The sequence below is a fragment of the Myotis daubentonii genome, chromosome 12, assembly GCF_963259705.1.
Source record: "Myotis daubentonii chromosome 12, mMyoDau2.1, whole genome shotgun sequence".
NCBI classification, from domain to species: domain Eukaryota; kingdom Metazoa; phylum Chordata; class Mammalia; order Chiroptera; family Vespertilionidae; genus Myotis; species Myotis daubentonii.
Window position 1 is genome coordinate 58,243,564 of NC_081851.1, and position 69,973 is coordinate 58,313,536.

Sequence of the window (69,973 nt, forward strand, 5' to 3'; positions counted from 1 at the left end):
GGTTCTCAACCTTCCTAATGCCGCGACCCTTTAATACAGTTCCTCATGTTGTGACCCAACCATAAAATTATTTTCGTTGCTACTTCATAACTGTAATTTTGCTACTGTTATGAATCATAATGTAAATATCTGATATGCAGGATGTATACAGGCGACCCCTGTGAAAGGGTCGTTTGACCCGCAAAGGGGTCGCGACCCACAGGTTGAGAACCGCTGCACTAGATGATCCCAGAAGCCCCAGTGGCCCTGGGACCTAAGTGAGTGTCCCTCCTGAGGTGGTGGCCATTGCCAGGCTGTTCTTGGGGAGCCAGGCTGAGTCCAGAACACCCCTCCACCTGGAGGCTACACATGGGGAGAAGCTAAGTCCACATCTCAGGCCAAAAGCTGCCCTTCCCTTCCTTCCAACCTAGGAAAACAGCAAAACCCGGAGATGTCCAGATCGTCCCCCAAACCTAATGATTCTCTAGTGTCCCCTCTCTCTGGGGGCCCCACCTCCCTCTATGGCACAAACCAGAAACCAAGAAGCTGTTGTAGACATTCCATCCACCACCTGCTGGATAAGGTGTCCTGACCCAGGGTGGTAGCTAACCTATGCTACCTCAGGACAATTTAGGCTAAACAGACCTCTCTCGGGAAAGAAGCTATGTTCAACTTTTCACACAGGACGGGAGCTCTCATAGTACCTGATACAGAGATTCCGCAATTAGTTCAGGCCGAGGGCCCGGACGTCACGGTGCACAACTCCCAACATCCGGAACGAAGCTCTACCACACTTCACAACAACAGGGGGGAAATCCACCACCCCTGGCCGGCTTGGCCCACACCCTGTTTTAAATTGGAATTTATTGCCAACACATAACCTTAGGAGAGTGCACGTAAAAATCCAGATTTGAAAATAGAAGACCTGCTTCCATGGGCTAGCATCCCCCCCATGCCCACTGCTCCCCAGCCTGGAGGCCCTGCTGCCCTCCCGCGTCCCTGTGGGCAGTGGAGGCTGTGGGTCCTCATTCCAGGGCCTGAGAACAACTGTGCCAGTGGGAAGCCAGTGGGAACTGTGGCTTCATGACGTGTGTTCAGCAGCCCAGGTGGAGGGCGAGAGCCCGAAAGAAAAAGGATAGCTTGGGTGTGGCGGCAACCTCAAGGCCACACAACTTTGTCCTACGGCCTGCGGTCAAGGAGGGAGTAGAGGCTGAGTGAGCCTAACAGTCGGGCACCTGCTGGTTAGAGACGGGAAGTGATTGATTGTTGAACCTGGCAGGGCTGGGGGCAGGCGGTTTTCCTTTTAGATTCTAAACTAAGCCTTTTTCCATAGTCCCAGATCATTGCCTCTATCCTTCTGCCCCCACCCCCAGACCCAAAGCTCTCTCCTTTGTCCCCTATTCAGGTGCCATAGGAGAGGGAAGGAATGGCTGGGGCTTGGCCCCCACACTGGAGACCTGAGCCTGCCCCCAGAGTTCCAGGCTGGGACGCTCACTCACCGCACAGGGAAGGCCACCAGCCTAGGAACAAATTCAAGCACAAGAAGTTTAAAACCCCAGGGTGACGGGGAGGGGAGGGGAGAAAGCAGAGGCAGAAGGAAGGGAGAGGTCCTGAGGGTGGGGGCCAAGGAAAGCTGCTTGCCCAGGACACTGAGCCAGGGGCAAGCACTCGAAGGGGGTGTTAGATCAAAAGAGCAAATCCCAACTTTTCAAATGCCACCCACCCCCAACTCTGCCCAGTTTGAATTCCCTCACTGGAAACCAGAGTACAGAATTGATTGACTTCCTTCTGGCTCCTCACCCTCCTCCTACCTATAGGCACACACCCCAGCCAAAAAGAAAAGCAGGCCCCTGAGTCAAACTCACTCAGGTCACCGGGAGACAAAGGAGTGACCATGAATGTTACCTGGCCTGGGAAACCGTGAGCCAGACAGGCAGATTCTCCTGACTCCCCTCGCACGGCCAGACCAGGGCGGAACAGCGCAGGTCCATAAAAAACAAGGCTTCGGGCAACGCACAATGGTCTATTTATCTACGTTTACACAAATATTGACTGGCTTATCACGCGGCAGACACCAAAGGTTTAATGAAATGTTGTTGGAGGAAAACACAAGGTGGAACCATTTCAAACGGTTAACTTAATTTCCTGCAAATTGGGACGAGGCAGCCAAGGTTTGCTGTGAGCTGTGAGAAGACAGCTTGCTTTAGCTAATGAGTGCCAAGGTCCCTCGACGTGTGGCTTAGGAACCACGGTCCTAAAACGCGGTTACGACTACTGGGCCGTTTAGGTATGACATCAACGACATCTGCCATCACAGCCATCCCCTCCATGCCAGGTGGCCGGCACGGGAGCTTTCCCAGCAGTGGAAGGGGTCTGCGTGGAGCCTTCTGGACTCTCCTGACCAGCCCGGATCGGTTCACTGACTGGCCAGGGTCAGAGGCACCATCTATGGGATGAGACTGAGGACCACAGAGATCACCAGGCCCTTCCCCTCCCCAAATTAGTGCCTCTTTTTCTTTCTGGCAGACCTCAAGCACTGAGCCTGACTCTTGGCACCCTGGTCACTGGCACAGCCCCACACCCCCTTCCCCCACCCCCTCCCCCGCTGCTTGGTCCCTTTCCCCAGAAATCTGGTTGTGCAGCAGGAAATAACTTCTCTGGCTCCCTCCTTTCTTATAGCATCCCAAAACAAGCCCACAGAGCATCCTTTTCACTCCAAAGGTTTACTGCCAATTCTGAAGCAAAACAGAGTGGGAGTGATGAAATTAACAACCTCAGGAAGGGAGGCGTGTGGGCAGCCCTCCTCCAGTTTTATAGTCACAGTCCTAGCCCGGCCAGGGCTAATGCTCCTTTTGCCCTAAAGCCAATCATCCTCCCTTTTAACCTTCGCCCTTCTCCCCTCCTTCCTCAAACATCCTCCTCCAGGCCCTTTAACTGCCAACCACCTACTTTCCCAACTTTGATTTATCTCTACCAGAAGGAATGCAAAGTTAGATCCAGCCCCACCCCCAATACCTTTTGAAAAAGTAACCCAAACACACCCAGGCAGAACTCCTAGATGGTGAGGCACTCAAACCCACCCAGTCCCAGGCAACAGGCAGAGAGATACACATCCATATACTCAGAGACAAAGCAAGGGCCCACACCAGACACCCTGCGGGTCCTCACACTCAGGACAGACCCGCGGACACGGTCAGGCACACAGGCCAGAAGCCTGCCCCGCGCTGCGAGCCATTTGGAGATTCTTTTGAGAAAAAACACTTGGCTCCAAAGAAGGCTCCTGACAGGGCTGTTTTTTTCAGAGCGGCTGGATAAATTGCTTTTGAGCAAAAATAAACACAAGTGAGCTGCATTAGCTGAGCGAGTGACACATTAGTTACAGATGCGGGGCCTGTCAGAACATCGAGGGAACAGCTTTTATTGGGGAAGGGCCGGGGGACTCATAAATAACCTCTTGGCAATCTCGCATAAACATTTGTGCGCTCGCATAAACACCGCCTACCACAAATGCTGGCCCTGCTGCCGCTCGGCCTGGGAGACCCCTTTCTCTGTCCCCTGAGAAGACCGCGTGGGGGGGAAGGTCACAGGCGCCTTTTCTCCCATCGTCCCAACTCCTTGGACTCATGCTCTGTGAGCTGTGGGGCGGAGGGAGAGATCCAAGCTCCATCCAGAATGACTGCCAGAGAAGGGAATCGGGGCCCAGCCCCAGTGGGACAACTGGTCGACTTTCCTCCCTCTACACAGAATAGAAAAACAGGAGAGGGTAAGGTATGTCCTTGCAATGGGGGCTGGTTACTAAAGAGAGCCAAGTGAGCAATTTAAAAAGAGCTTGGAAATGCCTCCTTGGATACAGCTCCAGTGGGAACACGGCATGAGGGCAGCGCCACCCTCACTCCAAGGACAAAGGCCACAGAAGGCGGTACCAGCCTGTCCTTCCATCCAAGGCATGAGGAGCCTAGGCTTCCTCCCATTGGTTCTTGGAGATGCCCTTGCCTTGGTCCTGGGGTTCTCTCCTCTGAGTCGAACCTTCCAGAAACACGTTGTCTAGCTGATCCCAGAAAGAAGGGCAAAACAGATGGTGTGAGCTGACACGCTGTCCTCTCTCTCTCTGTGGCTCCTGCCAACCAGCCAGCACTGGTACCCTCATCCTGCACACCTCTCCCACATAACATCCACTCTGTAGAAGGTATGAAAAATAGTTAATGGCCGTGTGCGCTTCATTCTCATCCCTCTCCCTCCCCCCCATCACAAATGTTTAAGGAAAGGGACAAAGTATGAAGTGGTTAGGATTTCAAGCAAATGGCTAACGCTCAACATTTTTGTTGAATTTTTGAGGCAGCTAAGAGAAGGGAAGTGTTGGGTCCCTTTCAGGAAAGGGAATATGGAGAGAAAGACAATGTTCTCTGGCCCCAGATCACACTACCGTGATTAGCTTCAAAGCCAGCTCTGTCCTCCCTCAGCTCAATTAACTACCCATTGGTCCTCCCCTTTCCACCATATAAAAAGCCAAAAGCCCTAGACTGAGTGGCCTTGTCCTTTGTCTGTCATATTTCTTTTTTTTTTAATGGTAAATACTAGTTATTCTTTTATTATTATTATTATTGAGTTTTTACAGAGAGGAAGGGAGAGGAATAGAGAGTTAGAAACATTGATGAGCGAGAAACATCAGTTGCCTCCTGCCCAACCCCTACTGGGAATGTGCCCGCAACCAAGGTACATGCCCTTGACCAGAATCGAACCCGGAACCCTTCAGTCCGCAAGCCGATGCTCTATCCACTGAGCCAAACCAGTCAGGGCAGTCATATTTCTTGATCTAGCCTCACCCACCCTTCAACCAGATTTCCCACTCTGCCCCTCATGAACCTAACGGTCCAGCCCAACTGGACTCACTCCATGTGTCACAATTTTGCATGTTCTCTTACCATCAATTTCTCTTCTGAGAAGGCCTTTTCCTTCCAGTTCTGCAGGTCCAGATCCAACCCATCCTTTCAGACTCAATTCAAAAGCCATCTCGTTTTTCTCTTCTTTGAACTCTGGGTGAACTTTTCAGTATCTTGTTGCCGACTTCCCTTCTTGTTCTAAGTTATTTCTTTATCTGGCCTATTAGCTCTCAGATCTGTGCCATACTAATCTTTCAGGTTTCCCTCCCTCCCAAGCCCTAGCCCCTGCCTGGGAAATGGTAGGTGTGTTGAATCGATGAAGGAATTTGATGATGGTGTCTGGATTCATGGCCGTGAGAGGGGTGGGGATGTGGTGGGGGGGTTGTGAGGAGGGAGACAGTGTCGTGGTGGAAACTAGCCAACAAGTCTCCCCCCTCCTACCCCTCCCTCAGAAGCCCCACGCTTGGCTTTCACTGTGCAGTCCCACCACAAGCAGAGCTGTGCTGCTTTGGAAGAGAAATTAAAATGCGGGGCAGGTACCGACAGCCAAGCACCATAGCTCTATTGAATAAATCTCCGCCGTCTCGGCCCCTTCTTCCCGTCAGCAAATGGAATGCTTTATGAGGAAATACTACAAAGCACAGCCCTAGATAAAAATATTGAAGGCTCTTTGGCCAGGACATCCCTCAGGAGGGAACACAGTGTAGCCATAATTTATTGCTTTCAATATTTTCGTTTCCAATCTTATTTTTATAGACATTATTTCATAGGCTGGAGCTTAAACACAGATGGAAAAGATTCTGGCTTTGTAATAAGAGCCGGTTTATGGCAGCCCACTGCTCTCTGTTTGTGTGTGAATAAACGCATATTATCGTGTCCTTAGGTGGGACCCGGAGGTGCCTGTATTATGTGCTTGGACTTTGATCCAACAGTTCTGCCTTCCTCTCTCCCCTTGGCCAGGCCCTCCGGATGCTCCCAAGGGAAGGAAGTGACAAACACCCTTGTGGGGCAAGGCCAGGGGGGATGGGCAGCCTTTGAAATGCATTCCTGGCTCTGGCTGGATCCGCCATTCTTTGGGTCTTCAAAGGGTCTTGACCCAGGGACTCAGGCCTAGACCCCAAAGAGCTTAGTTGAAAGGAAGTGGGCATTACACTGTTATATACATGACTCTGTGTGGTGTGATTTGCGTTGTCTTTTTGTGTGTGTGGGGGGGGGGGGGGGGAGGTTAGAGCTCATACTGCCTACGATGCCTCATGAGCTCTCTTTCCTCCACAACATATCACAGGGAGTTTCATGTCAATGAACATTCTTAAAAACGTGATCTGGCTTTTATGTTCCTAGTGTGTATCTACCAAGGTTTGTTTAATTGACCTCATTTAGGTTGGGGAGAGAGAGCACAGGAGGGGAGAGAGAAATAGAGATCTAAGGAGGAAAAAGGAGAAAAGGAGAGGGAGAGACAGAGAAGAAAGTGGGAGGAAGCATCACTCAGAGCAGAGCAGGGGGTTGAGCCCCCAGGAGGACTCCCGGCCCATGGCGAGTGTCTTGGTTCAAGGTGTGGCCCCCACACATCCATAGACGCACTGCTGGCGGGCAGCAGGCCTCCCGGAGCTTGGGCAAGCAACCTTGAGGACATATTGTCCAGACCTCCCTTCTTTCCTCATATGGTTAGTTTCCAGCCAACTCTAAAACGCCCAGGGAATGTGTGTCATGAAACACTGGGGACTCTGGGCTGAGGAGGGGAGTAGGAGGAAGGAGCAGCAGCTCCATTCAGCTGGGAGGGTCAGTGGAAAGGGAATGCAGGGAGGGCCCCTGTGGGATCTCTGGGAGGGTAATCTGTCCAACCTGCCAGTGAAGGAGTAGCTGTGTGAAGTGAAATGTTAGGATGGACCAACCACAGGGATCTCCACCCATGGCCAGCCTGTCAGGAGAGCTGGGAGTGGGGGTGGGGAAATGGCCCTCCTCGCTCCCTGGCAGAAGTGATGTCTTCGGTGTTCATTGTACAGACTTCTACGATTCTAGGGGAGACCTGAAGAAATGGTGATCCACACCTGGAAAGCCTCCCACCTTCACAGGGCCCGGGGTTCGCCCACATTTCTGCTCTGCAGGTGGCAGGTCACACCTGCACCAGGGGCTTGGCAAGGGACTGCAAGCTCTGAAACAGGAGTGGGTGCAAAATCTGCTCAGGCAGCAACAGGTTCAGGAAGATAGTGCCGACCAGCTGGGCTGCTTGAGAAATCCGGCCCAGGTGCCCAGCACAATAGACGAAGTAACTGAATTTCGCAAAAGGTTTTAGCCGGGTGTGGAGCGCGGGCTGCCTTCTGGCTCCCTCCCTTCCTTAAGGAACCACGCACTCTTCCCTCCACCCCCACTCTAGAAGTCCTGTGGGCCGTCTGTCCATCCCAGAACTCCCCAACCCTTACCCCTAAAACAGTTTGAGCCCTATATCTCTGCCCTTGGACTTTCCAGTTGTGGAGCCCAATACAGCTTTCCCCCCCTATCCGAAAGCAGTGTTCCTATGAAGTCTTTCCCAAGCTGAAATGGCAGGATGCGAAGCAATTACCACTAACTTATGTCTTTATTTCACCCCCCACGATCACTTATGTCCAGTTTTATACTGGACATTCATTACACCCTTATGAGCTCTTTGGCTTTTCTGATAACTTAGGACACATCTTGTTAAGGGATGTGCGCAAAATAAATCGAGACACAGTTTAAAGCTACGGGGCTAGACGCCGACATGCTGAGTGTAGTTCCCCGGTAAGGAATTTGGTGGGGCCACTCTCGCTGCTCTGGGTGGGTGCTGCCCCTTTAATGGCTGTTGCAAAACAAAAGTTGAATGCTTTTCGCCTTTTCTCATGAAAGCAAAAATCCCCTTCAAATTTCTTTCGGTTATCAAAAACAGGAACTAACCAGTAATAACTATGTGTGGTGTCAGATGGGTACTAGATTTATCAGGGTGATCACTTGGTAAGATATAAAAATGTCTAGTCCCTGGGTTGTAGTATACCTGAAGTGAATATAATACTGTACATCCACTGTAATCGAAAAATTATTTAAAGAAAACAGGTACTAACACGGATCTTTCGTAAAAGCAAAGTGTGTAACACAAACTTTCGAAAACTGAGGGATCCCTGTATAGGCTTTTTGCTTAAACCTGTTTGCATTGGCCAGTCACTTGCAGCTGACAATGACTCAATTGCTACACCAGGCTAATAACTGACCATGAAATGTGCTGCAAACCAAAGAACTAAATCAGAGTGAGAATGAGTCTTCCAAGGGGCCAACTTCCACTGACCTTCAGGAAAGAGGCACAAGAGGCCTTGGCCAGGCCGGTACCAGGCACCAGGAAGCAGTCATGCCCTGAGAGGTAGGCAGGAGGGGCCCCGCCAAGTTCCTTCCCGGGAACTACACTCAGCTCTGAGGCCCACACTTCAGAAGGCCCTCACTGCACACACCTGCACTGCACAGTTAAAGAACGCGTGGATACCTCCGCCCCCGGGGACCCAGCACTCAGCACTAGCACACTACGATCACTAACTCTGGACATCCACTCGGATGTGTAACACCATTCAGGCCCGAGGGAATGCTCCTCCACATCCTTGGTGTTCTGTCCTTGAATCGAAAGGAGACTGTGTCTGAATGCTGTCAGAACGCATGGGTCATGCTGCTACTGACCTCAGAGATGGGCCTTGCTCTGGAGTGTGGGAGGGATTGGATGGTGGAAGCACTGAGGGAAGAGAAAAGAGATTAATTGATCAAATCCTTCCTCTCAGACAACAAGAATGCAGTGGAAGTAGCATGTCCCAACAGTGGCAAGCATGAATCGTCTTGCTTCTCTTAGTGGTTCCAGCGGTAGTCGCAGATAAGCACAGCATTTGCTACAGTTGCACGTGGCAGCTAAGGAACATTTTCCAATATAAATAATTCATAATTCTCCTACGTTTGCGCCAATGCAGGTCAAGATGTGACATGCATGAGGTATGATACCAATTCTTTACATTGGCGATTAGACATGGAACAGTGATAGAACTGTGAATGACATTATTTTCAGAAAAATAATGAGATTTCATTAAATTTTCAAAACCTGAGGTACAATAGGGGTGAGGTCTAGAGTCAAATGCAGGTTCATCTGGCTGGGGCCTCAGCTGGGATGACCGGAACACGTGCAGTCTGGCTGACCATATTGTTTTCGCCAGGTGACCTTTCCACATGGCTAGCTTGGCTCCCACATAGCGCGGCAGTCTCACGCTGAGAAATCAGACTGCTCACATGCTGGCTGGCCCACCCCAAAGTGAGCACTCTCAGACCCAGGCAGAAGCCAAAAGGCTCCCTAGGACCTGTCCTCAGAAATCATGAAGCATCGCTGTCACGGCTTTCTATCGGCCAAAAGTAAGTCACAAGGACAGCAGGGTTCAAGGCCATGAATACCAGGAGATGTGGTTCTCTGGGTGCTAGCTTTGAAGTCTAGCTACCACTGTCCGCCTGCTGGTCCCCAGTGAATCACGACCCTCACACATTCAAAATTACACTTACCCTCCAAGACCCCCAGAGTCCATCTGCAAAGTCACCAGGCTTCGGCTCCGAATCCAGGACCTCGACATCTAAATCAGATCTGGTGCAGAGGAGGCCCCTCAGGTGTGGTCCCTTGGAGAATGGTTCCGCTAGATCTAAAGATCTGGGAACTCAAGAGACCAGTTATCTTCCCCCCAAACCCAACACACAACAAGGAGGTAGGCACCGGATCACAGCAGATATTCCCACTCAAAACGGAAGAAAAAGGTGTGCAAAGCAATTCTAAAAGCATGCCAGTTCCTTCCTGGGGACCTGGTCCTGCTCTCTGGGAGTGGTTGTCCATGGCTCTTGGCTTCAGACTCTGAGTTACCCTTCTTTTTCCAGATGAAAGGGTCAGTATTAGCAACCAAAGAGACTTGTCAGCCTGCTTCCTGCCCATAAAATAGGTCTCTTTTCATTTTGAATTCTCTTAATCCAAGCTGATATAATTCTGTTTAAAACTTGTGGGTTTCTAATATGTCATATTATAATCTACTCCATAGACAAAAGTCGCACCTGCATTTGTTCCAGAAAGGCCCTTCCCACCTTACGCCACCTGTGAGGTTGCTGTGGGATTCTTAGTCCTGTTGTCCACCAGGGAGGATCTAAGAAGTATGCCCTTAACATTCTTAGAAGCCCTGTATCTATCCAAAGGGTCTAAAGCAAGCATGTCAAACTCAAAGGCTAACACGGGCCAAATAAACAAGGTTTAATTTTATGTGGGCCCCAAAAAAACAAAAGCTTCAATTCTCAATGTATAACTTTGGTACACTAATAGCATTATTACATATCAAGCAAATTATTTTATTTTTTTACTTCACAGCAAAAATACTCCAATTCCCACTTTTCTTGGAAATTTCGATGTTCATCAGCAATTTTTCGTTTATTTTCACTACCACTTGATTTCAATAGAGACATGCTGAATACAAAGGGCTGAAATAAATGAGTAATTGTTAACATAAAATAATAGAACATTTTAATAAAAATGAATATTTTTTCTTGAACATTCACTTACCAGACACTGAATAACTGCACAAATTAATAAGCGTAATGCAAATCAACCTATCCTTCTTGTTCTCCGAAAGCGAAATATTTCCTGTTGCGCACACCAAAAAGGTCAGTCCAAGACTAATGGTGTGGCAATCGGCTGCTAAAATATTCGATGCTGGTATTAGTGGAGAGAAATGGTGCGCCTGAGCGTAAGGCACATAAGGTATGTAAGGGAAATAAATGCAACACGATTATAGTAATCAGTCATTAGTGAACATTGTAGTTCACTAATAATCCTATATAATAAAAGGGTAATATGCAAATAGACCAAACAACAGAACAACCAAACAAATCAAAATGTAATATGCTAATGATATGCGAAGGCTGCTCAACCACTCGCTGTGACATGCACTGACCACCATGGGGCAGATGTTCCGACCCATAGGTTAGCTTGCTGCTGGGGTCCGGCTGATTGGGACTGAGCGAGATGGGTCAGACACACCCTGGAGCCCTCCTGCGATCCCTCCTTGGCCCGATCATGCACCGGTGGGCTCCCTCAGCTTGGCCTGTGCCCTCTTGCAATCCAAGACCCCTCAGGGATGTCAGAGAAGCAGTTTCAGCCCAATCCCACAGGCCACTCCCCTTGGGAGGGCACCAGAAGCAGGGCTCATGGCTGGTGAGCGCTCCTGTGGCAGCGAGAGCCTCTCTCGATGGGGACTGATTGGGCACGAGCCTGGCGGCAGGCACATTGGGGCTGGGATGAGCAGGAGCGGCAGGTAGGAGCTGCAGGTGGCATTGGACTGCGGGTTTTGGCCCGATCCCTGCAGGCCACACAGAGGGACCCCACTTGTGCACAAATTCGTGCACCTGGCCTCTAGTTATGTATAACAGGATATTGTAAAAATTAAGTTACGAAATTTTTTATTAAAATGTTTCTTACATGCTATTATATTGGCTGGGCCGCAAAAATATTCATTGTGGGCTGCATGCAGCCCGCAGGCCGTGAGTTTGACATGCTTGGTCTAAAGGCATGCCCTTCAATTTTCCTGAGGCCTGACCAAAGGGTCCTACAGCCACATCTTGACCTTATATTTAACTGAGACAACATTTTACTGGAAAGACCGTGGGTGTCTGTGAAGAAGATGCCGAATAGTGGGTGATTATGTGTGCAGGCTCTGAGGCCAGACTGCCCAAGTTTACCAATTACCAGCTTTGCGACCTTGAGCTGTCACTTCTCTGTGACTCAATTCACCCATCCGTTAATTGGGATACATTACAATACATACTTCATGAAGGTGTTGTAAGGATTCAATTGCTTAATCCTCTTGCATAGTGTCAGAACAATGTCTACTGTGTAGTAAATTTCCAGTGGGTGTTAGTTACAATTTCTATGTGTGAGTGGATACCCACATCTACAAGGGTAGGTTCAAGTGTTTATATGGAAAGATTGACAGGTGTCTGTCTGTCTCTGAGTTTGAGAATGTACACATCTGAGTGTCTGTGTCTCTGTGTGTGTTTGGGTGTAGGAGACCTTTCTGTGCATCCAATGACAACAACAGCTGGCACTGATATCATGTTTACCATGTCAGGCACTATTATAAAAGTTCTACAGGTATTCACATGGACACACACGTGAATGTGAACAGCTGAGCACGTGTCCAGATATGTGCCGGCGAGTGCCTGTAAATGGGGCGTGCTGGCCCTGTGTGGTGAGACTCCCTTCCTTAGTGGGCTGTGAGCGAGATGAAGGCTCACACCACGGCCTGCCTGACCACAGCACTGAACGGGGCAGGGAATACCCACGACCCACCGCCTTTCCCAGGCTCCCAGGCAGCTGGAATCGCCCGGGTCTCTTTTCTTTCAACAGGAGAGGGCAAACGAGGAGCCTGAAGAGGAGCCCAATCACAGCCTTGCCTTCCTTCTATGACAGCCCTGGTCTTGCCTTGGCCCCAGGGAGCTCAGGCAGGATTCCCGGGCTGGGCCATCTTTTCGCAGTGCGTGCCATTTTTTGCCAAGTGGCATCTGTTTCTGACTCACTGCTTATCCTCCCTGGAAGGACAGAGCCTAACAGGAGCCAGATAGTGAATGTCCCTTGTGGATAAAGCCTTCACATTTTACCTGTTATGTTTCCTTTGCTTCCATTATCCGATGTTGGTAACATTTCAAGCATAAAAAAATATTTGAAATTTTATGAATGTGCGTTTCTTTCTCACCTTTTTGAGTACATGGCCTTCGTCTCCCTGGGCCCTGGGCATCCCTTTCTGCCTGAGGAGAAACTAGGATGAGGTTTGACTTGGGCAGAATGCGCAGAAGAAAAAAAATGCAGAAAAGCTTAGCATCTGACGTGCAAAAGAGGACTGTGTGGCATCAGAGTCTCTAGACCAGCTATTCTGTAGGGAGCACGTTTTCTGGATGCCTGCATCTCTCCTTGGGCGTGACCCTGGAGTTTCATGCAGTGGATGCCTGGCAAGAAGAGGACATGCTTCAGTTCACTCCTTCCTGCCCAGAGGATGACGGGAAGGGACTTGAAGGAGAGCAACAAAGAGAACCAAGCAGTCAGATCGGGCTTTGCTCCAGGAAGGGAGCCCGGGAGGGAGGGCTCTGCCCCAGTTTGGGAGGAAACAGTTCTCAAGCTGCTCCGGGCCAGCGGAACCCACCCAGCCTCTGTCGCCAACACCAGGGCTCCCGGGTAAGGCAGAGAAGACTCAGAAACTCGGCTTCACAAGCCAACTGCAGTTCCCACAGGCCTGGCTGCCAGGTTGTGAGACAGCAGGCCAGCCAGGGCCACAGACACAGCAAGGAGACCGCAGGACAGGAGGGGGCGCTGTGGGAGGCAGCCAGGAAGCACCCAGGTGCAGAGAGCTGGTCAGCTGGAGCATCTCAGGGCTCTGGCCAGACCAGGAGGGACCGTACCATGAGTTACACAACTCAGCTTCAAGGGCAGTTCATGGCCAGCAGGGACGAGGGATTTGCCTGGAAACACGAGGACACCACACCCCAGGATCCCAACTCCTCGCTCCTGCCAGATGTCACAAAGGCTGCCCATGTCTGCCCACATAAGTCAGCACCATCTTGGTGGGAGAAGCTGGAAAGGCAATCTGAGAACTGAGCACTTTTATCCAAGAGAAACAAAACATCACTTAACAGGACAGGCTATATTGCGGGTCTCACGACATTCACATGTAGTTGAACACTTCATTGTTTTGCTCACTGCTCACCCAGTAGGGACTGGGAGAATCGAAGTGTGAGTTAAATTTCTGCACAGATGAATCGAAGTGTGAATTAAATTTTCATTCTTGTCAAGAGGACCCCTTTGCCCCCCCCCCTTGAAATGTATTTCCAACTAAAGACAATGACCCTAGCAGAGGACAAGTCCTGGCCTCTGGACCCCAAATTGCCTCCTCCAGGTGGTGTGGGACAGGTCATGGCAGAACAGGAGACGGTCTGCGTTCAGCCGAGTGCTCACTCAGCCTTGTGGGCTCATGCACATTGGGTCCCCTCCCCCTGGCTTATCTGTGCTTTGTTGAGGGAAAGAACAAGATTTTAATTCTCTTGCTGGGCTCTTCCCATCCAGGTCATTGAGGTTCCCAGTCCTGGCTACTGTCTCAGAGGCCATTGAGATCCCTCGTTCCCCAGGGAAGTAAGAATGTGGGAAATGAATTGAGTGAGGTTCAAGATCCTACACGGTGTCTCTGGGAGTGGAGTCGGGGGCGATGCCGCCACCTCAAGAAGAGACAGCCCAGCTGGGAAACCGTATTCCACAGGCCTTGGGTGCAACCACTTCAGAATCTTACACTCAGATGACTCACTTTCTTTATCCCAAAACAGCACCTCACTTATTCCTTCACCTGCTCATCTGGTTTGCTGGTTGGAGCAAGATCATCATCCCATTTTGTGGACGAGGAAACTGATACCCAAGAAAAGAGCAGGATGCTATCTGAGGCCATGTGATTGGGGATCACTTGAAGGCAACATTTAGTCTCTTGCCTCCCAGACAAGAGCTGTTATCGCTGTCTCCTCAGTGCTCAGATTAGGGTGTCTTGGGAAATCAGAGGGGCCCCTTTATAAACAAGGTTGATAGGGCTATCCCCAACATCTAGGGAGATGGTATGAGGGGAGGAGGGGGCATCTCCCTCCTCCTGCTGGGACTGAGGCGACTAAGGCACCAGGCAGTAATAATGGTGCTGTAGTTGACTCAAGAATTCACACACATACACACACACATGCGCGCACACACACACACACACACACTACCACACAGGCCATTTCAGCCTCTTGGGTACCCTTTTCTAAAATGCCACAAAGGCAGGCTGGCTGCCAGGGGGACCTGGCTAATGCCTGTCCTGATTCCCTGGGTTCCTCCATGTTCCAGAGGGCCCACCCCACCCAGACCCTGCTTAGGAGTTCTCATCGTCCGGCCTGCCTAGTTCCCCGGGCCATGCAGTCTGGGCTCCAGCTCTGCCTGCCACCCAGGGAGCAGGCCGTCCTCCGGAACTGCCCAGATCGCCCGCATTCGGCTCACCTCTGCTTGGGGACACCTGCCTCTTGGACCAGCTGACAAGAACACCCAGACAGTGGCCAGAGTCTGCCCCACTCCCATCCCAGTTCCCACGGTAGGCTCAGCTCACCCAGGCCTTCTCGAGATGGGAAGGTCCAATGCCAGAGGCCCCTCAGCCTGCCCGTCCTGCCTTGAAAACTGCCAAATGGAGAGACGGTCAGAGCTGGGGCTGAGGACTGAGGCTGACTGGCCTCCAACGGCATGGCCCTCGGGTAGCCAGCCACACAGGCGCTCGGCTCCTCTGGAATCACATCACTAACAGAAACGTCTCTGAGGTGCATTGGAGAGCAAACTATGAAGCCATGAAAAGGCAACTGAAGAAAAAGACTGTTTAACTGATCTCAGGATGAGCAATGACCTTCCAGGCAAAAAAGAGATCAGATCAGACAGGGAAAGACATGGTTTCATAAACGCTGAAACTTCTGAACATGAAAAATATCTCAAAATTAAAGGCAAACCAGCCTCAGGAGAGTTTTTGCAACACTAAGGGTGACGCCCTGAACACATTTTTTTCCAAGAATTGTCTTTTACTGTTCTTGCTGCTTCTCTGTTGGGAGAATTGGGTTGGCTGTTTGTTTAGATCAGTGATGGCAAACCTATGACACACGTGTCAGAGGTGACATGTGAACCCATTTTTTTGGTTGATTTTTCTTTGTTAAATGGCATTTAAATATATAAAATAAATATCAAAAATATAAGTCTTTGTTTTACTATGGTTGCAAATATCAAAAAATTTCTATATGTGACACGGCACCAGAGTTAAGTTAGGGTTTTTCAAAATGCTGACACGCCGAGCTCAAAAGGTTCGCCATCACTGGTTTAGATCATAAATAGAACAGGTTACTTATTTTGAACGCCTTGAATTTGGAACCTGTGAATGTATTGCTTACTGAACTTTTAAAAAATGACATTTTAAATATAAATCAAAATATTTGAATAGATTCTATATAAATGATGAATGAAAATTTAATATAAAAAGCATTCCTAAAGGGAATATTTGCTTCAGCCCTCTCAGCCCAGAGATCAGGGAAAGGCAGCATAAAGTTGACTAAATTTGCCTCCAGCAACCCCACCCTCTGCTTTCTGCTTCCCTGTCCCACATCCAAGCACCTTCCCTTTCTAAAGCTGCCCTCTCCTCCTTCTTCCCCCACGTGGGGCACCCAGGACTCCCATTTCCTCTTTGCCTCCCCACTTTCCAGCCCCAGACCTTCACTTGGCCAAAACAGTCTGCAGCCTCTTCTCTGCCCAAGCCCCTCCGGACCCACACCCACCCTGGGGGAGCAGGTCCGATTTCTCTGAAGTGTTCTGCACAAGCTGGGAGAGGACTGGGCCCCTGTTATGAGCCCCATTAGTTCCAGAACAGCCTCCCTGCCCCTCCTCCTGACAGCTGTGCTCCGCAGTCACCCTCACTGCTGGGACTCTGCACTGGCTCAAGCCTACTCATCTCCAGGCCTCCTGCCCATCTCCGCCCTCTCACCTTGGCCTGGGAGAGTCAGGGAAAGGCAGAAAGCTATGGACGGGCCCAGGTTGCCCTACAGGCTGCTGGTAAAATAAGGCTTAGTGGCTGGTCCCTGCATGGGATCCAGTGCAAGGGGGGCCTCCTAAGGCAGAGCTACAGCACCACCTTGTGGTAGACTGCCATCTGTGCAGCCAGGCCGGAACGAATCCAAGAAACTTCCTGGGTGCCTCTTCCTCAACTGTTTCACTGGCCTCAGGGTTCTTCCCTAGATCCCAGGAGAGCCCCAGCGCAGGGGCCTGAAGGACCACTGTCAGGCTGAGGTCCCTGCCATATCTCTGGCCTCCCCTGCAGCAAAACACCTAGAAAAGGCCTGGCCTTCTGTGTCGGGTCGACTTTGTCACTCCCGTCTCCTCTGAGCCTGCGCAATTACACAACCTCAGTGCCCTGCCTCTAAAATGGAGCAATAAAAAGGCTGCAGAGGAAGAGATTGGGTAATAAAGCCCGGGAGCAGCGCTGGGTCATTGCACGTGTTCAAGGAGCTGTGGTTTCCTTTCCCTTTTGTCTGGACTAGTTGTCTGGGAGACCTAGACTTGCTCAAAGGTAGGGCCGAGAGGACAGCCAAACCCAAGGCCAAGGATGAGAAGCATTTCCACCTCGGCTCCTCTGAGAAACCATTCTGAGCTCCTGCATCCTACTATTTGCCTCTCTGAACCCCTTGGGTTAGGGTGACCAACTCACCTGGTTTGCCAGGGACTGAGGGATTTCCAGGGAGTGAGGGACCTTCAGTGCTAGAACTGGTGACGTCCCAGGCCAACCTGGATGAGGGGGTCACCTATCCTCCCCTTTCCTCACAGTCCAGCTCCAGAACGTCACAATCCCTGGGCATTAGCCCAGGAAGCTGCACCGTAACATCCCCAGGTGATTCTTATCAACACCACGTCACTGCCCCAGCACCCTCCCCATTTTCTCTTAGGCTTCTGGTGGGGGCACTACTCTTCAACTAGGCCGGAAGCCAGCCAAGGCAACACACACACTCAGTGACGTGACCTTGGAAAGACTTTGAAGAACTTTCTAAACACCAGGCACCAGGCGTCTACCTGCAAAGTGAACCAGCAGCAAAGGGACCCATGTTCTCTACTCAGTTTTAGAGTTTGTGCCCATGTGTTGCTCCTCTATTATCCTTCCATGCATTCACTGAATATTTGTTGAACACCTATTGGCTTGGCACAGTTGGAATTGATGTCCTAACTAGAGGCTGGTGCACGACATTCGTGCACTTGGCAGGAAGGGCGTCCCTCAGCCGAGCCTGCGCCCTCTCACAGTCCGGGATCCCTCGGAGGATGTCTGCCTGCCGGCTTAGGTCCACTCCCTGAAGGCAGACATCCCCCGAGAGGTCCTTAGCACTGCCACAGAGGTGGGAGAGGCTCCCACCACCACCACTGCGCTCACCAGCTGTGAGCCTGGCTTGTGGCTGAGTGGAGCTCCCCCTGTGGGAGCACACTAACCACCAGGGGGCAGCTCCTGTGTTGAGCATCTGCCCCCTGGTGGTCAGTGTGCATCATAGTGACCAGTTGTTTGGTCATTTGGTCGATTTGCATATTAGCCTTTTATTATATAGGATGATGGGACATAAACAATTACCACTTATAAACACACTAATTTTAGATAGTAGTAAACACTACTATACTGAGGCATCTCTGAGGGGGTAATAGTCGAACCCTGAAAGTTGAAGAGCCAGCAACACTAAGATTTGGGCAAAGGTATTTCTGGAGAAGGAATGGCCATTGCAAAGGCTCTGAGGCAGAAATAAGGACCAGAAAGACTGGAGTGGCTGGAGTATAGGAAGCTAGGACAGCGTAACAGGAGCTGAGGTTGGAGAGATGGGAAGGGGCCAGTTCAGATACATGGGGCCTTCTGGACCACTGTAGACCTTTGCATTTTATTCTGTAGGCAATGGAAAGCTATCAATGGTTTTAAGCAAGGAAATGACAGGAACTGATCTGTGTTATTAAAAGCTCGTTTTGGGATTCTGTGTGGAGAAGGAACTGGAGAAAGACAAGGAGTCGAAGTGGGAATCTGTTAAGAGGCTACTGCAATAGTCCAAGCAGATGACAGGACCTGCAGAAGGGCAAGGATGCAGGATACATACTGGAGGGAGACACAGGGCTTGCTGATGGATTAGCCATATTGGGAGCAAAGGGGCACAATCAGGGCTGCCTCCCAGGCTTTTCACTTAGGAAGGGGAAAATCAAGTTTTAATGCTTTGAATGAGTCTTCTGAGCGGCGATGGCAAATGTGCTCATGGAGACGGCTGGGCTTTGAAGAAAGGCACAGGGGAGTATCCGTTGCCTTTATCCCCAGGCCAGTTTAATACTTGGAAAAGTTACAGTAACTTTTAGTTTAGCCAGAAATGGACGCTGCCTTTTCTTTCTGAAAGGAATTCTCAGTAAGGAATTTGGAAAACTGGTCATCAGTGTCAAGTGATGTTTTGTACAAAAACAATTGCATCAGTCAAGACTCCTTTTGATCACAAGTGACAGAAACCCAAGGCTAACTGGCTAATGCAGAAGAGTACTCTTCTGGATCCCACAATCAGACCACAGAAAGAGAATTGGTAGAGGCCAGTCTTTAGAATCAGACACTCAGATGCTTTCAGACCTCTCAACCTCTTGACCCTGCTTCTCATTAAACGTAGCCTTCATTCTCCCGGTCCAGGGAGAAAAAGTTAAAGGGAGACCAAGAGGAAATAAATGAAAAGACTAAGGATATAGTGGAATTTTAAAAGGAAAAAATACACTTGTTAACAAGAGTGGTCAAAGGTACGAAATGGCTAAGACAGAACAAAAAAATTGAAGATAAGAATAATTAGTAAATATTCAGTTAATAAAATAATAACCACTTAAACAAAATAAAAATATTTTTAAATGACTTTAAACATTATAAGACTAATAGATAAAATGGAAACAGGTTAAGCCAAAGTCAGCAGGACAGAGTCCAAGGGCCAGAGGGACCAGGCTGGGAGGGGGGGCGAGAGGGGGGGTCTCATGGGCCTTTTCTAAGCCTGGGGTTCTCTTCAAGGCACCCCTGCAAGCTGAAATCTTTGACCAGCTAGGCCTTAAGTCAGAGCCTCGGGAAGTGCCTCTTTCTTAACTACCTGCGTGCCAGCCCTGGAATTGGAGGGCATGCGTGTACCCCATCTGGCATCCGTCAGCCAGGCCCTTCAACCAGTGCTCCTATGAGCACACTTGCCATCTCCACTTGGATGACTCATTCAAAGCCTAACACTTGATTGGTTCCCCTTCCCAACCCTGCTCCTCCCCTAGTCTTTCCCATCCCACAAAATGGTCCTTTCCTCCCTTCACCTGGATTCCTTCTAAGGGAAAAGCCTAGGAGGCAGCCTTCACTGTGCCCTTTTGCTCCCAATGTATCTAATCCATCAGAAACCCTCTTTAAAGATGACTCTGCACATCTGGAAAATTATATATATATATATGTATATGTTATATTTTATACATAACCTTATATAACATTATATTTGGTATAATATAAATTATTATATACATAGTTATATATAATTTTACATTATATATAATAGATATCCAACCCTTGGACCAGTAATCCCACATCTAGAATCTATCTCAAAGATATACAGGCAAATATTGCTACTCAACTTTATTAATGCAGTTCACTGTATGTCAAATATAACTTAAAAAAAAAAGGTGTAAAATAAAAATGAATTCATCTCCTTTGGGAGTTATTAGGATATTAACTCATTATTTTAAAGGTTAGTAGAAAAAAGAAAAGAGTCAAGCAATATTATCTAGTCCTTTTTATATGTATTATGCTTTAGGAAAATCAAATAGTCAATTGTTCAGTCATAAATTCAGAAGGAATAATAGAATTAGAAAACCACTATTGTGTAATCATGAATAAAATAATAAATCTGGACAAAGAGCACCAGTGGCTGCTAAAACTATTAGGTTAGAAGCTAATGTGGAATTTTGTAAGGATGGATTTGTCTGACCACATCTGAAATCACCAATAAAATTAACATCACGGAATGTGGAACTAGAACCTCCTAGAACATATTTTGCAAAAAGAAAAGAATCTGAGTATTATCAAGCTTAGGAATCTAAGCGTGTGAGTGTGTGTGTGTGTGTGTGTGTGTGTGTGTGTGCAGGGAGGTTTGAAGAACTCATTAAAGAATGCCTTAAGGATGCAATTAGTCAAATTCTGTGGGAAATTCTATAGGTCAACAAATAAATACCATAAAAGGGAGTAGGAAGAGAAGCTGTTGGTATTCATTAAAAGAGACTTAAAAAATAGATTGATCAGCCCAGCCAGCTCAATTCCTGGTCGGGCACATGCCTGGGTTTTGGGTTTGATCCCCAGTAGGGGGAGTGCAGGAGGCAGACGATTGATGTTTCTCTGTCATCGATGTTTCTATCTCTCTCCCTCTCCCTCCCTCTCTTAAAATGAAATCAGTAAAAACATTTTTAAAACAAAAAATTTTAATAGATTGATCAAATGCAATGTGTGAACCTTGTTTTGGATCTTGATTCAAACAAACAAGTGTAAAAATACCTTTCAGAGCTGAGTAGAAATTTGAACAGACTAGGTATTAGATGATGTAGAGGTATTATTATTCATCTTGGTAGGTGTCATGATGACACTGGGGTCATGCTTTTTTAAAAAGTGGTTACCTGTTGGGCATACATACTACTCAAGTATTTACAAGCTAAATTAAACCATACCTGAGGTTTCCTTTAAAATATTCCAGTGATGGTGCAGGGGGAGGGAAGGAGATGGATGAACAACATCTGCAATTCTTGAAGGTCAAGATGGATGGTTACATAGGGGGGTTTTATAAATATATAAAAAACAATATATATATATATTGTTTTCTCTACTTACGGGTACATTTGAAATTTTCCATAATAAAGAACTGGGGCTTTGTTTTGTTGAATTTTAAACGGGCTGTGTTCGTACAGATCCCAGCCCTGAGGCTGTGTTCTGACCTACTGAGAGTTCAGCAGTACCCGCTCCTTGTATCCACGCTCAGGCCACATGCTCAGCGTCTGTAGGGCAAACATGAGAGACGTGAGTCAGGGGTTGAAAACCACAAAGCAAGCCATGGGGGAGAGGGAGGGAAGCAGTGGCTCCTGGCACCCACCTCTGTGCTGGCAAACGGAAGATCACATGCCCAGCCCAAGGAGAAAGCCAATGTTGCCGTATGGGAATAAGGGCCCCAGAGAGCCAAGTCTGATGTTTCATTAGAAAGTTGAAATCTGGGCATTTCAGTAAAATCTCCCAGCTTGCAGGCAAATGAAAAAAAAAAATTCTGAACCCTCTGCCAGTCAGTGCTAGAAAGCCAAACAAAACCTGTCTGGAGGCTAGATTTGTTCCACAGACTGCTGTTTTGTGATCCCTGACACCAGACCATGTCATGCATTATACAGTAATGCATTAATAACGGGTTGACATTCTTAGCCGTTGGGTCACAAGGCTGGGACAACTGAGACGGCACACATCTGAAATCCCCAGATCCTTTACACGCAAACAGCTGTCAAGCCAGGCGCGTTCCCCGCACTGAACTCTGAACTGAACATAGGCTTACAATTGTCTCTATCAGATTGCATCTTGTCATTTGTCAGAAACATGTGTCTCTGGACTGGCTCTCTGTTCCTCCACATTCTCCTGAATTTGCTCTCCCTCTGGCTTCATATCACATACAGTGTTAATAAGCCTGTTTTCATCCAAGCCGTCTACAAAGCTAATGTCAGCCTGGGTTATGTCAGGCTTCTCCCCTGCTAGAAATCAGCTATAACTTCAACCTACGCTCGAAGTTTGTCTATCGCATATTTACCCATCTTCCGTTGAAGCTACCATGCATTATATACACACCGATCTCGTGGTAATAGTAATATCACCTCCTTAGACCTGTATAGGACATGATGATTTTTAAAGCATTTTCCCATAATTTTGACTTGATCTTTATCACCCATTACAACTTTGAAAAATCCTATCACTAGCACATTAAGATGTTAGACTACAAATTTGCCTGTGGTCTGTTTGTCACCCACCAATAATTTCCTAGCAGGGGATTTTTAGATTAAATAGAGGAAGGGCAACTAATTTGTCTTCCTGCCTTCCCACCTCACCAGAAAAACTGGTCCCCAAACCACCGCCATTCCAGCAATAACCAATGGGGACAGAAACTATATTGAAGAGGATGAAGGTTCTAGCCATGAGAGTTGACAGAAAATGGAATGAGTTGCCTCGTGAAGAAATGACATATTGATGCCAGAAGCTTCCAAATGGGAGCTGGGGTTTTGCAGAAGGGGTTTCAATGTGGGTAGAGTGGGGCAGAGTGACCTTTCAGTCATTTATTTCTGTCCAGGTGGAGAACCTGCTCTGTGCTCAGCTCTCAATAGTACCTGACCAGTTCTTGCAATAAGTAACCTCTGAAGGTCAGAAACGTACCCTTGGCAAGTCTGATCGTTTTTATGCTTCCTACATTTTAAAAACTAATTCTCTTTTTTAAAAGCAGTTTTCAGCAAATTTTCTCTTTAAAATGCCAACCTTTTCTCCATTGTTCAAAAATGGAGAGAATCCATCCCTTAGAGTATTATTCAGCCATAGAAAGAAAGGACTGATAGAGGGTAGAACATGGATGACTCGTTAAAACGTTAGGCAAACTGAAAGAAGCCAGTCGCAAAAGACCATGTATTATATTATTCCATTTGTATGAGAGTCCACCATAGGGAATTTATAGAGAGACTGACACTAGATTAGTGATTACTTCAGGCTGGGATGGGGGTGGCTAAAGGGTTTCTTACTGAGGTAATGAAAATGTTCCCAAATTGTGGTGATGGTACAAACAAGGCGTCTAAGTTGAAAGCAAGATAATGAAGTAAACCAGCGATCAATAAGGCTCTTAAGTGCTCTCTTTGGTCATTTGCAGAATCACCTGGAAGAAAAAACTAGCGCAATGAAAGGTGCTTTGATGACTCCCTAAGCTGTGGAGTTAAATCTATTTTGGGACTAAAAAAAAATAAATTTTGAATATCTATTTAGTAACCAAACTAAGCACAGGGATTCTTATTGCCTTAATGGATGATGTTAACAATATGGACCTAGACATCTGTGAGAGATATGAGTGCAATAACAGTAGATTGGCTGAATCTAACACAGTGTTTTGTTGGATCTTGTTTTATATATTTATCATGATGATGTCTGAGAAAAATACCTTACGAAATGCTTAACAGTTAATAATTTAATTAATTACAGTTCATATTAAATCACAGAATTTACTACTAGTAAATAGCCTTTCAGAAATCAGAATATTCCTTCAAACAATTTCTAAAACGTGTAGTTGGTTAAGAGATATTTGCTGGGTTGATTTTTTAACAAACAGAAAAAAGAGTATACAATCAATGAATTAAAGTATATAAAATAAAATTGTGGTGATGGTTGCACATATCTGTGAATATACCAAAATCCATTTAATTGTATACTTTCAATGGGTGAATTGTGTGGTATGTGAATTATATATCAACAAAGCTTTTTAAAAAATTAAGCAAGCTTCTTTTTTTTTTAATGGACAGATACTTGTTTCCAGGCCTGGGCTAGATTTTTCCAGGGCGCTCTCGCCCCCTGCTGAGGGTGAGCCTGTGAAAGGCCCTGGCTGGGTGAGGAATGGGTGAGGCGGGTGGGCTTTCTCACACTGGTTGGCCTGAGCTCCCCGTTCTGAATCTGGGGGGGGTAGTAGGACCAGGATTCACACAGGAGCTTCACCACCACCTGCTTCCTCCGAGTTTTCTAGGCTTAGCTTCTCACCCCTCCAGGTCCTATTTCCATCCCAAGCTTTAACTCCCATCACGTCCATAGAAACAGCTGAAACCACTCTTTGGGGAGAACGCGTGCAGGAGGCCTCTCACCCCAACCAAACTTGTTCCCTCTCGCCCGCACCTCCTGGGAATACGGGCATCCATCCGACCCGGGGCACCCACCCCTCAGCAGCGCAAGCCCCTGTGCCTCAGGGCAGTGTTTGGTGCTGGCTTCAAACGCCAGCTGGCCACTGCGGGGGTGGGGGGCCATTTCCTGCCCCACCACGCACCCCCAGGACCCTGAGCCTGGGGTTTGTGGCCGGCATGGAAGGGCACCAGCCCCTCGGAGAGCACTAGAAAACATCTGCTTCCGGTTTACCGGCCACCCCACCCCTCCTGACTCACCCCGGGGAGAAGGGGCACAGACTGGGGAGAGAGGGACGCCCAGGCACACTCCCCAAACTCCCCAACCCGCCTAGGGAGGAGGGGTAGGGACGGCCTCAGGGCCCGCAGATGGGAGCGAGGGGGATGACCAGTTATTACTATTGAAAAGGGAGGGGGTGGGCTGCTCCACTTGCGCCCCGCGCGGGGCCTCAGCCCCAACTCCCGGGAGTGGTCGCCCGGCCCCCGCTCCGGCTCCGGCTCCGGCTCGGGGCGCGCCACCCAAAGCGCACCGCGCCGCGCCGGGCCCGGGACGAGGAGCAGCTGCCGGGAACCGGGCTGGCTGGTCCCGGCGCCGAGAGCTCGGCACGCCCGGTGGAGTGGGGCGCCGGGGATTTTCTAACTCGATGCCTAGGCGTGGCCCCATCACGGGTGCTGCGCCCGGGACCTCCGGACCACACACCCGGGGCTGTAGCCGGGACTGGGTGCCATGAAAGGAAACGCCTAGGGGGAGAACTAGGAGGGAGCAGTAAGTAACCCGGGTCCGAGCAGCTGGGCGGTGCGCGGGGCGAACACGTAGCTCGGAAAGCAGGTTAGAAGCGTCATTGCGATCGGCTTCCTGCCAACGACTGAGCTGTACGTGCGCTCGGAGCCGAGACAGGAACTGGGAGGGCTAAAGAGAGACTAACTTGTTCTCCTGGGCAGGGATAAAAGGGGGCCCTCCGACACCCAAAAGGGTCGTGCTCCAGGTGAGGCTCGAACTCACAACCTCGGCATCGCTCTGCAAGCACTGCTGTATAAGTACCGCGCGCTAACCGATTGCGCCACTGGAGCTCCGCTTAGCCCGCCTCGCGATGGCTCTATCAGGGTTCACCCGGCGGCGGCGGGCCCGCGGAGCATGCGCACTCGCGGCCGGCGGCTCGGCGGGAAGGGACGGGGAAGGAGTCCCCTCGCACCTTCAGGCCCGGCCGCCCCCGGAAGAGTAAACCGGGGGACGCCCGCGCGGGTCTCTCTCTCTCGGGGATGAAGGGGCCGGTTGGCAGGGCCGTGACGGACGGGCCGCGGGGGCCTAGAAAGGCGCGCCGCCCGCCTCCCCGGGCGGTGCGGGAGGAGGAGCCCGGCCGCTGAGCTCTGAAACCCCTCCGCGCCCGCCGTGGGGCCTGGCCTCCCCGGAGCGGGTCCGAGTGTCCGGACCGGCCGGGCGGCCGGCGGCGGGCCGAGGGGTGGGGCCGAGCGGCGGACCCGACCAGGGAAGTCGTGGGAGCGGAAAGCCTTGGACCGCGCGAGCCCCGCTCCCGCCGGCGGGGAGCCTGAAGACCCGACCGCGCGAGGGGGCTTCGCATCGGAGCCTCGAACCCCGAAGGTTCTCGCTGCCGCTTCTGCCCACTGAGCGGGCTGCTGGGGGCGCGCCGGGCAGAAGGCGGGTCCCCCCAATCTAATCGAGCGGCCGGCATTCCGGGGGCGCGATGGCAGCCCGGGCCTGCGGGAGGTGCAGGCGGAGCCGCGCGGGGCTCGGCCGGGCCGCAGCGAGTTTTTTGTTTAATTTTTAAACTGGTTCCTAATATTTAAAATCAAGAGTTCGCGTACAGATAGCCGGATATCATTTCTTTTTTAAAAAAGAAAAACAGAAAATGTGAACACTGCCCCCAAGACTGAATTAATCACTATCCTGTGCTTTTTTTTTTTTTTTTTTTTTTTTGTCTATGTGGGCCACTTCTTACATTTTTTTAAATTATATTTTATTACAACAAAATAAAGACAAGCATAATCCAGGCTGGGTTGATGGGATTTATTTGTTACATTCATTATTATTTTTCTTGAGTCAAATGTGTAGAAGCTTCATTGTATGGTCTTTATTTCAGTAAACTTATGTTTTATATTTTTAACCAGTAGAAAAGAGACTCCCAAAGTGGTCTTAGTAGAATGGGCCAAGAGGTTGTCTAAATAATTGCTTTAATTATTGTTTTTCTAAATAGAAATGTGAAAGAAGTCACTGCCACCTGTAACAAGGCCAACCATCCTGAATGCCTTGCAGAACCCCTGGGGCTGGGCAGCATCTAAGATCCCTCCCTGCCCGTCCCCCACCAGCACCACCTGGGAGGTGACCTTGTCCCCCACCAGCACCACCTGGGAGGTGACCTTCCCTTCCCTCGGAGAGAAGGATGAGCAGGTCCCTCGAGCCAAGCTCTAAGGAATTGTGATGCAGATCTGAATCACACATAAGAGTGAAGCATGCTGACAATGTGGGGAGGTACACATCTTCTTCATTCTGAATTGAAGCTTGCATGAAGACCTGGTGAGAGCCTATCAGATAAGGAAAAATTTAAAAGATCAAAAAATTGGTAACATCAATGTTCTTAAGAATGTGCAGAAAAGGTCACTATTCAGTTTTGTTTCAATGACATTTTAGCAGAATCTACCAAATGCATATGACCTTTCTCCTGTGAGACACTCATACATGTGAACAAACATACCATATTTCATCAAACCTAAGATGCCCTAAACCAGTGGTTCTCAACCTTCCTAATGCCGTGACCCTTTAATACAGTTCCTCATGTTGTGGTGACCCCCAATTTCATTGTTACAAATTGAACATAATGAAAGCATAGTGATTCATCACAAAAGCAATATGTAATTTTATATGTGTTTTCTGATGGTCTTAGGCGACCCCTGTGAAAGGGTCGTTCGACCCCCAAAGGGTCACGACTCACAGGCTGAGAAACGCTGCTGTAAACTGTAACATACCACTAAGAAGAAAAAGCTGCTGCCCAGCTGGCGTGCGTGGCTCAGCAGTTGAGCATCAACCTATGAACCAGGAGGTCACGGCTCAATTCCCAGTCAGGGTCAGGGGTTCAGGGCACATCCCTGGGTTGGGGGCTCAATCCCCAGTGGGGGATGAGCAGGCGTGCAGGAAGCAGCCAATCAATGATTCTCTCTCATCATTGAGGATTCACTCCTCCATTTCCTCTCTGAAATAAATAAAAATATATTTTTAAAAAGGGAATAAAAAACTGCCACTTTTCCAATGTACCGTGCTTTCATATCACTTAGGCTTTTTCTTTTATACTTATTGAAAGACCCCACTGTATATATATTTTAAATAATATATTCCTTTGGAGAACTATCGTTTTCTGTTCAGCTTTTCAGCCCCTTTGTTTCTTCCACTTACAAACCAGCCAACACTTCAAAGAGGAAAGAAGGCAGCTTGGGGTGTCCCACTCGCCTCCCAGCATTTCTTTTCTCCCTGAAATCTTGGACCCTCAACCCCTGCACTGTCTTAGTAGCTCTTTGTTGCTTTCAAACAGGTGTGTGTGTGTGCGCACACACACCTGTACTTACTGTATTTCTCGCTACTGTCAGTGGGAGTAGTTTGATAGACACTGAATTGTCAAGATCTTGTGTGACCATATAATTTATCCTCCAAACAAGGACATTTCTGAGAGTGAAAGGGGGCGCGATTAGTAACACTGGGTCACGGAGCATGCCTTGTGACTGTCTCAGACAACCAGGAACACATGACCACCCTAATCACAGCCCCCTTTGTACTGCTGTAAATACATACAACAAAAACAGGAAAGATTCCCTATTAATTTTTTTTTTTTTACTGTAGAAACTATCCTTTATTGAATACCGGTTATTTCATAAACTGTACTAAGTGTTTTACATTTGTTTTCTCATTTCAGTCCTCACAACAACCCACTTACAAAGAAGAAAACAAACTCAGAAAAGTTAGGTCACTTGCCCAAGGTCATACAGCTGGTGGGTGGTGGAGCAGGGGTTTGCCTGTGGCCAAAGCCCGTGCCCTTTTAGTGACCCATCTAGGTCAGCTTTGGGCAAAAGGCGACTTCACTGCTCAGCTCAGCAGAGAGCACCTGGGAGTGGAGGCTGCTGGCCACACTCACCACAGGTCGGGATGCACTGAAGCAGACTTGGTGTTGGTTTTTATTCCACTCGGCATTTCCCCTGGTTGACCTGCGTGGGCCGTTTGCACCCCACTGAGCACTGACTGCTGCTGGCTGGGAGCACCTGAGAACATGGATGGGTGTGTGCCTGTTACCAACTTCCTGCTTCCCTGCTCCAAACACACCCTTCTCTGCCCGGCTCTGGGATCCTGTCAGCCAGTGCCGCGCCTAGGCCTCGTCAGTCCCAACACCAGGAAGGTGCTAGAGGAACACAGGCGTCTCTTCCTTGTTCCAGAACGTTCTTCCGGTTTCTACAGCACAGCTGCCAGTGGGCGGCTTCCCAATGAGATTCTGCCATCACCCAGCACACAGTTTCCTGCTTGCCAACCGCAGCCTGCAGCACCTCAGCAAACTCCCCTGCCGTTCCGTGGGCCACCACCACGCCCTCACCCATGAGTGCTGGCGGGGAGGGAGGGCCACTTCCAAGTTTGTTCCTTCCGTGGGTTTTCCATGTCATCGCTGGAGGTTGTGGCTGCCCCCTGTGTATGTGCTCTCTGTATTCTTTAGAGTCCTATTTACCCCATTCAGCGGTTAATTTTCGTTTACTAATTAACAATTCTTGATATTGCGTGCTCCCTGTTCAAAGGACTGGTGTGGTGTCTGCCTCCTGACTGGATCCTGGCTGATACAGAATGCATTAATTACTTCCTTCACTTCTCATTTGAGAGCAAGGTCTTTCAAAGAAAATGGAGAACATAGTGGTCGGTAGGTAAAAATAACACATTATTCACTGTTTGCCATATACTGGGCAGTGTTTCAAGAACTTTACACCTTTTTAACTAGCTTAATCCTCATGCCAAGCCTATGAAGTAAGTGGCATTTTTATTTCCCTTTACAGATGAGGAAACTGAGGCACAGTGGGGTGACCTAAGTAAGTGGCCGAGCTGGGATTCAAATACAAATTATGAGACTTAAAGGTCCATGTCCTCAACACTAGAGAGTAGAGTGCTCAGCCTGCCATTGACAAGAGAGGGAGAGAGACCTGTGACAGTGCCTGGCATTTAAAACTGTGCCTCTGGGGGGTTACCCTCAAGAGAGGCGCTAATCAGGGCTCACAGGGTGACGGTGGCAGAAGAGCCCTACCTTGAAATATGGGAAAGACAAAGTAGAACTAGGACCACTGGAGAGATGAAAACGGGGACCGGCTATGCTGGGGTTCCCAAATGCCCCAAGCACGCCTACTGAGAAAATGGGGTGTTTCCTCTGTCAGTTATGGCAACAGTTGAACCCAGACCTACTGGACCAGGGACAGGGTAGCAGAATTTAGAGACGAGGCATAGATAATGACAGGAGGACGGGAGAGGGAGCCAGGGCCTCAAGGGTTTCAGTAACACACAGGGCTGTCCTTAGGTCAAATTTTGGGGTGAGTAGGAAAGCTCACCCTGTGGGGTTGAAGAAAGACGAGGAACAAGTAAAAACACCTTCGTTCATATCTGTTTAGCCAACAACTGACTGAGTGGCTTTGATTATATTTCTTTACACTATGCATCACAGTTGGTTTAGCCATTCTATTAATGAACATCGGGTTATTTCCTGTTTGGAGTTGTTATAAATAAAGCTGCTAAAAACATTCTGGTACAAGTCTTTCATTCCTTTTAGGTAAATACAGAAGTGAAATTTCTGGGTCATAAGGTAAGTTTATGCAGAGTTTTTTTAGTTTTTATTGTGGTAAAATATACATAATTAAAAGTCTGTAACTTTTAAGTTTATTGTGAACAGTATTACCAAGCTCCCTCCCCCATCTCCCCCCTCTTCCAACCCCCACCCCACCTCAGGCCTTCCTTACGCTATTGTCTATGTCCATGGGCTATGCATATATTCATACGTTATTTGGTTAATCTCTTCCCATCCCCCCATCTCCCTCCCCTCTGAGATCTGTCAGTCTGTTCCAGCCACCCATGCCTCTGGACCTATTTTGTTTGTCAGTTTATTTTGTTCATTTGATTCCACATATTAATGAGATCATGTGATATTTGTCTTTCTCTGACTGGCTTATTTCAACCTAGCATAATAATCACCAGGTCCATCCATGGGGTCACGAAGGGTAAAAGATCCATCTTTATTACAGCTGCATAGTATTCCATTGTGTAAATGTACCACAGATTTTTATCCACTCATCTGCTGATGGGCATTTGGGCTTTTTCCAGGTAACTTTAACCATTTTGAAGTGCACATTTAAGCGGCATCATGTACATTTACATTGTTATGCAACCATCACCACTATCCATCTCCTGAACTTTTTCACCATCCCAAACTAAAAATCTGTACCCATTAAAAAATAACTCTCCAAGGGGCTTGGAGGAGGGTAGGAAAGGGGGGAAATGGGAGGTACCTGTACTACTATCAACAATAAAAAATATGTTTAAAAAAAATAACTCCAGCTCTGGCCAGTGTGGTTCATTTGGTTGGAGTACTGTCCCATACACTGAAAGGTCACAGCATTGATTTCTGGCCAGAGCGCATACCCAGGTTTAGGGTTTGATCCCAGTTGGAGTGCGTGTAGGAGGCAACCAATCAATGTTTTTCTCATCTCTCTCTCTCTCTTTCTCTAAAATCAATGATAACAATAATAATAACTCTCCATAATAATAATAACTTTCTCCCCTCGGCACCTGGTAACCCCTCCTCTACTGTCTGTCTCTATAAATTGACTATTGTAGGTACTTCAAACAAGTGGACTCATACAACATCTGCCTTTTGTGTCTGCTTGCATCAGTTAGCATACTCTTTTCAAGGTTTATTCGTGTTAGAGCTTGTGTCAAAATTTCCTTTCTTTTCAAGATTGAATGGCATTATATTGTATTATATATCACGTTTTATTTATCCATTCATCAGTCATTGGACACTCGGTTGCTTCCACCTTCTGGGTATTGTGAATAGTAGTACTTCTATGAACGTGGGTGTACAGATACCTGTTCAAGTTCCTGCTTTCACTTCTCTTGGATATATACTCAGAAGTGGTATTGCTGGGTCATATGATAATTCTGTTTAATTTTTTGAGGAAATATCACACTGTTTTCATGGAAGTTGTATCATTTTATATCCCCACCACGAATGTCTCCATATCCTCGCCAACACTTGTTTTATGTTTGGGAGTTTTTTAGTAATAGTCATCCTAATGGTGTGGGGTAGTATTTCATTGTGGTTCTGATTGGCACTTTCCTAATAATTTGTGATATTTAGCATATTTTCATGTGCTTATCAGCTGTTTGTGTATCTTCTTTGGAGAAGTGTCTATTCAAATCTTTAACCTATTTTTAAATTAGGTTGTTTGTTTTTTTGTTGTTGAGTATTTTGTATATGCTGGATATTAATCCCTCATTACCTATATAATTTCCAAATATTTCCCCCCATTTTGGGGGGGTTGCCTTTTCACTCTTTTGAGTGGGTCCTTTGATGCACATGTTTTTAATTTTGATGAAGTCCTGTGTTTAGTTTTTTTTTTTTTTAGGAAACTGCCAGACCTTATTTCCAAAGTAGTTGTACCATTTTATACTGCCACCAGTGATACTGAGTGTTCCAATTGCTCTGCATCTTTGTCAACACTTGCTGTTGTCAGTCTTTTTTATTTTAGCCATTCTACTGAGTGCATAATAGTATCTCATTGTAGACTTAATATCTTCCTGATGACTAATAGTGTTGAGCATTGACTATTTGTATATCTTGGTGAAATATTTGTTCCAATCTTTAGCCCACTGTTTCGTTGGTGTGTGCTTTTTCAGTTTGTTTTTATCATTTTTTTGGTGGTTTTTTTTTATTAAACTGTAGGGTTGGCTGATATTCTTCACTTTTTTCATCTGTAGGTAGCAGTTATGAATTCCACCATAACCCCTGGACTAAAAGAAATGCCAAGCTCAGCCCTAAACTTCATTGTCAGTTTCCTAATCTGTAAATCGGATTAAATGAGAGAACCTATGGTGCTTAGCACAGGGTCTGCCGTGTAGTAATCATTCAGTAAGTGGTAACCAGAGAGGGTGTTACTGCTGCTGCTGTAGTTAGTTAGGTTCCTCACACCACACTCTGATCCCAGGGAGAAAATGTTCTCTGTGATTGCTTGAAGAGGGAACTGGCTAAGGAAAGTAGCGGTAAGTAGCAACAGGTCCAAATGCCAAGAATTTCTCATTGAGTTCCCAGAGAAGTGAGTATGGGAGCGCTGGGGCCAAAAGGGCAGACAATAGCAAACCAGAGTGAGGATGTGGAGAAATCAGGATCTTCACACACTGCTGATGGGGCGCTAAAATGGTGCAGCCACTTTGGGGAACAGTCTGGCCATTTTTTGAACAAAATCCAATAAATGAAAGATATAAATATGAAATAAACAAATACACCAAAACACAGGAAGAGGAGGTCTCAACAGGCCTGGAACTGAACCTACAAGGAGTGGTTAAAAGAAGGCAAAGTTAGATTGAAGAAGGAAATCTCAGCCCACAATGTGTAGAGGAGCCAAGAAGAGAGTCTTTCCAAAAGTACTGGGAGCAGCCCTTAGGATGCCTCAGACCCAAGTGGGGTAAAGATGTGGAAGGAGATCCAGGGACCACTGCAAGGGTACTTAGTTGGGGCACTGAGGCAGGAGCAGGTAGCACCCCCATCGTAACCCAGGCAGCTGTGGTGGGATGTGGGAGTTTAGAGCAGGGAGACAAGGCAGTACTGAGGTGGCAAGGACCACCCAGGAGAAACTGTCAGTGCCCAAACCCAGAAGACCAGCTGCTGAGATACCCTACTCCAGGGGTGGGTAACCCATGGCACACCAGTAACTTTTGCTGGCACACGAAACCCTCTCTTATAATCTTTGATTTACGATTGTGAATCTTTGTTCTCAGTGATGAATTTTGTTAAGTCTCGTAATAGGAGTCTCCTGACAGATGAAAGTAGTAGCTCGTGCATATCTCTGAAGGTCACGAAATATAAACCTGATGTAAAATCTCTGTAATCAGTGATGCAGCAGCAAAAATCCCACTGATAATATCAAACGGAGTCATAAAGTTTCCTGTCGGACTATCAGTGTACATGTATACATTAAAAAATAAATGTATTTTTCATCATCATATACTGTGTTTTTGTCGCTCGAATGAATCTTATTATTTCTTCAAGGTTCTTCACATACGTACACCTTAAGAGATATCAAGTAGGCGTAGCATGTTCTCAAAAAATTAGGGTTGGCACGCAGAAGAATTTTGAGTCAGAGATTTTGCTGGTTTTGGCACGCACTCACAAAAAGGTTGCCCACCCCTGCCCTACTCGGTGGCAGGTCTTGCCGTCCCCCCCCCCCCCACACACACACACACACATACACACTCTAAAAATAACAGAGTGCAACTCTTGCCTCTTCCCCCTCAGTGGACTGTGCAGATTGTCAACCATAAAAGTGAATTTTCACAAGGATCATGAAACATTTGAGGGAAACCAATATCATCAAAGAGAGATAAGCCAGAACCTTCCCCAGGCTCCCTTGAGGTTAGATGAGACCACTGACTGAGCTTCAGCCAGTGGAAAGTGACCGGAGTGTGTACACCACTTCTGGCCAGGTGTGGCCTTTAAGTACCTCCACTCTCTCTCTTCCTCGTTCTGCCAGCCAGATTTCAGTGCCCAGGGTGATGTTGGAAGTTACAAGATGAAGGAGACAAGATCCTATGTCAACTTTGTCAAATTAGGGCCCTAAATGTGCAGGGCACTGCTGCCTCCCACTGCACTTCATAGGCATGAGAAGTGGACTTCCAGGTGCTAAATCACTGAGTTTGCATTGAAATTTTTTTCCTGTTACAGCAGCTAATATTATCTTTACTGATAAGAGATTACACTTTAAAACATCTTCTTTGGCCCTGGCAGGGTTGCTCAGTTGATTGGAGTATCATCCAGGACACCAAAAGGTTGCGGGTTCGATTTCCAGTCATACCTAGGTTGCGGGTTCGAACACCATTGGGGCCCATACGGGAGGCAACTGATCCATGCTTTTCTCTCTCTCTTTCTCCTTCCCTCCCCCCCTTCCACTCGCTAAAAAAAAATAATAATAATAAATAATAATTTAAAAATCAATGGAAAAATATCCACGGGTAAGGATTAACCAAAAAAAGAAAGAAAGAACACTCAGTAGATGAGCTGAACTATAGAGTACATCAACTCAATTTAAAACAAACAGTGAACTGGGCAATTAGGTTGAAGAACATTTCTAGAATGCAGTCAAATGGTGCCCAACACCCAAGTTAGAAGGCTACCAATTGAACAGACCTGGTAATTTATTTACTCGGCACAAACCAGAGGGCAGTCTGACAGGGGCTTATACAGCCAAGTTATGTAGTCTGTGTTTAAGATTCACCTGGATAATTCAGACCCCTAACATTCACTTGTAGCATCAACGATTCACATTATTTGACTAGGTAGATTAAAATGCAGGGCAACGATCCTTCTCTCCTTTGTACTATGTAACAGAACATCTGTTGGTCTGAAATCATTTGTTTTCCCTTTTCATGTGAATTCACTCATGCCTTTGTCCACCCGCCATCCCATCCATCCTTTTAACAAATGTCCAACCTAACAATTATCCTAGACCCTTGCTGTCTCACTGCCACTCATTACTTGTAGATGAGAAAGGTAAATATGGTTTCAGTTATTTTGGTGCCAATCAATATTCTAGAAAGAAATGCTCAGCTAAAGAGTTCCAAGTAAATAACTAAAAAGAGAAAGGGGAAAGGGGGGCGAGGGGGGCGTGGAGAGGAAACAGGAGGGTCCCTCCCAGCGGAGGTGGGTGGGAATCTTGTTTCCTTGTCTGGGTTTTGATTTGCGCGGGACAGTCTCCGCGTCTGGGGGTGCTGAGAACCCCAGCCAACCCAGACGGAAGGGAGGGGACAAGATGGGCTTGGGGGAGGGTGCAGAGTTGGAGGAGTTTCGAATTTTTGAACCCTAGTCTGGATTCTGGTGTCGGAGCCTGAGTTTTTCCCTTCTCCCCACCCTCCTCCAACAGGCGCGCAATTTCCCTAAGAATTCGGAGTGCAGAAGAAAGAGGAGCAAGCAGGTGTCAAGTATCCTTCTCCCCTCCCCCGGGCTCACCTGGTGCCAGGTGTCTCCCGGGCCCCAGGGGAACAGCGTTAGGGCGTCTCTCAACCTCAGCACAGGAGAGTCCCCTCCCAGCCCGGGACCCGCGAGCCCGGTTCTTCACCTGGAAAACTCCTCATTCAACCGCCGTGGGTCCTATGTCCCTAAGACGTGGGAGGAGCTCAGAACAGGCACCTAGTCCGTGCCTGCCTCCTCTGACCAATGTAGGTGAGGGGACCGTGCCCTCAGATGGGGCCCAGGAGTCCCCGTGGTGCGCCGGGGGCCCCTCACCCAGCCCGAGGAGGGCCGCCAGCGGCACCCTGTAAACCCGTGGACTCTGGCCTGACTCCGCGCTCGTGACCGGACAGAGGGTAGCATGAACGGGGCCGTGCTGGCCGCCCTGTGACCCTTGGAAGGCAGGGGAGACGTTGACGTTTTTCAGACGAGACACTGAGGCTTCCATCCAGTGCCAGCACCCGTGCACTCAGTCCCCGGGTCTGCCAGCCGCCTGCGCCCCATCACAGCATTTCTTTGGGGCCCAGGCGGAAAGTCTGGGGACAAAGGACCAGGCTGGTGCTGGGATCTGTGCCTTCCGCCCGTCTCAGCTCCCAACCCCCGCGCAGTGTGCCGGGCGACCCCCGACGTGCGTGCGGCGGGCCAGCGGTGTCTGGCAGGAACCTGGGACGTGGTGGTGCCAGGGCTCCTTGACCAGAGGCGGACAGGGGTCACCGCGGGGGTCCCCACCACTGCACTCGGTGCCCTGGGGGTTGCCCCGCCCTTTGCCCCACGGGATGCTGATTAACCAGGCGGCCAATAGGCGGCTGGGCGGAACCGCGCCCCTCCGACGGCCGCAGGACACCGCTGGGAGCAGCGCTCCTCCCGGGAGGCATGGAGCGGCCGGTGCGAGTGCGGACTTGGGTGGAGGAGAACCGGGCCTCCTTCCTGCCCCCCGTCTGCAACAAGCTCCTGTGAGTGCCAGGCAGCCCTTCTCCCGCTCTCTGTCCTCACCCCCTCCTTCTCCATCCGCACCCTCACCCCTCACCCCTCACCCCCAGCTCCCAGTTCTTGACCCAGAGCCTGTGGACAGGGGCTGCCATCCTCACGGTGTCTTCAGGGCAGGGGGAGGGCGGGCTGTTCCGGGTTCCACCACCTTTGTCTGTTCCTCTTTCTGGAGACTCAGAGACAGAGATTGTGACCCTGCCGCCTGAGGATGGTGGGGCGAGCTGAGGCCAGGAGAGATGCGGAGGGCAGGGGGCAGCCCTTCCCCTCCAGGCCCGAGACAGCTCTCCAACCCCCAGTGACTCTCAGAAGATGGGCCCCAGAATGGCAGTAGAAGCCAGGCCTGGGGACAGCCCAGTCTTACACCAACTCTATCAGGAAGCCACAGGCAGAGGGTGGAGGATCAGCCCTCTGGGAGGATTGTGATTTATTGCTCTTCCCATTCTTTGCTGGCAGGCATGAGCGCATGCACACACATGCTTACACACAAACACATGCACACACACGCATACACATGCACGCACACACACACACACTCTCCCCGGCCCTCCCTAGCCACCTCTGCCCGTACCACCCAAGGGGGCCATCCCGCCAGCCAGTCCTTCTCCAGCAAACCTCTCAGGCCCTCCCCTGCAGCCCCCTCCCCTCCCGGGCTCCCAGCTCCAGGCTCACAACCCCATCCTTGTTGTGTCCACAGAACATCTCCGACACCTCGAAGCACACACTCACAACCACCAATACTTTGACAGGCCAGAGACTGCCGAGTGCTTTAACATCATCTCGTTTCACAGTCACAGTAGCCCCGGAAGGTGGGGTTTTAATGGGGAACTTTCCCAATATCACGGAGCTAGTGTGGGACAGGGTCCTGCCTCACGCCCATGGAAGAGTTTGACTCCAAAGTGCACACTCGTGGTCGCTGTGCAGCATCCCCCCAAAGCCTCATGGCCCCCACTCTTCCCCGACTTCATCCCTGACCACAGTCTCATCTCAGTCCCGCAGTTTCTCCCCTAGTGGTGTCTCAGATCCACCTGCTCCTCTCCAGCCCCCTCTTGTCACCTCCAGCCTGTAGAGTGTGGGCTGCCCCGTCTCCAGGCACCCCTCTCCCACCCAGCCCTCCAGCACTGCCCCCACATCAGTGATCACAAAACGCAGGCCCTGCCTGTAGTCACTCAGCAGCTGTTCGCTGAGCACCTGCTACTTGCCAGGCACTGTCCCAGACACTAGAGACACAGCAGGAAACCAACGGACAAGAGTCCCTTCCTCCGGGAACTGAGGAGGCCGCCACTAAATAGAAACCACAGCGGGTGGAGGCCCAGGCAGACCTGGGGCCACAGGGCAGGGCAGGGCTGTGGCTGTACCCCGTGTTGGTGAGGGCTGTGCGGAGACTGCTCTGGGCCTCTTCTGGCTGCTTCCTGGTGGGTTAGTGGTGATCTTTGCACTCTTGGCTTCTGCAGCATCTGCCCCTTCTCTGCCCTCACCTTCACGTGGCGCTCCCCGTGTGTCTGTGTCTAAATCTCCCTTTCTGTAAGGACTCCGGCGGAGAGGATTAGGTGTCCACCTGATCCCAGGACGACCTCCTCATAGCTTAACTGACTCCACCTGCAATGACCCCATTTCCCACTTGGGGCACCTTCTGAGGTGCTGAAGCTTAGGACTCTAGCCCAGAGGTTGGCAAACTGTGGCTTGCGAGCCACATGCGGCTCTTTGGCCCCTTGAGTGTGGCTCTTCCACAAAATACCACGTGCGGGCACACACGTAAAGTGCGATTGAAACTTCGTGGCCCATGCGCAGAGGTCGGCATTTTGTGGAAGAGCCACATTCAAGGGGCCAAAGAGCCACATGTGGCTCGCCAGCCGCAGTTTACCGACCACTGCTCTAGCCTATGAATTTGGGGTGGTGGGAGGCAGGACATATGAAGCTGCTGGAAGGTTTTGAGCAGAGGAAGGACATGATCTTGGCTTCTGCATTCTGACCGATGGGTTGGAATAGTTCTCGAGTGGGCTCATTCAAGAACTTTCCATATGTACCTAGATCAGCGATTTTCAACCGGTGCGCCACAAGAATTGTTAAAACATGCAGTACCTGACTATTTAGTCAGGGGCACTGACGCCTTTTCCCTTAGATTATCAAATAGAAAAAAGACAAACATCAATAGCCATCCAGTGTGAATGAATCAAAAGTATACCTACTTTTTGTCAGATCAGCAAAAATATATATATGTTTTGGTGTGCCACAGAATTTTAGTAATTAATTTATTTGTGCCATGAGATGAAAAAGATTGAAAATTGCTGTCCTAGATTATATCTCAGAAAAGATGACTAAAAAAGAAAAACAAATTCCTGGGCTGTCTGGCACCCTTTGGGCCAAGACCAAACTCTTTGGCTGACCAAGAGTGACTTGGTCCCCCATCCTGATCCAGTCTTCGCTCCATCGCTCCCCAAGACCACTCCCAGGGCACCAGGACCTGGTCGCAGGGCCCTGTACCAGTTTCCCCTCCACGTCTTACAGCAGGTGCCTCACAGCGTTAGCCCAGCAGTTTGGGGGAAGAGATAGTCTCATAGTCAGACAACTCAGGGGAGGGGAGGTAGATAAGGGTCATTTTACCCCTACAGGAAGCGGGGCCTCCAGTTTGCTCGCCTGTACTTAGAGATCTTTTTTTTTTTTAAATATATTTTATTGATTTTTCACAGAGAGGAAGGGAGAGAGATAGAAAGCTAGAAACATCGATGAGAGAGAAACACCGATCAGCTGCCTCCCGCACATCCCCCACTGGGGATGTGCCCGCAACCCAGGTACATGCCCCTGACCGGAATTGAACCTGGGACCTCTCAGTCCGCAGGCCGACGCTCCATCCACTGAGCCAAACCGGCCTCGGCATGTACTTAGAGATCTTGAATACAGCCCAGTCATCCTGATTGAAGAAGAGATAGATCCACCACCACACCACTCCCCATCCTGGGGCAGAGGATGTGGGGGACGCACACAGAGGGACATGCCCCCACACACTAATATACCAAGCCACAGATACAGCAAGACACATATACTGTCTCAGACACATACGGGCACCCTGGGATGAGAGTAGATGGGGACAAACCTCAAAAACTGACAGGGACAGCCCTAGCTGGTTTGGTTCAGTGGATAGAGTGTTGACCTGCGGACTGAAGGGTCCCTGGTTGGATTCTTGTCAAGGCCATGTGCCCGGGTTGCGGGCTCGTTCCCTGGTGAAGGGTGTGCAGGGGGCAGCCAATCAGTGATTCTCTCTCATCATTGATATTTCTATCTCCCTCTCCCTTCCTCTCTGAAATTAATAAAATAATAATAATTTTTAAAAAAACTGACAGAGACAATGATGCAGAACAGCTCTGTTACCTTGCCCAGGTGTGCCCAGGCTCCCTCCAGGTCCCTCCTGTCCTCTCCCAGGAGCTGGTTCAGCACCTTTCCCTTCTCCTCCACTGCAGGCATAAGGAGCAGCTCAAAGTCATGTTCATCGGGGGCCCTAACATCAGGAAGGACTACCACATCGAGGAGGGTGAGGAGGTAGGTCTGCAGACTGCCCATCCCCTGACCCAGCCCCGGAGCAAGGGGACATTTCCCAAGCCAGGACCAGAGCCTATGGACAGGAGACGGGGTGGTCAGATGGCTGAGGGTGAAGGGGGCTCAAAGGAAACCACAGTGCAATACTGCTGCCTGGGAGGTGTGGGCACCCAGTGACCCCTGTGACAGCTCCATCCTCAGAAAGAGCCCACCCTCTGCAGGTATGAGAGGCTCCAGCTGTTGGCATCACCCCCTGGACACAGGGCCTGATGAGATGCCCTGAACTCCTCCCTCCAAGCCCGAATATGCAAGATTAGCTTCCAAAATGAGACCCACGTGCTGAGAAGGACCGGGGTGCTCCACTCTGGCCCCAGGAGCCAAGTTATCTGGGAAGGGTTGGGCTGGGAGGCCCCTCCTAATCTAGGACCTACATCAGCTGCTAGTAGGGGGAAGGGGAGGAGTGGAGGATTTGCAATTTGCCCTGAACACCCTTTTGTACCTTGAATTTTGGACTGTTTCTGTGCTGCCTTCCCCAAAAGTAAATAAACAACAGTAAAAAAATTAAGAGAAAAAGATGGGGCCTCTTAAGGAAGGACACAGATGGGACCCCAGTTATCAGAATGTCTGCTGGCAAAGGATCACTATGGGGCCCCCTACCTATCGTTTTGGGGCCCTGGCCCTGGGGTTCAAGATCCAGAGTCCAGCTTAGTCTCCAGCCTTCACCCCCACTGCTGGCAGCTCTGCCACAGCTCGGGGCTGGAGGGAACACAGGAGAATCACTCACTGGGCAAATATTTGCTGAGCACCGAATGTGTGGGGGGCAGTGGGGTGAGGATCCAGTAGGCAGAGCCGGCCAGCCCCTCACCTCTCACACTTCCAGGTCCTGCACCTCCCCCGGACACAACTTCTCACATCACACCTCACTGGAGACCATTTTCTTCTGTAGAAAAAAAACAGCAGGAAAATCCAAAACTGCAGAGAGAAGACGGATTGGGTGGGAGTGGCCATGGTGGCCAAGGTCTATCCTGCCCGCCTCAGGACCCCCCCCTCCCCATCTTGTCTTCCAGAGGCTTCCACTCCATTAACCCTGGTCTCAGTGCCCACCTCTCTGTCTCCCTCCCTTCTTGCCCCCTATCACCTCTGCACCACACCCCACCTTGGGGTCTCCCTGAGCTGCTCTGATGGATGGGTGCCCACTTAGGGACCAGGCCACGACCTGACTTAGCTGGGAGACTGACAGATGAGGAGAACTGGCCTGAGCAGGTGTCCCCACTCTGGGTTTGTGACAGCTTGACTTAGGGTCCAGACTCCTTCCTGGTGAGAGAAGGGGAGTCACCGAGCCAAACTTTCCTCCACGCTGAGCTCAGGCCTCAGCAACAGCCCCTCAGGGGCCCAGGCTCACCCACCACTCATATTCCTCTTACCCCAGGCCTTCTCTTCCGGCTCAGGTGCCAAGGGGCCTGGGCTGGGAATGAGCCAACCTGGGTGGGAATCTGAGTCCCCCTAACCATGTGATCTTGGACAGGCCACATCACATCACTGTCTGAGCCTGTTTCCTTGTGGCTCCTGGGGACACTGCCCTGCCTGGTGGAGGGAGTCAGTGTCTGTGGAGTGTAGGCATAGAGCCCGGCACAGTAGGTGCTTGGGATGCATCGGTTCTCTGCGCCCTCAGCCGCTCTCCCGCCTATTCTGCCTGTAAGGCCTTTCCAGGCACCAGAGGCCTGATTCAATTCAGTATCTGCCCACAGGGATGGTTAATCCTCCAGCCAGCACCAGGCCCCAAACATCATTTACTTCCAATGAAGCATAATTCCTTTTGGATCGCCCAGGGCTGTGTGAGATTTTCTGCTGTTCTGGATCTGCACCTCTGCTCCAGGCCAGGCCTGTCCCTCATCACAAGGCAGCTTCTGGGCAGAGAGACAAGACTGAGGAAAATTCCACTTCCTTTCTGGGTTTTGGTTTGATGGCTACTAATACCTTTCACCTGCCTGCACAGGGTTTCAATGTGACCCAGACCGGACCCCTACCCCACCCCAGCTGCCCCTGATATTCGCAGGGCCTAAGGGCTATGGCCACTCTCTGGGCCCTTACTTCCTCCTCCCTACCATGAAAGGACCCCCCTACACACACACACACACACACACACACACACACACACACACACACACACACACACACACAAGGGCTTCCTCCCAGCTGGGGGGTGGGATGAGGGGGAGTTGCAAAATTTCCCCTAACAGACCTTGGGAAGTTTTTTCTTATTTGTTTTAAATAACTTGCATGGGTTATTTTTAATATAAAAGTAAATATTGTTTATTGTAAGAAAACATGGGCGGAAATATGAAATGTATACCTCATTCATAATCCCACCACTCAGGGAATCCCTACATCAATCCCTACACTGCCTGCATTTACACATGTATGGTCACATAGTTAGGATCCTGCTGGGTGTAATTTTGAATCTTGCTTTAACATGATAACTTTAGCATTTGCTATTTTTCCACCTTACTAACAGTTACTTAAAAATAGTTCTTTGTGGTTTTTAAAAATGTTTGCTGATTTTTGTTTTAGAGAGAGGAAGAGAGAGAGAGAGAGAGAGAGAGAGAGAGAGAGAGAGAGATTGGTTGCCTCCTGCACATTCCATGACTGGGGATCTAACCCACAACCCTGGGTATGTGCCCTGACTGGAAATTGAACCCGCCACCTTTTGATGTATGGAAGGATGCTCCAACCAACTGAGCCACATTGGCCAGGGCTCAAAAATAGTTTTTAATGGCTGCATAATGTCCGTATTTTGACTCTATCATAAAATAGTGACATTTCCCCTGTTACTACTGCTCACATTATTTTCCTGTTCCCGCCATCGCTGGAGGTCTGTGAGTGCTGACTCCGTGGTTTGTACATTGTGTGCGGCGTCCCAGGCAGCAACATTCTGAGAACATGCTGTCATTTTATAGATGAGGAAACAGAGGCACAGGAAGGCTAACTGAACGGACCAAGGGCACGAGGTGACCTGGCTGAGCTGAGGGCCAGGTGACGATGGAATCCATGCTTTTAACTACCGTGTGCTGTGATGACGCAGCCATGTGTGCCCAACATGAACAAGGTGCATTACTGACCGACTACAGCCACCTGCCTAGAGATGCAATTACTTGCTCAGGAGGTGACCACTGTCCTGGTTCATCCTGGACATCATTGGTTTCAGCACCGAAGGTCCTACATCCTAAGAACCCCCTCTGGCCACCCTACAGGGGTGTGAGCTGAGAAGGCTCTTCCTGCCCGTTGCCAAATGTCCTTCAGAGGCGTCAACTTGTCCCTCATGACAGACTGCAAAGCCACATTTCTCTAGTTTCATTTCTCTACCTTCCCTGCGTGTGGCTTGATTTCACTCTCTCTTTTTTTTTTTTTTTTTTTTGCTTTTTGTTTTTTGTTAATCCTCACCTGAGGATATTTTTCCCATTGATTTTAGAGAGAGTAAAAGGAAGGAGAAGAGATAGAGAGAGAAAACCATCAATGTGAGAGAGACACATGGATTGATTGCCTCCCGCACTCGCCCCAACCCGGGACTGGGGATCAAGCCTGCACTGAGATATGAGCCCTCAACCTAATCAAACCTATGACCCTTCAGGCCTCGGGCTGAAACTCTGACCAAGGAGCCAAACCAGCTAAGGCTGATTTCTCTTAGTAGATGCTGTGACAAGGACCTCTATCTCCTCTAACTCCTTACATCATCATCATCATCATCATCATCATCATCATCATCATTCTTATTATTAATACCCCTAAACTATTTGACAGGGGCCTTTAACACCCATACAATGTGTGACTGGTAGAGAAAGAATGTGTCTGCCTCCTCCTCCCAGCTCTATGGGGTGATCTCAGTAAACACATTAATTAGGGACTTAGGATAGAATAGGGAAGATGCAGGAGGAGGCCCCTAGCTCCATCCCGGGGAGCTAGCAGGAGGTGAGTACTGCCATCCCCCACAACCTTCAACCCACCCCAGCGTCCAGCATCATTGAGCCCGCCAATTACACAGGCAACTTCCTGAGGGACTTGGACAGGCACAGCCCTGCCCCGTGCCAGGGCATCATGGTGGCCAGAGGAGCCAGCTCGGGCTTCAGAACTACTAGTCTATGCAGACTCGGCTCCAAATTGTGGCTCCAGGACGAACTGTGATCTTGGACGAGTTGCTTTACTCTCTGAGCCTCAGTCTTCCTTTTCCTTTTCTGTACAATGGGGCTAATACCAGTTTGGGAGGTTGTAGAGATTTCTGATCATGTACAAGAAGGTGCTTGCACAGCCCCTGGGGCACAGCCAGGGGGTCCTCCTTACCTGGCTGAAGGTCATTGAATTCTCCAGCGAGCATCTCAGCCAACCTCTTGCCTCAAGCCACACACCAGCTGTTGCATCCTGGGTACTCTGGTCATCACTGCATGTCAAGATGTGATCCCTGTGTCACTAGCACTACTGCCTGTGGCCTGTGTCAGGGGAGACTGGGGCCTCTGGGCAGCAGTGACAGAGCTGCTCTTAAACTCCAAGGACTTCAGGAACTTTCTCAGGGTTCCCAGTGAGAAATCAGGCCAAAACCCTGGAAGAAGTGGTGGGAGGGTCTGAGCCTATCTGCTGTCCTGTTCCACAGGTGTTTTACCAGCTGCAGGGCGACATGGTTCTCCAGGTCCTGGAGCGAGGGAAACACCGGGATGTGGCCATCCGCCAGGGAGAGGTGAGGCGGGGCCCCAGGGGCTGGGAGCTGAAGGGTCACCGGAACAGGAACCTATGGGGTCCACTCATTCTGGCTTTGGTCAAGGTCTTGTCCTCCTGCCCTCCTACCCACTGGACCTGCCCTGACCCCCTCTCCTCTCTGGGCTGCCCTATCCGCAGCACAGCCCATTTCCTCCCCTTCCCTATGGGCTGGGCCGAACCTGTGGGTCAGTCAGAGGCCCCGGATGCTGCAGGCACTGACAGGACTCTGTGGGGGATTGCAGCCTTACTGACGCCTTTCCCCGCCACTGCAGATATTCCTCCTGCCCGCCGGGATCCCCCACTCTCCACAGAGGTTTGCCAACACGGTGGGGCTGGTGATTGAGCGGAGGCGGCTGAAAACTGAGCTAGATGGGCTCAGGTAAATGGGGGTCTGAGGCAGACGGGGAGGGAGGAGAGGCAAGCAGCTGGGAAAGGATCGGATAGCTCACGACAGCTCTTCCTGGCCATCCAGCAGGAATGAGGAGGCAGTGGGGATCCTGTATTTGCCGGTTGGTAGGGAGAGATTAGGGTAGGTGCTGGGGTGGGTTTGATGATGGAGCTGGTAGGATGTTCTCTGGGACTCTCTGGTTGCCCAGGCAGCCCAGACCTCCGGCTGGGACCAGAGCCTGTGCTTTCTGTACTGCCGTCTGTGGGGGCGGGGTGGCTGCCAAAGTCAGGCCTGCCCGGCCCAGGGCAGCTGGGAACACTGCTGCTTCTCCAGCCTCTGCCCCCAGAGGCACCCGCCAGGCCAGCGCACTCCTCTGCTGGTGTCTCTGCCCTGACTCACTCCACGACCAGCACTAACATTTGTGTAACTCTTGCTATGGGCCGGGCGCCCGCCTAAGCGCTTTATGTGTATTTGTTCATTTCGTTCACACAATGACCCCCCGGGGCCGGTGCCGTTATCAGCTGGACTTTACAGGTGACAAGACTGGGCCCGGGGAAGTTGCGTTTACTGGGCGATGGCAGAGCTGGCATGATACATACAAAGCCAGGGCCAGGACAGTCAGGATAGGGTGGGAGTCAACACCGGAGCGGGCACCAGCTCGGTGCAGAGATGGGCAGTTCCCAGAGCTGAGTTCCAGTTTGGTCCTGACCGTCACCCAGTCATTATCCTCTGAAAGGAGGGCGCAGCCTGTGGCTCAGGGGACACAGATTTTTTTTTTGGGGGGGGGGACACAGATTTTGGGAGGGGGCACAGATTTTTACAAAAGCTAAACTACGTTTTGTATGTTTTAACTAAGAAAATTTAAAATTTCCAACAAGTTACTAACATCTGCTATAATGCACATTTTTTTGTTTTTGTTAATCCTCACCTGAGGACATTTTTGTTTTTGCTAATCCTCACCTGAGGATATTTTTCCCCATTGATTTTTAGCGAGAGTGGAAGGGAGAGGGAGAGAAAGATAGTGTGAGACACATCGATTTGTTGCCTTCCACACGCGCCCCAACCGGGGCCGGAGACTGAGCCTGCAACCGAGGAACGTGCCCTTGACCAGAATCGACCCCAAAACCCTTCAGTCCACAAGCCAAACCGGCTAGGCCATAGTGCACATTTTTTAAATGCTCCCCTTTTTTTCTAATTACCAAAATCACACACATTCATTCTGGGAATCAGGAAAAGTACACGAAATCATGAACAAAATTAAAATGACCTATCAGGGACAGGGTGAATGTTATGGTGTGTGAATGATATCTCAAAACAAACAAACAAGCAACAATAATAAAGAAAACACACACAAAAATTGTCATCCCACCAATTACACCTAACTAAGTGCTTAACTTTCCACCTTGACTTTTTTTCTCTGCGTAACTGCACCTCCCAACATCAAAGTCTTATTGCGAGCATGCGTTTGAATTTTGCTTTTTATACAAAATCTCATGAGTATTTCTTATACTTTTAAATTCTTTTTTAAAAACACCATGTTAATGACTGCACACTGATCATATTAACAGTCTGTGGTAGAAGCAGATGCCTGGCCTTAAACTCTAAAAGAAATTTTCCCCTTGGGGATTGATCGAGGGAGTCTTTAGTGATGGGGAGGACGGTTTCCTCAATAACATTTTTACAGCAAATTCAATAACAGATTTCATCTGGCTGCTTTGACCTTTAATAAAAGCCAGGGACTCCACATTAAAATTCCACTCTGAAGGCAATTTCTGGATGACATCACGGGCCCGTTATGAAGCTTTGTGGTGACCAACTCCATCCCAGGATAGAACTTAGGGTGCCGGGTCGGGGGGTGCACTGTGTGTCTGTAAGCAGGACCACTGCCCTTTGGGGGAAGAGCAGGGAGGGCTGGCCCAGCCCCGGGAGCTGAGCCTGGGGATTAGGCATTCAGTCAACAGACCTGCTGTACACACAGGGGCCTAAGGCACGGCCCTGTCTGCCAGGCGCTCCTCAGGCCAGCTCCCCAGGCCGCGCTGGGGCTGGGTGGGCTTCAGGGAGAGGTCCAGCCCTTTGCTCCAGCTCTCAAAGGCATCCATAAAAGGAGAAGGATTTCGGTCTAGGGGGCATCTTCCACATGTTGGTTCCTTAAGGTCCCATGAGCTCTGACCTAGAGCGCCAGCAGGCAGGCCCCGGATGCAGCTCTGCCTCAGCTTCTGCTTTGGGAAACATGAAGACACTTGTCACGGATGCTCTCTGTGCTTCGAAGTCTGTCTCTAGCCTGTCCTGCTTCTGCCGTGTAATCCCTGCTGAACTTCCAGCTTCTCTGAGCCTCAGAGTTCTGTCCACTTTGTAACTTGTCAAGTTTGGGGAAGTAGGAAGAGCTATGTGAATGGAGTGGGGAACAGCCCTCTCACTTTGGGGTGCACACTGCTGCTGGGAGAGCCAGCTGTGGCCACTGGGTTGCACTAACAGGGTGAATGCAGCAGAGCCAGGCAGGCCCAGAAGTCAGCACGCAGAGCTGGGCCCGAGGGAGGCGACCCTGAGGCTGCCCAGATGGGAAACTGGCTGCCCATCCTTTGCTCTGGCAGGTACTACGTAGGAAACACCACGGATGTCCTGTTTGAGAAGTGGTTCTACTGCGAGGACCTCGGCACACAGCTGGCCCCCATCATCCAGGAGTGAGGCCCGGCCCAGCCCAGCCCCGCATTCTCCTGAGGCCTCGTGCTCTGTCTGGGGTTGGGGGGGGGGGGCGCACCCCTCTGAGAAGTGCTCCACGGAGCACCTGCCGGCCTGGAGCGGTCGGATTCAGGGAGAAAGTTTACCTCTCATAGGGAGGAGACCCCCTTGGGGAGGAAAGGAGGCTGCTCCATGGGCCTGGAAGGGAGCAGGTGGTAGATTTGAGTCGTATGAGGGATCCACATGTATGTGTGGCCTAGAGTGTGTGTGTGTGTGTGTGTGTGTGTGTGTGTGTGTGTGTGCGCGCGCGCGCGCATGCGCGCACATGTCTCTCGCTGACCTCTCAGTTGGGAACGCTGGTCCCTCTCCCCCTCCCCTATGTCCCTGCAGGTTCTTCAGCTCTGAGCAGCACAGGACAGGAAAGCCCATCCCTGGTGAGGCCATAGGAACTGCCTTCCTCTCCCCTCCCTCCCCCCTTTCCCAGAGCAGGATGGGGTTCGGCCCAGGGTGCTAGGGAGTTCCCTTTTGAGTCCTCTGCCCAATAGTCAAGGTACAGGAAGATGGTACCAAATGGCACCCCCCCCCCATACGGCTACTGGGTCCTTGGGCCCATTCCCGCAATTGAGAGCTGGGGGCCCCTGGGAACTGGGCCTGCTGGGCTGGGAGGGCTGGGCCAGAGGACACTGACCACAGCTGTGCTGTGGTGCAGACCAGCTGCTCATGGACACGCCGTTCCCCCTGAGCACACGATCCGTCATGGAGCCCATGTCCTTGGAGGCCTGGTTGGCTGGCCACCGCAGGGAGCTGCAGGGGGGCGCATCCCTCAACCTGTTCGGGGACACCTATGAGACCCAGGTAATGCAGCCCTGGGCCAGCCAGGGCATCTACCCAGCAGCCGGGGAATGGGAAACACACACACACACACACACACACACACACACACATACACACTTCCGAGGTTGTAGACATGGGCATTGGCCTTCCTGTTTCTTCCCTGACTCCAAAAGGGATGTTTTTGCTGTGAGTAGAGGCCTGCAGAGGCTATGTGGTCCCAAGCAATGCCTTCAGAGTGGGGTGTGGCCTCATCCAGTGATAGGTTTCTGGGGTCTGGGGTTACACCCCTGCTCGGAATTCCTGAGCCTTTGGCCAGTCACAGCATTGGGAGTTGGAAGGGAGAACGGTGTTTGGAGGTGAGGGTTGGGTGGAAAGGCACACAGAGACCCAAACAAAGCCAGGGTAGGGGAGTGGGGGCCACAGGCATGATTGCTAGCTGGTCAGAGTAGCAGGCAGTGCTCGGGTCCTGGCGGTCTCCTGGGGTAGGCAAGGTTCAGGGACTTATCCTGGGGACAACAGAGCTTCACACAAGCATTAAAGACGGGGGATGATGAGGCCAGGGTGCTGCTTTAGAAAGACCACTGCACGCTGTGTGGGGCGGGATCAGGAGGGCGAGTGTGGAGGCAAGGAGACCTGCCAGAAGGCTCGTGCTTGCTTGTGCTTTACAATTTCTACTGGCACATCCTTGCAGTTTGAATTAGAGCACTCACCCACCCCCGCCTCTCAGAGAGACGCTCACTGGATACAGACCTGCCTTAGTTTAGCAGGGCTGTGAGAGCAGGCACAGCCACAAAGCCCCTCCCACCATCACGGCAGCGTCATTCAGTGCTGAGCTGGTCGCATGGCCTTGCCTTCCACCTTTCTCACCCCTACTCCCGCCTGCTTCAGTTTATACCAACAAATACCTACTGAGTCCCCCGTGGGCCCACGGGAGCACAGCCCGCACACTAGCTGCGGGCTTCCAGGCTGAGGCAGATCACAGAGGCTCAGCCTCCCTCTCGCTCATCCCCTCCCACCTCCCTCCTGCTCCCTAGGCCAGAATTTCAGAGTAAGGGAGATGGGCGCCCCTTGGGGAACTGTGTATGTGGGCTACATGGGTCTGCACTATGCCGTGCACATGTGTGTATTCCTGTGGGCCAGCAATAGTTGTGACGGGCTACAGAGGGACCCGAAGTGCATGTGTGTATGGAGGGCAGACATGTGTGGTCCCGAAGGGCAGGTGGGCAGCTCCCATCATGATGGAGGCAGCAGGGAGGCCTGCAACCTGGGCAGCCTTCTCTCCAAGTCCTGGTCTTTGCATCACACAGGGGGAGATGAGGCTGTACTGCAGGCCCCACCCCTGGCCCACACAGGCCTGGTGTCTGGGGGCCAGGTTTAAGGGGGCAGGAAGCACCAAAAAGATCTGTGTCACTTCCCACCAGGTGATCGTCCATGGACAAGGCAGCAGCAAAGGCTGGAAGCAGAACGTGGACATGTGGCTGTGGCAGCTGGCAAGTGGGGTCCGCAGGAGAGGGTGGCACAACCTCTTGCCCTTGGGGGCCAGGCTGCTCCTGGGCCTTTTGCTCCCCAGGCCTCCTTGCCAAGGCTGACTCAGGACTCTCGGACAGCTGTTGGGGCTGGGTAGCCTCCATTTGATTCTCCTGCTCTTCTCCCCCAGGAGGGCTCCTCTGTGGTGACCATGGGGGGACAGCACCTGAGCCTGACCCCCGATGAAAGCCTCCTGGTGCCAGCCAGGACTGAGTGAGTCTGTTGGGAGGCCTTTCCCCAGCTGTGGGACTCCCTCCTTCCCTGGGATCAGTAGGGCCCAGCCTTGCCTCACCCCTGCCCACCTGTGTCTCCACAGGTACTCCTGGGAGCGAGGGCAAGGCTCTGTGGCCTTGGCTGTGACTCAAGATCCCGCCCGCAAGAAGCCCCTGGGGTGATCGTCCTGCTGAATGTGCACAGCTTCACCCCTGCCGAAACTACTACTTTCCCAGCCCCCACTGCTCCTCGGTCTACTGCTGCTGAGTGCCTCAGCGCCTTCCCCCCCCTCCCCCCGCCCGCCGGGTCCTGGACATCATTGTCGCCCATCCTCCTCCCGTCCTCATCCTCTCCTCTACAGCCCTCAGCCCCCTGCCCCACACAGTTCGGTCCGGTGGTCTGTCCCTGAGTCTGGGCTGCCTCTCCGTCTCTCTGTCCTCACAGCCTCAGTTCACTACTTGTCTGCCACCCAGAAGGCCCTCAATAAAGGCTTCCTGGTGGATGAGCGCCCGTGGGTCTGCAAGGACACAGGCTGTGGTCGATGGCTGACCCCATGTGCTCATGTAACTGTAATCTGCAGTGTCCATGCACCGGGTGACTGTGAAGGTGTGGAGGGTCTATTAGGGGGTGTCCCTGCTTGTAGAGGGGCTTTCATCACTGTGCCTGTGGCCTGGTCCACACGGGCCAGGTGGTTGTCCTGGGGGCACAGAGAATGTTGTCTCTCTGCCTCTTTCTCACGTATTTTTTCATAATTTTTAAAATAGCATCTGTTAGGCTTTTCCTCCCAATAACAGGAGTGATTTCTGCTAGTTGTAGAAACTACAGAAATACCTAAAATTTCCACCCCCAGAGTTAACCCGTCTTAATACATGAAGACTATGATGAGCCCATAGAGGGCAGGAAGCTCTAAGAGGAGCTTGGCAGTCCTCCCGCCCTCTGCTCCCCTGCTGTTTACAGGTGCCCTCTCCAAAGACAAGGCTCCTGGGCCTGCTCTGGGGTCAGGAGTGCTGGCAGTCCCAGAAGCAGCAGTGGGTAGAAATGAAACAGGAAACCTGTAGGGGGAGATCTTGTCTTCCTGGGGCTTCAATGAGATGTCGATGAGGGGTCTCAGGTGGGGGTAACTGAAGGTGGCGCTGGACGGAGCACGTCCCTGGTTAGAGTCAAAGCTTCCTGTGGAAACCGGGGGTCTGAGCCCTGCCTTCTCCACGCCAGCCCGGTGGCTCACTGATTTGGCTCACTCCACGGAAGAGCACAGAAGAGCCTGGCTTCACAGAAGGGGCTTCTGGCCCTGAGGGATAGAAGGACCTTTACCCACCTCTCTATTCCCAAGGGCTTTCCTCTCCTGAAAGCAAAGAAAAAACATCCCCAGCCTCCCCAACACTTGCAAGCAGCCCACGGCAGTGAGGGCAGAGGCCTGGCACACGCCGGGGCTGCAGCCATGTGTGGCTCCGTGCGGAAGCCAGGGAAACACAGGAATGTCTCGGGAGGCCCCCTGGGAGGATACAGGTGGCCAGGAGAAGAGGGAGTTCTCCCTAGTGCCTAATCCAAAACAGAAAATAATGAAAATTAGATGTTCTGTTTTTCTGAACACTAGCTCTGTGCCAGGGAATTCCCTAGAAGTTTTTACATATATTGTCTTACTTAATCCTCACAACTCCCTAGGAAAGCGGTAGCACTGCTTTAAAGATGAGGCTCAGAGAAGTTTAGAAAGCAGGCAGCTCTGTTTCCAGCCATGGCCTGTCTGCATTCAGAATTCAGGCTGGTGGTCTCACCACCCTGCATCCTGCAGTGGCACGCAGCCTGACTGCCCTTGGCCTTGGCCAGGCAGAAGTCCAGGTCAGGGGGATCTGTGGGAGAGGAGCCAGTGGCCACGATGCCTAAAACCCAGAGGCCTAGGCAGAGTTGGCAGCACATGGCACACTGCTGACCACAGTCAGTTGGCAAGGGTGGGTGCCAGGGCCTGGAACCTGCAACCACAGCCTCCCGTGGTGCTGTCCCAGGTTATCAGGAGCCCTAGGCTCTCGTCTCTGCCCTCAGGCCTGGCCACATGGGCTCATGAGAACACCTGACAGTGGGATAGCAGGACCTGTACCTGGTCCAAAGCCAGCCGCAGCCTCACTCCCCTCTCCTCTGCGGATGCTGGGTGGAGGCGGAGTGGAGTAGACAGTGGGCAGGGAGACTCCAGGATTCCCAGGATTGTTCTGCTCGGGGGAGGAGCCCCCAGGTCCCCAGGTCACGGCAGGGGAGCCTTCTGCCTGCCGGATGTGCTTCATCGTGTACTTGGGCGTGGGGCCGTTACAGACTTTGGAGTCATCAGGAATCTGGAAGTAACAGCAGCTGGCAGGGCATAAGCGGGCTGGTTCCCACAGGCCATGCTCACTTCACTATCAGGTGTATGGGAGCCCCACCTCCCTCTCCCAGCACAACATCCTGTTGGGCCCTAGTCCCTCCACCAGAGCTGTGGGGGCAGGGAGACGGCTGCCCAGCCTGTAATTGTGATGGAGGGTGGGGGTTGTCCAGGGTGGTCTACATGATCCTGAGAGCTATGGGTTTCCAGGACCAGCTTCTGCCTTCAGCAAGCAGGTGTCGGACCACCCAGAGCCACATACACTCTCCCCACCTCACCCCAGGTGGGACTTCCTCCCACTTCAGGGTCTCCCTGGGCCCCCGTCTCACCCCTGCTGAGCCTTGTTTCCTCCTCTGCCAGGGGCAGCACAGATGCCCCCTCCAGGCTGGGTTCAGAGACCCGGGGAGGGGCATCAGCCAGCGTGGGAAGGGGAGGGAGGGAGGGAGGGCCGGGGGTTCCTCTTTGCTATCAAACAGGAACACTGGGTGTTTCTCAGTGGCTTCGAGGATACTGACGAAAACCCCAGAATACTGAGTCATTGTGGCGGCAGCTGATGGAGAGCACTCATCCCTGCACCCTCCTAGGAGCAGAAAGACCGGACCCTTCTCTCAGCTCCGCGGCCCAAGCAGCACATGGAATTTCAGAACCTGAGCGCTCCCTCGCCTCGCTGCCGCGTAGCCTCTTCCCCAAAGATGGCCGTGTTCCTGGCACCGGTCCTGGGTGTGGAGTTCATCCTGGGCCTGCTGGTGAACAGCCTGGCCCTCTTCATCTTCTGCGTGCACACGCGGCCCTGGTCCTCCAACGTGGTGCTCTTGGTCAGCCTGGTGGCGGCGGACTTTCTCCTGATCGTCAGCCTGCCCCTGCGCGTGGACTACTACCTCTACCGGGAGACCTGGCGCTTCGGGGCCACGGCCTGCAAGGCCAACCTCTTCATGCTGTCGGCCAACCGCTCGGCCAGCGTCGTCTTCCTCACGGCCATCGCGCTCAACCGCTACCTGAAGGTGGTGTGGCCGCACCACGCGCTGAGCCGGGCCTCGGGGCGCGCAGCCGCCGGGGTGGCCGCGGGGCTCTGGGGGGGCATCCTGTTGCTCAACGGGCACCTGTTCCTGGTCACCTCTCCCGGACAGTCCTGCATCAGCTACCAGCTGGGCACGAGCTCTTGGCCCGGGCACGACTGGCACCAAGCGCTGTACATTTTGGAATTCTTCCTGACATTTGCGCTCATCCTCTTCGCCATCGTGAGCATCGGGCTGACCATCCGGCGCCGGGGCCTGGGCGGGCAGGCGGGCCCGCGGCGGGCCCTGCGCATGCTGGCCGCGGTGGTGGCCGTCTACACCCTCTGCTTCCTGCCCAGCGTCCTCTTTGGCCTGGCGTCCATCGTGGCCTTCCGCCTGCACGCCTGCCGCGCCCTGGACCTCTGCTCGCAGCTCTTCCACGGGTCCCTGGCCTTCACCTACCTCAACAGCGTCCTGGACCCCGTGCTCTACTGCTTCTCCAGCCCCAGCTTCTTCCGCCAGTGCCGGGCCCTGCTGGGCCTCAGCCAGGGCTCGCAGGACCCAGCCAGCGATGAGAGCTCCAGCCAGCCCCCCGCTCGCCTCCAGGAGGCCTCCAGAAGGCCTCCAGAAGGTAAAGGCCCCGCGGAAGGAGCAGGCGCAGGGCTCCCTGGAGGTCTCGTTGGAGTGAGGGACTAGGGTCTGGGCAGTGGGGAGCCTGGCTTGGAGGGACAAGGTCACTCCTGGACTGTTGCCAGCAGAGACTGCCACAGCCATCTGGACAAGGGACATCTGCAGGAGCCAGGTGGGTGGCAGGGAGAGAAACAGGCTTGGCCTCACTGAGACGTGTGTCCCTGGTGCCATCCCGAGGGCAGGAGGAGTCTGACGGCAGGTGGGGACGGCAGGGGCTGCAGGAGCTGCCCTATCCCGCCGGGTCGGATCTGATGGCTGAGAGCAGCTGCGTTTTCTCGCTTGTCCCTTTCAATAAGAATAAACTTTCTTTTGAAAATGCAAGCCTATCTTGGCTGTTCTAAAGAAACCTGAATAAATGTCTTTGGGTCCATCCAGTCCTGGCATCAGTAAGATTCAAAGGGAATGCCCCCAAGGTGAAGGGAAACTCCGGGGACAGTGTGGGGAAGCCATCCAGGGTGCCATGCTTCTACACAACTCAGAAGTGTCCTCAGGATCATGGGAGGGCACCCCTGCTGAACCCCCGGGAGGCCCTACAGCCCCGCTGGGCCCCCGGGATGTCCCACAGCCATGCTAGGCCCCTGAGAGGTCTCTGATCCTCTCTGGCCTTCAGCTTCCCTTCTACAATCCCTGAGGTCTTGCCCAAAGCAGCAAGGACCAGGCCCTGCCCTGCTCTCCCCTGAGACCATGTGGAGGTCACCACCTCCACCCAGTCCAGACTCCTGGCTCACTTCCAGCCCCCCCCCCCCCCGCCCCCCAGGCTTTCTTCAGCCCCAAGTACACAACCATGGCCCTGACCCTGGCCCTATGGGACAGGACTGGGGTGAGGGCCGGGGCCTCAGGGTCACCAGTGCTGGCTCACAGCTCTCCCCGAAGATCATCTTGCCCACCTCTACCCCTTTCTGTCCTATTCAATATGCCAGTGGTGTCTGAGACCATCTGGGCTACTTCACCTGGTGGCCTGGGTTTCTCAGGTACAGGTGTGTAACCTGGCATGAATCAGGGTTTTGCTCTTTTTTGGAGGAGGGGATAATGGTTGTCCCTAGTGTCCAAAGGGGAAGTCACAGGGTGGGGACATAGCCTTCAAGGCTCCCAAAGGACTACTTAGAGGTATCTCCCGGCCCCTTCCATCTTCCCATGTGTCCCCAGCCCTGACCGCCTCAGAACAACAAACACCTCCCGCAACACACACGTGCCTTCCTGCTGGGGAGTTGGAAGGGGCCGGGACTGGTTCTCCACTTATCACCCCAGACACGGGCCTCTAGGCCTCGAGTACGGGGACCAAACCCTCTCTCCCTGTTTGCTTAGGAGTTTAATCCACTCAATCCAACCCTCTCATATCATGGACAGGGATGCTTTTCCACCTCAGGAGTGGAGGCCAAAGCTCCAGGCTGTCCCCCACGCCCCAGGAGGGAGGCATCCAGGAACAGTGTGGATGTTGGGGTGGGAGATGGAGAGAACCTGTCCAGAGGAGGGCGGTGGCCAAGAGACAACAGGTGGAATCGATATTGGAACCCATTTCCTCAATGTATAGCTAATCCTCTTACCCTTTCTGAAAAGTTACCAGGAGCTCTTAGAACCTCACAGATATGAGAACCCAGCCCAAGCGATAGAAAGGGGTGTGCCACCTGGGCCCTCCAAGCTGTCTCCTCGTGTTTCTCTGTCCCCCAGGGCCTCCTGCTCCACACCTCCACTCCTCCACTCTTGTTGCTGCCTTTTTCTCCCTGGTAGTGCCTCTCCCAGGGATGCCTCTCTTCTCCATCTTCCGCCACCACGGGGCCAAACGGGCCAAGCCTGGACCAGCTCAGTTTCGGCCTGAGGTTTGGAATTTCCAAGTGAGACACTTTTATGAACGGCTCAAATGCTCCTGGAGGCTGGGGACTGAGCACTTTCTTGTGAGCCCCACCCCGGGGCATACTGCCAGAGCATGAGTGAGGGAGGCAGTTATGGAGGGCGGGGGGTGGAGTGAGAAAAGATGGGGGAGGAAGCAGGCTGTTGAAGTGCAGGATTTTCTACAAATGGGAGGGCAATGCCCGAGGTAGTATAAAGTGAGCTGAAGGCAGGGTGAATACAGACCCCATTTCTACATTCAGGTTCCAAATAGCACAAGTTCCCTGGGTGGGCTGTCTACTCAGAGTGGATTTTGAACAGCGCCTTCTCTCTCCTCTTGCTCTGACTGTAACCTGCTGTCACTCTGAGGGACAAGCAAATGGCATCCATGACTCTGCTCCTGGGACTCCTGTGTGGGGGGGATAGCAGGCAGGACTGGGTTGATGGGTCTGTGGTTGATGGGTCATCCAGCATTTACCGGGCACCCACCAGTAGCCAGACACTAAGCTACAAAGGCAGACAGTAAACTCTGACCTTGAGCCCTCCAGGCCAAACCTGGGAGAGACAGACCTGCAAATAGATCAAATGCAACCCAAGCCAGGATAATCCAGGGCATCTGAGGGAGCAATACACCTGAGAGCACAGATAGCTAACTCTGCCCAGGTGTCAATGAGGTAATGCATGGGGGGCTGAATCCTGGAGGATGAGGACAATAGTGAAGGGAACAGCATCCCTGATGTGGGGAAGAGCATGAACAAGGGCACAGAGCTGTGAGAAGACTCAGTGTGCAGAGAGCGGTGAAGAGATCACTGAGGCAAGAAAGGAGGAGGCCTAGGCACAGAGTTAGGAGACAGGACAGGCAGGCTGGGCCCTGCAAGCTCAGGAGCCTGGGTTGGCCCTAAGACGATCAATATGGCAGGAAGGAGAATATGTGTGAGGTTTTTAGAAAGCAAAGAGGACCAGTTTGGCATCTTGATCAGTCAACTCTGGTAACACTGTGCACAGACTGGTGAGGGGGTGTGGGAGTCGGCCTAAGTAGGAAACAGTCTGTATTCCAAGCAAGGACCTGAATAAAGGCAGTGAGGGAGACTGTGAAGGGGCAACCATGAGGCACAGTCTAGGTAAAGAAGACAAGTTGGAGGGGCTTGGAGGACCTCCAGGTAAACATGTTCCGTAACCACGCAGGCTGGAAGTAGGATTTCAGAATCTTCCTCTTACTAATTCGGAATTGAGCTTAAGGGGATGGATGGGGTCACCTGGGAAAAGAGCAAAGAAGACTATAAGAATCATCCTTTTTAAAAAAAATCCCCACAAGTAAGACACATAGAGGAAGACCCATAAAATGCCCAGAAGAAACCTCTAATTGGAAGAAAACCAGGGATTTTGCAGTAAGAACATAAACAGGGCAAGGCAATCTCTCTGCTCAAGTATAGAGATTACCCATTAAAAAGAACAGAATGGAGACACTCTTTATGAGGGTAAAAGCCAAACATAAAATACCCAGACAGGCTGCAAAGTGCTTCGTGAAAGAATAAAGCATTTTCCAAAACTCCTAATTGCATGCTGAAGAAAGCTGATCTGAGAACAAAAGGATGTGCCCCGGCCGGCGTGGCTCAGTGGTTGAGCATCGGCCTATAAACCAGAAGGTCATGGTTCAAATCCAGTCAGGGCGAATGCCCAGGTTGCGGGCTTGATCCCCAGTAGGGGGTGTGCAGGAGGCAGCTGATCAATGACTCTTTCTTATCATTGATGTTTCTGTCTCTCATTCCCCCTCCCTTCCTCTCTGAAATCAATAAAAATATATTTTTTAAAAATGAAAACAAAAGCGTGTGTCTGACAGTCTGCTCAAGCATCTTGGATTGAAAACCTGGGTTAACAACCCATTGTCTGGTACTATTAACACAAGCTTTTTAAGAAGTGATAGACTGGCCCTAACTGGTTTGACTCAGTAGATAGGGCATCAGCTCTCAGACTGAAGGGTCCCAGGTTCAATTCCAGTCAAGGGCACATACCTTGGTTGCAGGTTCCCTGGCCCTGGTCACGTTGGGTGCAGGAGGCAACCAATTGATGTGTATCTCTCACATTGATATTTCTGTCAGACTCTCCCTCTCCCTTCCATTCTCTAAAAATCAATGGACAAATATCCTCGGGTGAGGATTAACAAAAACAAAGTGATAGACTGTCTTTTGTGTAAAATTTAATAATATGTAAAACATGTTCTGTATTGATTATAGATTCATAGATATGTATTGTGTAAAATCATGCACTGGGATGATAAACACCAAATTAAAGAGAGTGGTTGCTTGTGAGACGGGGGAACATGGGAAGGGGGCTCACAGGTGACTACCACTGTATCTGAAATTATCTTTGTAAAAAAATCTGGAAAAAGTAACTATGAGCAGTATCTGAATGTTACTTAGCTTTTCTCTAGGTAGAGAATGAAGGGGTCTGTGTCATGAACAAAGAAAAGTAATATGATGACAACAGCTTCAAATGCTCAAGAAAGTTCAAGTGCGATGACTGAAAACAGTGTTGGGTTTGGCAATTAGGTCACTAATGCTTTATCGACAGCAATTTCAGTGAGTGGCTGGGAGTAGGGGCAGAATGGAAGCCATAAAGTACGATAATGGGTTGAGATATTAATGAGATTTGAAGCAATGGAGACAACTCTCCCCTTTTCCAAATGTGCCTGCCAGCAAATGGAGATATGCCAATAGCTTCAGGCAAAGCTAAGTAGAGGACAGAAGTTGTGGTGGTTTGATTGTTCTGTTGTTGTGTTGACTAGATGGAGAAATTTAAATCCAGTGATGGAAGAAGGGAGAGAAGGTGAAAATGAGGGGAGAGGGAAGAAAATGATGATAGAACAAAAACAAACACTCTGTCCCAGGCCCTGGACTAAGCACCGTACGATTTATTTAGTCCTATGCGGTAGATACCATTATCCTAACTTACAGATGGAAAGACTGAGGCACAGAGAGGTTGAGTAACTTGCCCAAGGCCATATAGCTAGTGAGTGACAGTCTGGTCTGAGTCAGGACATTCTACTGCAAGGGGGGTCAGGGAGGGACGGATTCAGCATGTGGGTCCAGAAGGGTCCTCTAGAGGCCGGGGGGTGCCTCCTTGGGTTGTTGGAAAGGCACTGTTACATACAGAGGGCCTTGGGGCGGAGGGGAAGACAGGTGAAGGGATTCTTAGACGGCTTGGCTCTCGGTGTGTGAGGGCTTAGGGCGTGACAAAGGACTGGAATAGCTGGTTCTGAAAATAAGAACACAAGCTCCTGACCCGCTAGCCTGCGTGGCTCAGTGGTTGAGTGTCGATGTATGAACCAGGTCACAGTTTGATTCCTGGTCAGGGCACATGCCCAGGTTGCAGGCTCGATCCCCAGTGTGGGGTGTACAGGAGACAGCCGATCAGTGATTCTCTCTCATCATTGATGTTTCTCTCTCTCCCCCCCTCTTCCTTCCTCTCTGAAATCAATAAAATCATTTTTTTAAAAGATAACAAGCTCCTAGCGTACATATAAAAGGGCCACTAAGCAAGCAGCACAAAGGTACCTGGGGAGTTAGCACCCACAGCTATGGGGCAGCAACAGCCCCTGCAGGTCGCACGGTTTCCCCCAGTGACCCCTGCAGTTCAGGAGCAAGAGTGGAACAAGTAGGAGGTAAAGCTGAGCCAGAAGAAACCTCCTGAGGAAGTCTGACCATAACAAACCCAGTCTCGGCAATGGAACTTAAGGTTGGTACCCCTTGGCAGGGAGGGCATAGGACACTCTGAGCTCTACAGATCAGCTTCCAGAAAGAAGGAAGTATTTGAGCCAGGATAAAAAGTCTAAATAAAACGACACCAAGAACCACGGGCACCTTAGGGATTCCATGGAGGAGGGGGGGCTGCTGTGTTCGACCTTGAGGGCTCCCTCTGCTTCACAGAGCCTTTCCTGACCACCGGTCCAGCCTCACTGAGCCCTCAGTCCCGGAACTCCTCCAAGTCCTGGCACAGCCCAAGGTACAGCTTCTCTGTTCTCCAGGAACCTCACGTGCTTAGGTCTTGCTTCTCCGGAAACTCCGGAAAGAAACTTGGACTGACAGTCTCTCTCTCCCTCTCTTGCATTTCTGTATCTCTCTATCTCGCAATCTCTCAGTCTCTCACAAAGGCCAGCAAACGAGTCACAAACAGGTGTTCCTCCCAGACATGGGCTGGAGCAGTCCCGAGTGAGCCTGCAACGGCCCCGCACAGCAACTGAGGCAGAGTCTACCCAGCCGGCGACAGGCTGGAACCACTGAGATACGCACCAGAGAATAACGTTTCCAGGCAGGCGCCAGCACTCGGCCTGGGAAAGAAAGGGGGAATGCAGGGCATTTGGGTCAGGCTCCCTTTGCCTTTTAAGTCACCTCAGACATTTTTATTTCTGCCTTTCAGGCCCGAGGAGGACGGTATGAGAAGAGGGTGCTGGGCTCCTGTCTGTGGAACATGTAGCTCCACTTGTTTTGCACAGGAGCTTTCCCCATGCACAGGGCACAGCACACGCCCTCAGCTCACACCCCCCGGCTGGCACTGGGCAGAGCAGTGCAAAGTGGTTGATGGGCAAACGTCTGTCTGTTGTCCTCATACCTCCAGGTTTGGGGGACACAGGGTCAAAGGCCACCTATCAGAGTGACCTGGCCTCACAAAACCTCCATTTGGCTTATGAGACAGCAGAAGAAGATGCAAACCCTGAGTCTCGGCATGTGGGGACATCAGGTCACTGGCCTGGCCTATGACTCCCCAAGGCCCTCAGAGCTACGCAGGGGATGCAGCACCCAAGACCAGGAGCGCCTGATGCCAGGGCTGTGTGCACCCAGCCGGACAGCTGAGCCACTGCCCCAGCGAAGGACAGCATAAACCAGGCATCATTTCCCGAAATTGATTGGAAACACGATGATTGATTAGTAGATGGCAGCTACCTACAGATAGACGGTGCACACTAATGTCGCTCTCCGAATGAATGGTCCTGGGGAAACACTCCTGACCACTGATGCATGTTCGGGGTCACTGTTCTCTGGCAGAGAAACCAGAGATCGGGGGAGAGACATGGGCAGGGGGGACAGATACCTGGGGCTGCTACCTGGGTAAGTTCCCCCAAAGGAAAACAGGGACAACTGCTAAGAATAAAGGCTTTCTTCCTCCCTCCCAAACGCACGTTCCTCTCTGGGTAGAGTGAAAGAAAATCTATGAAAACCCAGGGGCAGTTCCTCTGCCTCCCCTCACCAGGACCTCAGGACAGCATGGGGCATGAACACCAGGCTCAGACATGATACAGAGCACATGTCCTGGCCTGGTTACCCTCAGACCTGCTCCTCGCCCTTCCCAGCTCCGCTGAGTGGTGGGGAGCTGACCGCTGAGCTTGCCTGTCCCAGGCCCCCAGGTCGGCTCGCTTCCAGCTGGGCGTAGTTAACAAGAGGCGCCTACAGAAATCGGGAAGCTACACGCTAGGACAGAGATGGCGAACCTTTTGAGCTCGGCGTGTCAGCATTTTGAAAAACCCTAACTTAACTCTGGTGCCGTGTCACTTATAGAAATTTTTGATATTTGCAACCATAGTAAAACAAAGACTTATATTTTTAATATTTATTTTATATATTTAAATGCCATTTAACAAAGAAAAATCAACCAAATGAGTTTGCGTGTCACCTCTGACACGCGTGTCATAGGTTCGCCATCACTGCGCTAGGGAGAATCAGGCCATTTCTCCCGTCTCTGCCTGGGGGATTGTTTCTGGCAAGGACCGTGCCTCCTGTGGCTGCAGCCCCTGCAGGACAGGCCCCTGTGGTCCCAGGTTCCTCCCAGTGTTCCTGCGCCCTGGCTCTAGTAACACGGCCTCTCCCCCGTGTCCCATCAGCCTTCCAACTCACCTCTGGATTGCTCCCCCCTCCCATTTGGCCTCGAAGCGTTCCTTGTTTCTGTGCTACAATTACCTGGATTAAAACCCCTCTGTTTAAATACTCAGAGAGGCTTCTGTTTTCCTGGTTGGACACTGACACAGAAACTGGGCTGTGGGCAAGGTGGACTTGTGAGAGGCGAGCTAAAGAGCCAGTCTGGTGCCCTCCTCTTTTGCACCCCATCTAGGATAGGAAATTGGGGGTTCGGAGGGGTATGCTAGAGAAGGAGAGGGGAGATGACTTGCAGAGCTTCTGGGATCTCATCCAAGGGAGCACAGACCAGGCTCAGCACAGCACCCACTGCGCATGTCGGCTGTGGGCCATGCAGACAGACTTACGTCCACCCACAAGCTCATTGCACAACACTGCACACCACTGACACATACAATGGTGACGCGGTGGCCCCAGGAAGGGGGTGGCAGGGAAACCCTGTCAGCACCAAGTGCTCAGACCGGCAAAGGCCAACGTCGGAGGCTCCTTGGCGTCCTTCCGCTTCCCTGGAGTGTTCACTCGAATGCTCCGGGGCTTTCCAGAGGTGAAGTGAGAGCATGAGATCTTACTCAACATCCTCGTCGTAGGAGGACGGGGCTGCAGAGCCAGCTCTGACTACAAGGCGGAGGAAGAGCTTTCTTGGTTCACGTGGCTCACACGGAGCTGCACCTGTGCCAGAGCCACATGTGCCCCGGAACGGGGTGGGCCTCCCCGTTCCTCCCTCAGACCTGGCCTGGCCCCGTCTCCACCTCTCCTGGGCCTGGTAACCAGGCAGAGAGAATGAAACTGGAGCAGCGTCACGGACAGCTCACTGCTTCTCTAACAGACAGGGCATGGAGAGACAGCTTTCCCGTGTCTCTCAAGAACACACCACGTGTGTGCTGTGGAGCCTGTCCCTGCCGCCCCCCCGCCCCCCAGGTCTTTCTGAAGGGGCTTCTCTTGGGAAACCCTAAGGACAAGACCTGCCACCTCCTCCCGCTCACTGAGCTCCTCTGACACGGGCCCACCCGCGGAGCCCCAAGCCAAGACCCAGAATAGCCCAAGAGTTGGCAGTGGTGAGAATGTCCCCGGGTCACCCCCGCAAGAGCCTAAGATGAGAGCCAACTCCTCCTAGGAGAGAAGCCACTGTGACTGCAAAACCAGAAAAGGAAAAGGCAGCTCAACTCCAAGCCTCGCCGTCAGCAGTATGCATCATCACATCCTCTCTGCAGGCGGCACCCAGCTCTGAGGATCTGGACATCGAGAATGTCATGGTCATTTTAGTGATACTTCACTCTGCCGGGGGACTGAGGGGGTGGGATCAACTCAATGGCAGCCATTCTGTCCTGCAACCGCCTGGCTGTTTGGGGCACCTACCATCAGCCGCCCAGCTGCCTCCCACCTGCAGACCCCATGGACAGCTGGGAGGCCAGACTCCAGTTTTCTCCTGGTGCTGTGACCAGGTGCTCTGCAGGCTGTCCCTGCAAACGGAGGGCAGGGGAGTAGCCAGGCTTCACATCTGCTCGGGGAGCCAGGGGGGCACCAAGTTCCTGGCCCTGCAGCTGTATGCACAGAGCGCGGAGCACAGTCTGTGGTGCCACCAAGGGCTGGTGCTGACAGCGGACAGGAGCCCAAGCCAGTGGAAACCAGGCTGCAGGCAGGTCTCCTGGGGGCCAGGCACAGGTGCTCACAGAAGCGTTTGGGCCGGAAGGGTGGGGACTCATGGTGTCCTATTCACAGACCCACCTGCGAACCTAGCTCTCTCACTTCACCTTCCGTGATCAAATAATTCCATCTGCTTAAAACAGAGCTGGGTGATCTGTAACTTGTTGAAAGAGCAACCTGGCTGCAATGCCCCGTCGGCTGGTCTGGCTGTATGCGAATGGGACAGCACGCAAATGGCTTGTCACAGTGATATACATGCTTGGCTCAGTGTAAACACTTGCTCCAGCAGGAGCTGTCAGGGACCAAGAAGAACCAAGCAGAACACCAACTTCTCTTCAGTGACAAAATACAGACAATATGAAGAGTCACGGGCTTCCCAAAGACACTTTTCTTATCATTTGTCAGGACCTCGGGTAAGTCTGTACCTTGGAGGGGTAGGGAAGGGATCAAATATAGGATGCAGGAGGTAAAGAGGAAAATTTCCCCATTAAAAAAAAAAAATTACTATGAAGCCGATTGAGAAAAAGCCAGTGACAGTAACAGCGGGGACAAGGGAAATGTTGTGAATTGCATAAACACTGGCACATTTGTTAAGAAAAATCCATTCAGAAAGATGCCATGTCCCTCCTGTACACGGTCATACAGCTTACAACAGAGCTGAGCTGGCGCATGCAGGGCAGCAGTGGCTCGGAGCTCTCAGCCGCCCTCCTGCCCCAAGAGCTGCTGTGCAGGGATGCAGGGTGCGGAGAAGGGAGGAAGCGGAGTGGCTCCCTCTTGCCCTTAATTCTCAGGCAGGTCTCTCGGGGACAGCGAGGTCTCTGAGGAAAGCGAGGTGACACTGATTCACACAGGGAGACTCAGCTTTTGGGGCGTGCACTCCTACAGTTTCTTCCCCCTCCCCTCTCATCGAGTCTCCATGGGGTGCGCATGGAGGTCTCCCACTGAAAGGTACTGGGGATGGGGCTGCCTCCTTCCCAGGCACGGCCATGAACAGCAGCAGGGCAGTGGAGCAAGTCTTGGATTATAGGATGAAACAGGGGTAGCTCAGTCTGACACGCAGCATGTGAGTTCTGGAAAAGGAAAGAAAAAGGGTCAGAGTTAAATGAGTTCCGACGGCAGATGCAAAGTGAGGAGGGATGGAATCAGCCCTCCCACCAACATGGCAACCTTCGAGGGAAGGAGGCTGGGCAGGAAGTCAAATGAAAGCTCACAATGCGGTTTAAGGCTGGACCAAAAGAAACTTTAATTGAGGCCAAGAAAATATGTGAATAACACTGAAGTGTTAAACGCTGGGTTTTGGATGGGCAGATTTAGTCATCACTGCAGGTGCAACCCCTCACCTGGCCAGTGCTTATCTGCTGATCAGACTGCCATCATGGAACTTCTGTGACCAGAGGCTAAGGGACGGGGAACACACTAAGGGCGGGAGGAGGCACCACCGGATCTGAGGTAAGCATAATTAATCGTAAGGATGTGGGCACTCAGATGCTAGAAACAGTTTTTTTGTAGGAGGGGAATAAACCTCAAACACCCACAGGGCCCCTCATTCTCACCCTCTCCACTTCCCCCAAAGACCTTCAACTCTCCTGTCCCAGAGCTGGGCACCTACAGACTCTCAGGAGAAATGAGTAAATGAAAAGCAGAAGTGGCTGAAAACCACATCATCACCATCTGGCATTATCAGTGGGTTGTGAAACCTTTGGCTTGGTTATTAGGAAAGTGCGGGGAGGGAAGTGGGGCTTGTTTGCTGAGATGGGGATCAGGGGGTCCGGCCAAGGTGGCACTCGGCTGTCCTTGCCCATCATGCATGCCACCTGCAGCCAGCAGAGGACACGGGGACGCTCACCTTCACAGCCTCCCGCCCTCCTGAGGAAGGTCTGCAGGCCGGAGCAGAGCTGCGCCTTCACTTCAGGAGCCTTTCTAGAACAGGGGAGATATATGTGCACAGCCTGGTATTTGGTAGGGGGGCTCAGCAAATACGTGTTCAATAAAAACCCAGGTAATTCAGTTAGGACTCGGGCTAACCTTTGCTTTATGGAGCCTACTGACAATGTTACGGACTTATTTAACTTTCATCAGAACCTTGTCTAGGTGAGAGACAGAAGCTCTCCCACTGCAGACACAGCTGACACTCATAGCCAGTTAGCCCGGAGGTCAAATCACCCCTGGTATTGCCGACATCAATCAAGGCTTAAAGGCAACAAGACTGCGCACAAAGACCACTTGGAGGTGTACCAAGAAAGCATAAAAAATGCGGAGACAAAGAAACAGGACAAAACTGTCAATGGAGGATATTGAGTTCAGAACCACACTTTTAAGGTCTCTTAAGAACTGTCTAGAAGCCGCCGATAAATGTAGTGAGATCCTCAAGAAATCTAATGAGACCCTCGATGTTGTGATAAAGAACCAACTAGAAATTAAGCATACACTGACTGAAATAAAGAATATTATACAGACACCCAACAGCAGACCAGAGGAGCGCAAGAATCAAGTCAAAGATTCGAAATGCGAAGAAGCAAAAAACACCCAACCGGAAAAGCAAAATGAAAAAAGAATCCGAAAATACGAAGATAGTGTAAGGAGCCTCTGGGACAGCTTCAAGCGCACCAACATCAGAATTATAGGGGTGCCAGAAGATGAGAGAGAGCAAGATATTGAAAACCTATTTGAAGAAATAATGACAGAAAACTTCCCCCACCTGGTGAAAGAAATAGACCTACAGGTCCAGGAAGCGCAGAGAACCCCAAACAAAAGGAATCCAAAGAGGACCACACCAAGACACATCATAATTAAAATGCCAAGAGCAAAAGACAAAGAGAGAATCTTAAAAGCAGCAAGAGAAAGAAACTCAGTTATCTACAAGGGAATACCCATACGACTGTCAGCTGATTTCTCAACAGAAACTTTGCAGGCCAGAAGGGAATGGCAAGAAATATTCAAAGTGATGAATACCAAGAACCTACAACCAAGATTACTTTATCCAGCAAAGCTATCATTCAGAACGGAAGGTCAGATAAAGAGCTTCACAGATAAGGAAAAGCTAAAGGAGTTCATCAACACGAAACCAGCATTATATGAAATGCTGAAAGGTATCCTTTAAGAAGAGGAAGAAGAAAAAGGTAAAGATAAAAATTATGAACAACAAATATGCATCTATCAACAAGTGAATCTAGGAATCAAGTGAATAAATAATCTGGTGATCATAATAGAATCAGGGACATAGAAAGGGAATGGACTGACTATTCTTGGGGGGGAAAGGGGTGTGGGAGATGCGGGAAGAGCCTGGACAATAATCGTGCACCTATGGATGAGGACGGTGGGTGGGGAGTGAGGGCGGAGGGTGGGGTGGGAGCTGGGAGGATGGGGGGGGGGGGAAGAGGAACAAATGTAATAATCTGAACAATAAAGATTCAATTAAAAAAATAAAAATAAATAAAAAATAAAAAAAAGAACCTTGTCTAGGTGAGAAAGGTTAGGAAACCTCTCAAGGTCACACAGCAAGTTGAGGAATCAAGATTTGAACCCAGATCTTAATTCAGAGCAAGTTTTTCCTACTACACCAAGCTGCCTATTCTATATCCAGCCCAGTAAGAGCATACTATCCTCTTCAGTGTCTGAATTAATGGCTATATATGTGTCATTACATTTCAGAAGCCTCTCTCTCTCTCTCTCTCTCTCTCTTTTTCTTTTTCTTTTTTTTAGGAGGGGGGTGAGTTCTGTCATTCATTTATTTGTTCAAACCCCAATGGAATTCAGCCATCTGCCAGAAGAGCTACCTGTAATAGTTTCCCAAGTGTCTGGTCTGCCATGGTAAACTGTGCTTTCATCTCTTTATACTCAACTATCTGCTCCCGTTTCCAAAGCAACCCTCTCCCCGCAGCATCTCGGGATCCGGCATCCAGGTTCACATCAGCCTTCACTACACTGGCCATAGCTTTCTGTTGGGATATGTCACCTCTCTGCATTCCAGGCCGAAGAAGCCCAATGCTTATCACCTGCCCTCCGAAGGCTATCACTTCACTCCCGGCTGCTCAGAAGTTCCCCGGCCTCACTGCATTTCCTTGAAGCAAGAATGAGAGCCACATGCAGCAGACACAGAGGTCCCCAGCAGGGCAGCGCTGGCAGAGGCCCTAGGAAAAGACCTACCGGGGGCAGAGAGCGAACCCACAACCCAAGAACGTGCCCTTGACCTGGAATCAAACCTGAGACCTTGGAGTGTGTGGGCCAACACTAACCACTGAGAACACCGGCCAGGGCTGGCTGAGTTGTGAACTACCGTGGGCAGGTGAGACTGCAAGAAGCCCAGTGGGAAACATCTGCTGGAAGGCTAAAGGAGACCAAGCAGCAACCTCACAGCTGTCCAGTGCTGAGAAGGCAGAGTTTAGAACTCAAGCTCTGCAAAGTTAGAGGGATGGGCAAACAACTTGGTTTTTCTATTGAAATCTAATGGGACTAAGAAAAAAAACTAAAATAAACCAGATCTAATACAGCTTTAAACCAAGCCCCCACATAGTCGAGATGATCTGCAACTTAACTGCTTTCCAGAATAAAATTCAATACTCTGCAGAGGAAAATAACAGAAGCCAGAGTCTCTACAACTTTATATCCACACTGACCAGCATTCATTAAAAATTATTAGACCTGAGGAGCAGGAAAATGCAACCCATAACCAAAATAAAAGTCACTGGAAGATGACTAATGGATAAGTCAGATGTTAGAATTAGCAGATATGGACTTAAACTATTTACTATATATCTATGTTAAAGAATCTATAGCTCTTGCAGCTGGGCCACCGACATGCCATCCAGACTGAGGAAGACCCGGAAACTCCGGGGCCACGTGAGCCATGGCCACAGCCACAGCCACATTGGCAAGCACAGGAAGCACCTGGGGCAGGGGTAGGGTGCGGTAATGCTGGTGGCTTGCATCATCACAGGATCAACTTTGACAACTATCACCCAGGTTACTTTGGGAAAGTCGGTATGAGGCATTACCACTTAAAGAGGAACCAGAGCTTCTGCCCAACTGTCAACCTTGATAAACTGTGGACTCTGGTCAGTGAGCACACACAGGTAAATGCTGCAAAAGCAAGACTGGAGCTGCTCCTATCACTGATGTGGTGCGATCGGGCTCCTACAAAGTTCTGGGGAAGGGAAAGCTCCCAAAGCAGCCTGTCATTGTGAAGGCCAAGTTCTTCAGCAGAGGAGCTGAGGAGAAGGTTAAGGGTGTTGGTAGGGCCTGTGTCCTGGGAGCTTGAAGCTACATGGAGGGAAGTTCATTAAAATGTCCACAGTAAAAAATAAAAAGAAAAAGAACCTATAGAAAAGTCTGGATATAATGGGTGACAAGATGATGTATCTTAGAAGAAATATAAAAGAACTAAATGAAAATTCTAAAACTGAAAAATATAAAAATCTGAAATAAACCATTTGTTGGATGGAATTAAAAGCAGATTTAATACTATGGAAGAAATGAGTGAACTTGAAGATAAATCTCTAAAAATTATTCAAACTGACAAAGGGTACATATCATATGACTCCATTATATAAAATCCTAGAAAGTGTAAACTAATCTGTGGCAACCAAAAGCAAATCCGTGGTCAACTGGGAGGGGTGAGGGAGATGGGGAGGAAGGGCGACTAGAAAGGTTAGAAAGGGTGCAAGAAAATGTCTGAGGGTGATGGATAAGTTTATTATCTTGATTGTGATGATGGTGTCTATATATGTCAAACTTGTCAAATTGTATATTTAAAAATGTGTATAGTTTACTGAAGGTCAATTATGCTTTAATAAAGTTATTTTAAAAAGAAATGATAATGGAAAATGGCTCTTTAGGGTTTTAAAAAAAAATCTGTGCTGGAACAGCATGCGCTGCCTTTAGAGATACTATAAGAATCATTCTACTTTGAGTTTAATAAAACTAAAATAAAATCATTTAAAAAAAAGAAAACAAACAAACAAACAAAAACGAAAACAAGAGGAGGTACTAGCTGGTTTGGCTCAGTGGATAGAGTGTCGGCCTGCAGA

At 50.7% G+C, this 69,973-nt stretch overlaps 3 protein-coding genes, 3 long non-coding RNA genes, 1 other non-coding gene and 1 pseudogene across 12 annotated transcripts in view; 4 read left to right on the top strand and 4 right to left on the bottom strand.

Annotated features, from left to right (window-relative positions):
- LOC132213422 (uncharacterized) overlaps positions 1-581 on the bottom strand; it is an 8,233-nt gene extending 7,652 nt beyond the window's left edge. Inside the window, exon 1 of the long non-coding RNA XR_009447994.1 lies at positions 370-581. This is a non-coding gene — a long non-coding RNA (uncharacterized LOC132213422). The remainder of the gene's footprint in view (positions 1-369) is intronic.
- Positions 582-7,431: 6,850 nt separating this feature from the next.
- Positions 7,432-23,395, bottom strand: LOC132213831 (uncharacterized). Its single transcript, XR_009448076.1, has 4 exons — positions 23,257-23,395; positions 9,393-9,534; positions 8,535-8,586; positions 7,432-7,674 (listed from the first exon to the last, which is right to left on the bottom strand). It is a non-coding gene; the product is annotated as an uncharacterized LOC132213831 (long non-coding RNA).
- Positions 23,396-25,368: 1,973 nt separating this feature from the next.
- On the bottom strand, positions 25,369-25,461 carry TRNAI-UAU (transfer RNA isoleucine (anticodon UAU)). The gene is given in 2 exon segments: positions 25,369-25,404; positions 25,424-25,461. It is a non-coding gene; the product is annotated as a tRNA-Ile (tRNA).
- Positions 25,462-28,401: 2,940 nt separating this feature from the next.
- LOC132213423 (uncharacterized) lies at positions 28,402-33,596 on the top strand. Its single transcript, XR_009447995.1, has 3 exons — positions 28,402-29,294; positions 30,189-30,221; positions 32,393-33,596. It is a non-coding gene; the product is annotated as an uncharacterized LOC132213423 (long non-coding RNA).
- A 2,834-nt stretch (positions 33,597-36,430) lies between these two features.
- Positions 36,431-51,064, top strand: HAAO (3-hydroxyanthranilate 3,4-dioxygenase). Its single transcript, XM_059659982.1, has 10 exons — positions 36,431-36,586; positions 40,076-40,154; positions 44,794-44,877; positions 45,170-45,276; positions 47,877-47,966; positions 48,355-48,398; positions 48,674-48,819; positions 50,220-50,288; positions 50,456-50,538; positions 50,642-51,064. The coding sequence occupies exons 1-10, from the start codon at positions 36,507-36,509 to the stop codon at positions 50,718-50,720; spliced, it is 861 nt and encodes a 286-aa protein (XP_059515965.1). The 5' UTR covers positions 36,431-36,506; the 3' UTR covers positions 50,721-51,064.
- Positions 51,065-51,200: 136 nt separating this feature from the next.
- On the top strand, positions 51,201-55,061 carry OXER1 (oxoeicosanoid receptor 1). The gene is given in 2 exon segments (XM_059659981.1): positions 51,201-54,519; positions 54,521-55,061. Coding segments are annotated over 2 exon segments (1,050 nt in total). The 5' UTR covers positions 51,201-53,517; the 3' UTR covers positions 54,569-55,061.
- A 9,259-nt stretch (positions 55,062-64,320) lies between these two features.
- The window catches only part of MTA3 (metastasis associated 1 family member 3), a 179,512-nt gene continuing 173,859 nt past the window's right edge, over positions 64,321-69,973 (bottom strand). For 5 of the 6 annotated variants that reach the window (XM_059659993.1, XM_059659991.1, XM_059659992.1 and 2 more), the window contains exon 17: positions 64,321-65,017. In XM_059659993.1, coding sequence (XP_059515976.1) covers positions 64,992-65,017 — 26 coding nt within the window. In that variant the 3' untranslated portion in view covers positions 64,321-64,991. Of the gene's footprint in view, positions 65,018-65,793; positions 65,868-69,973 lie in introns of all 6 variants that reach the window. The other variant, XR_009447997.1, reaches the window with a different exon arrangement.
- Positions 68,360-69,877, top strand: LOC132213433 (large ribosomal subunit protein uL15-like; annotated as a pseudogene).

Coding starts and splice junctions, on each gene's coding strand:
- HAAO (XM_059659982.1), top strand. CDS start 36,507: ATGGAGCGGCCGGTGCGAGTGCGGACTTGGGTGGAGGAGAACCGGGCC. Junction 48,399..48,673: donor GACAGGAAAGCCCATCCCTG/GTGAGGCCATAG, acceptor GCTGTGGTGCAG/ACCAGCTGCTCATGGACACG. Junction 50,289..50,455: donor ACATGTGGCTGTGGCAGCTG/GCAAGTGGGGTC, acceptor CTTCTCCCCCAG/GAGGGCTCCTCTGTGGTGAC.